The following is a 70,981-nucleotide window of genomic DNA, read 5'->3' as shown; positions in this document are numbered from 1 at the left end:
TAATAAACAACACAGATACAACACAATAATAAAAATACAATTAAAAATTACATTAAAGTAAGTCTAACAAACACCCACAAAAGGCAATAACCTGTCTGCCTACATATAGCCCTGTTAGCTATTTGTGGCCAGAAAAAAGACATCAATTTTTGTCAAGCACTGTTGCCTGGTCTCCTAGAAACAATCCCACCTCACCTGAGGTGGCCAAGGGAAGAGGCTGTTTATCAACTTCCATTCATTCCATTTGTTCATTTGAAATGAGAATCTAAGCAACTGTCACACAGAAAGCATATCATATAGTCTTTTAAAATAAAATTGTATGTAAGGATTATTTTAGTCTGTCTTTATAAAAGTCTGTATTTTTATGTGTTTTTAAAGATTTTTTTTAATATCTGTACTGTTTTAAATGCTTTTATTTGTTGTGCATCACCTTGGGAAAGGCTGGAAGAAAATACATAAATGCTATAGTATACATACATACCTTGACTGTAATGTGAAATAGTAAAAGGGTCATTGGTCATTGAGAAGTTCTCTGTATGTTGATCTCTAACCATAAATTCCTACATGGCAGAAAAGTCCGGGTTATGGGAGCATAACCATAAACTTTGGGATTTCCTTATATCCTGTTATTTTAAAAGCAGAGCATATAGAGGAAACTCCACTTTAGGCAGAAAATTCATTAGAATTCCGTACGCAATGCTGCACCATCTGTACAAGCAGTTAACTGAGCTGCTGAACATTTCTGAACTGTTTCATTTTCTGCCCTCTTCTATTTATATATAGCTGTAGAAAAAACTTTTTGAGTATTTGCATGGAAGGCCTCAAAATCAGGATTCATCCTGCTAGTCTTATCCCTGATCTCCCGGTGCTGAGACAACACACACTCTCAACAGACTCGTAGCAGCACATCTGAAGAGGTGGTTTCTATTCTGGGGAGAAAAGTGGGTAGAGATCATGAGTCCTATGTACATTGCAGTATATGCCTTTGGACACCCTCCATATAGAAATTACAGTTAACATCTGGATGTCTGGGAAGGGACCAGCAGAACCTGACACTTTTCTCAATGCTTATTTTGTATGTATTCTAAGCATCCATCTAAGGCTCCAATTTCTATTTGAGCCATAGACTTCTTCTCTTTTGCTAATTTATTTGGCAGCATGCTCATCAAGTTTCTGACACTTCTTGCTTGTCCAGGATAATCAGGCTGCAAAGGAAGCTCAAAAGGAGCTGATAAGCTCATGTCATGACATCCCATACATTCAATATGATATGATAGCTTAAACCTAAAAGCTGATTGAATTAAACAGACCTGCAGAGGCAGAAAGTCCTCTAGTGCTGATCAAAAATGGGGTTTTCTTTTCTCAGTATCTTGTCTTACAAAGTCTGAATAATGTTCACATGTGTCATGATGGCTAGGCAAGAAAACTCAGTATACTGCAAAGGAACATGCATATTACATTAACATGGGAGAGGGATTGCTGGTTGTCAACTGCACTGGCTCATAGAGAACAGTTATTTTGATTTTGATGTGTCGTGAACAGTAGTTAAGTAAATGCCCATGATTATGTGAAGTGAGAAGAGAGCAAAATAGAGAACTCAGTCTCCTGAGTGCTCTCTTTTGGGCACTCTAAAATGTGACAAAAAGAATTGGCTTATGAGACCAGAATCCTCTTGGTGCATTATGCTAGTGTAATGGTCCATTAAAGAGCCAGCATTCAAAAGTGGTTTAAGTGTTGGATTCCAGGAAACCATAGTTCAAATCCCTGCTCAGCTATGGAAACCCAGTGGGTAGTTTTGAGCAAGTCATACTTTCTCAGCTCAAGAGGAAAGCAATGGCAAATAAATCTCAGAATAAATCTTGTCCTCAGCCCCCAAAAAACCTTCTGATAGGCTGGCCTTAGGATTGCCATAATTTAGAAATTATTTGAATGCATACGATGGGATAGAAATGGTCCACTATGTCTGCAATTGTACTTTTCTCCCACTTTTGGAATAAAGACGAAACAGTGGCAGCAGGCACAGGACAAGGTGGCTTTTGATGCTAAACCATCTACTGTATTTCCAAATGCTTGGATTCCCAGAAGAAAAGGTGTCTGTTGATGCTGAACCATCTACTGTATTTCCAAATGTTTTGCTTCCCAGAGGTTGGCATTCTGGGAGAGGTGACTTAAACCACTGACTGTTCCACAAGTTAGGCAGTTGTCCAAGCCACCCTTCTAAGTAGTTAAGTATAGGAGACATAGACTATCTAGAGACAGATGGCATAGTTACACTGGCATAGTTACTCAGCAGGATAAAGGCCTATCAAGGTGCTTGGCAGAGGAGATGGAAGGATGGAGAAGACAAACCCTCTTCCCAGTTCTTACTTGGCTTCTTTTCCTTTCCTTCTACCAGCATTCATTGCCTCAGATACAGTAAGATGTTTTGTTTGGAGTACCTATACATCACCATTTTGGCCAGTGCAGATTACAAAACCATTAAGGCAGCTGGGAATGAAAGGAGATCCATTGGAGACCTATTTGAATAGTCATAAACATAGGGATCCCATATCAAAAGAAAGTGCCAACTAGCAGAAATGGGTAGCATAGGTCTCATACAGACAGGACAAAATAAAGCTGCTTCGGGTCACTTTGGAGGTATGCTGTTTCAATGATGCATACGTACTAAGAGTCTGGAAGCTGCGCCAAAGCTGCGCTCTAGTCCTTAGGACTGGATTGTGGCTTTGGCGTGGCTTCCAGACTCTTAGTACGAATGCATAATTGAAACAGCATACCTTCAAAGTGACTCAAAGCAGCTTTATTTTGGCCTGTCTGTATGGGGCCATAGATAACTAAAGAAAGGTGGAAAGGAGTTCTCAAGGTATGTCTGGAAGTCTGTAGTGAAGGGCCGTATACAGACCACTCTGTTTGATAAAAACCAAACATGGCTTCCAGGAGCAAGAGGAGACAGTGGGAAATGGTGCATGGTGACAAGGAAACTGAATGTATTCCAGCATTTGAGTGGGAGTAAGGAATACTTCCCTCTCTCCAAACCAGAAATTACCTATGAGATGAAGCTAACAAAGAACTGGGGAGCATTCCTGAGTTCCTTTCAAAATGCCTTAATTTATCACAGTTGGCCCTCCGTTTTCATGGGGGATCCATTCCAGCCCTCCCCCAATGAAAACAGAGGCTAGTGCATATTCAAGCCCCATAGGCTTGAATAGGGTGTGCCCCCATGCATGTGCACCATTGAAAATAGCAGAAGTTGCCCCTCCACGGATATTCAAAGTCACAGATCTCAGATTTAACACTGTATTATACAGTGGGCCCTTGGTATCCACTAAGGTTTGGTTGCAGGACTCTTTGGATACCAAAATATGTGGTCTCATTATACAATGGCATAGTGAAATGGTATTCCTTATATAAAATAGCAAACTCAAGCTTTGCTTTTTGGGGTTATATTTTAAAAATATATATATTTTCAAGATGTGGATGGTTGAATCAATGGATAAAAAAAATCCATGAATATGGAGGGACAAATGTATAGTTATAGCATAATGACTCCACTTTAATTGTCTATGGAATCCTGCCATTTGTATTTAGTAAGGCACTAGAATTCCCTGCCTGAGAATTCTGAATTCCCTATGTAAATTGCTAATCCCAGGATTTCATAGGATGGAACCATAACCATTATTGTGGAATAATAGTGCTATAAAGGCCCCTCAGTAACAGTGTTGCAGCTGGGGTGTTGCTGTTGCCAAACAGTGTGAAGTAGATCCAGTTTTAGCCATGTAAAACTAGGCTAGTGGAAATGGACTTCCTTGTCCTTCTTCTGCACAGCAATCCTTGAACATATTTTATAGATGTCAGGGGACACTGCTGAATGGTGTAAGTTCTGGTGAAAGCAGGAGTTGGGTGGATCCCACAAAAATAGGCAGAAAGCCACCTTTCATGAGTGGAATGTTTTTCCATCAGTCAAAGGTAGGTCCTGAATACAGCCTTGAAAGCATGCTTCTACAGAAATCACATACCCTTTCAGTTCTTGTATGGATGGAAATTAATTCTCTTCCCACTTATGGAGAAGATAAAAGGCATACTTTTTCTACACAGAGGGCAATGTACTTTTAGATTTTGAAAGTGTCCACATTTTCACAATTCAGTGTCCTCCCACAATTAATTCTGCACATCAGACAGAGGCAGTGAAGCAAGGAGTGGGCATCACAAAGCACTCCTGGTTTATTCATCATCTCAGCTGTCTTTTAGCTTTCATTATTGATGATCACATTTCATAGTGTGCCTTTTGAACATGCCACAGGATCTTCCTATGAAAGTCATGAAATACTAAGAGCAAAGCAAACCTCCTCTCCAAAGGCAATTGTGTGCTGAGCAGTGGAATGGAAAATGTAAGACAGAGAATTTACAAGTGTCATCACATGATAGAGATTAATTAAGGTTTGGAGAAACTGAAGGTTCTTATCCATACCATAGTGTTTCCAATTTCTATGTATGTTTGTGAAAGCTGAAAAGTGAAGAAGAAAACTGACAGGAAGAAAATCAACACATTTGAAATGTGGTGATGGAAAGGAGTTCTAAGGATAAAATGAACTGTTAAAAAGACAAGTGAATGGGTAGAGGAAATCAAGTCTGAACTATCACTAGAAGGGCTGCTGACTAAACTGAGGCTAGAATACAGATACAACTATATTACTTTGGAATATTAGTATGCAAATAGATCTTGTAGTATCTTTGAAAGTAACTGAGCAAAAGGTTGCAGCATAAGCTTTTGTAGATTTGGTGTACTTCCTCAGATGCATGGATACCAAGGAGGTAGAGCAAGGGCCTGAACAGTCCACTCCTAAAGGGGGGGGCTGTAACCCCCTCTGTCTTTGCTGGATTGGGATCATGGCAACTGCACACCACGGCCCCAATCTGATGTTTCTGTGGCGCAAAAAGGGGCCATAAAAAGTGGCTCCTTTTTGTGCCATGGAAAGGTTGCCATAGCCACTGGTTCCACAGCTTTTTGGCGCTCCTTTGGCACTGCATCATCTGGACGCAGTGCCAGAGGAGAGCCATGACCCTGTCTGCTGTGTGGTGGGACGCACGGCATCACGCCAGCATGGGGGCAGAGTTGGGGCATGTGTTATGTGGACACCACGCCCCCCGCTCTGCCTTGATGCTGGCCTTTATTGCCAGTCTGTCAAGGCTGATAGTCTACAAAATCTTATGCTCAGTTTGTCTTAAAGGTGTTACAAGATCCCTTTGCATACCGATGGACTGAAGTGGCCGTAGTATGGATATATCATACTTGGTCATGCTTGGTAAAGAGGAAGGCAGTAGGAAAAGGAGGAGGCTGATCTACAGATGAATTTGATTCAATAAAGAAAGCTACAGATTTCTGGAAGACCTGACTGAGGCAATTGATGACCAGGGCTCCTGAAAATCTGTCATTTCATATGGTCACCATAAACTGAAGTTGACTTGATGGCAAATAATAAAAACAAATACATTGATGGCTCCTAGTGCTACCAATCAAAAGATAATGGGTCGCTTTTCTATCTTTTCTTCTTTAATATGTGTGTGTTTTAAAAGAAAGGTTGGGAAAGGTGCTGAAATAAAAAAAAAGTTTACAAGTCGAAGATGGTGCCGGACCAGAGAAGCAGGAACATTTTTGCAAGTTGTTTCTTTTTTTTTTTTTTTTTTAAGCATCTGGAACTACTCTCAAACAGCATGTTTGTTTCTATTTGTAAAGTCTTGTCATAGATGACAGCATTCTCAGCATTTAAGGATGGTGACAAATTTTATTCTGTCTGAAATTATCTAATCCATGACTCCAATGTACATATTGGTTACAGAAGAATGAAGAACACACTTTTACTAACTTAAAGATAAGACTCAAATGTTTTCCCTATGAGTATTTTTAGTGATAACACATGGCCACGACTAGCATGCATTCAGTAGCAGCAATATGGGGCTTCCCCCCAAACCCCAGGAAATTAAGCATCCATCTGAATTTGTAGTGAGACTGACACGCACCACCAAAAGAGATTGTTTGGGGTAACTCTCTGGTTCACACAACATGATTTCACAGGACTAAGTAGGCATGGAAGGAATCATTCTTCTGCTGAGCATACACAAAAAGCCTCACTGATGTATTCTTCTTGGCCTGGTAGTTCAGAAGACAAGAACATGAGCTGACCACCTTTCTTGGGAGAATCATTTGGCTTAACTGTGAGAAGCATGGTGGAGCTTTCTGTTTGTATTTTCTGTTCACAGTTCAGAAATCATGCAGCCTTGTACATGATGTTGGACTGCAGCTCTTAGCAGCTAGATAAGCCAGCTAGGCCTGCTGGGACTGCAATTCAACAACATATGGAAGACAAATGATACCCACCCATTTTAGACAATATCATTGGGCAATACTGAGAATAGTCTGACCAAGCATATAAAGTAGCTTTCTGTGAGTCTGAAATCTTTAAAACAGCATATAATCGTTTAAGCCTCTTAAAATTTTTATTTACAATTATATATGCATTGACTTGTGGTTTGAAAACAAAGCACATTGCCCAAGAGGCTTGAATTAAAAGCATACACATTGCAAATACACAGGCTTGAACCTTGTGGTTTAGGCTCACCGCAGTTCTGCAATCTATTTTTGTCTTGGTTGTGTTTTTCCTTCCTTCCCTTTGCTACCATCTACTGGAAATGGATGAATGTTGCATCTTCCTTGTCTACATTTCAGTAAGAATTTTATTTGGTGAGCAATATTCTTTAAGAACCATCTTGACATGCTTGGGAGAAATCAGCCATTTTTCTTTGTTCCAGATTCTTACTTGGTTATTAAAATAGTTATATCTCATCTTGTTTCAAAAGATCTCATGCCAACTTAAACTAGTTTAAAACACAATAATTTTATGCAGACTAAAAACATATTAAACTATTCAACAAGTAAAAACAGGACAACTCAGTGAAAAGTGTTTTCTTTTCTTTTTTAAAAACCACACCATGCACATATGTAGATTTATATAAAATCAGATAGACCCAAAGGCTTTAGTAAAAACCTATGCTTTACTTGACACCAGAATATCAGCAGATTTGGTGCCAACAGAGCCTCATGAGGAACATATTCTATATCCAAGGTGCCACAGCAGAGAAACCCTTTCTCACCAAATTCCCAAAGTTTATTGCCCAGACAGTGGACGTCTCCTCCTGCAAATCTGAGACTCTGAGCTGTTTAATACAGAGGAGATGCTCCTTCACGTATTAAGTTACTTAGCTTAAGTTGCTTACTTTGTCTTTATTGTATACTACTTAGTATTATTTAGAGATATTTTAATCATGTAATGTTTAAATACAAGGAGAGATGCTCCTTCATGTACAGTGTGCCTGCATCATACGTGGGCATCATCATATGCTGAATGCCACATGGGGAGAAGAGGCGGTGTGTCCCATAGGGAACAATGGGGTGTGCGCCCATGGCTCGTGCGTGCAGTGTGCACAAGCCCCATTAATTTAAATGGGTCTCCAGCATAGGTGGAATTTGCTTTACGCAGGAGAGTCTGGAACGGATCCCCCACGTATAGTAAGGGTGCACTGTATTAAGTTATTTTGCTTACGTTGTTTACTTTGTCTTTATTGTATACTATTTAGTATTATTTAGAGATATTTTAATCATGTAATATTGTTTTAGATTGTACACCACTTGGCAGGTTTTTATTCTTTTTTTCTTATTTTATTTGACCCTTACTATGTAAAGCACTGTGCAAACCTTTCAGCACTCTATAAATAAATGTTAATAATAATAATAGTAATAATAGATTCCAAGTTGTTTAGAACTTTGAATGTCATCATCAACACTTTGAATTCAGATTGGAAGTGTATTGGCAGCCAGTGGAACTGTACTAAGACTGGTGCCATAGTTTCTGTGCAATATTCCAGTTGAAAATGTAGCTGCTGGTGAATGAGGTACTATGTTTACATTATCCTTGTCCAAGGAAGGCCATAGCTAGTAGACCAGTCAAAGCTGGCTCCAAAAGCTTGGACCCAGAGTGCATCTGGTCTTTCAGTGACAGAGATGGATCTAAGAGAACTTCCAAGGTATGCAATTGCTTCCTTAGGGGTTTCTAACCCCATCCAGGGAAAGTAACTTACCCAATTCCTGGACCCAAGAACAAATCCACAAAGCCTCTTATTGGGAATCAGCTTTGGTTTATTGGCTTTCATCCAGCCCATTACAGCATCCAGGCACTAGTTTAGCAGCTATACAGCCCCAGCCAATTCCAATGACAAGTACTTGACTGTCATCAGCATGCTGATGGCTCATAATCCCCAATTATCTCTCACCTTGACTTTAAGTAGATATTGAATACAAAGGAATATGGAATGGAACCCTGCAGCATCTCAGAGTTTAATGGCCATGGGGATGAACAGTAATCCTCCAATGCTATTCTCAAGAATCAGGCTTGCAATCTGTTCTTTCAACTGCTTGCTGCTCAGAAGTGCTTTCTGCAGCTGGCTTATATACACCTTTTTCAGCATCGAGGATCATTCATCAAAAATATTTGTGTTATTGTGTTATTTCTATCAGATCAATACATTTTTGTACCATTGGTATTTGTATAATTTTACTGATATAATAAGCAATGTTGTCATAATTTTTTCCCGAATACCACACACCTGTTTTTCAGCTCTAGTATCAGGTAGATTAGAGACTTCGTCTGGCCCTTTGTGCTTCAGATATTAGTGAAAAGGTAGTAATTCCTACATACCTCTGTGTCCAGGGAGGTCATGCGATGATACAACAACAGCCTCTTTCAAAGCAGCAAGCATCCTCCACTCCATGGATCCAGCCAATTAAAACACCTCTGCTAGATCTTATCAGCCAAGATGAGCAAGGACAGGTTCAAGCTTATATATAGCAAGATGAATTAATTCAAGCATCTTGTTCACAGCAAATGAAATTGATTCCAGAAAAACTGATCAAAAACAACACTAGGCACTTCCTCAGACTCTACAATAATTGTGGTGTCAAAATCTGAACAAACGTAAGGTATTTTCTCCTTGAAGTGCCTAGCAAATTTGTCTCAGCAGGCAACCAAGTGTTCCATGCCCATTCTCTTTGGGCCTGATCCCAAAATGTTGCTCACCACTTGGAACAGCCCTACTTAGTCACACATTGGGGATGCAATAGTAGAGGCACAGTATGACCTACATACACACAGTGAAGAGTCTTAAATCTCAATAATTTTCTTTTCTTCAAAAATGAAGAAAATTGCAAATGTTGATAAATTCTGTCAAACCAAAATCATCTCTCATTTTCAATAGATACAATTGTTCAAACAACAGAGAAAACTTAATTGCATCAGCTGGATAATTCTTAAACATGATGAGCCTCTCAGAAAAATGAAGTGGCATCACTAAAATACAAGGCTACATCGTCTGGTCTGCCAACCTCCATAAAATTCTGGGAATAGGACAAGGGGGTTGGAGAATAAAAAGGTATTTTTAAGAAGGGCTGTGTGCATGAAAGAAACTGGGACTTTAGAGGATCTGTAAAAGCGTACCACCAGAATGATGTAAATTCTATGTTCTTGGGCAAGATGAATCAAAGGTCTGAATTCACATAAAGCAGTTTCATACATTCAGGTGGGATAATATAAATGGAAAAGTCAAGTATAAATTGTGATTATTTATTTTGATATGATTAGAACTCTCCGAATTCCACCCCACCCCACCCTCCACCAACATGGCCATGCTGGCTAGGGCATTTTTAGAATTGTAGCCAAAAAAGTAACTGTTCCCAAGCATTATCACAGTTTGAGTAAAAAGTAAATAACACCAAAAGTGTTTTTGACTATTTCTGTGATCACCTTAATGTGAATGTTTGCATTCCAAGGGGAAGTACAGCAAAGCAAAGCAAAATACATTGGGCATACCCAACACAATTCAAGCACTTTGATACCAATTTGACCATGCTGGTTCCATCCTATAGAATCCTAGGGGTTGTAGGTTTGCAAGGTACTTCAATATCCCTGATACTTAGGTTTAAATTCAAAACTGAATAATAAAATAAAACCCACTATAAAGTGCATCCCTAAGTAAGGAGGGAGAAAATTGCTAGCAGACACAGCTATCCCTTCCTGTGGGTTATGATGTATATACTGATAGCAAATTGAAGTAGTGAGCATGAACCTAGACAACACATTTAGCATATATTCAGAAGTGACTGAAAAGGTGAAAGGTAACTGTTGGCCATAGCATATGATCTTTCTCACCTGCATATATTGCATTTGACACTTTGTTTTGTGATTGGTCACTAATAATCATTGGCTTAATTTGCAAGTCTAATTGCTGAGGCACATATTTCTGAGGAAACAGTTTTACAGGAGGAAAAAAAATAATTATAGTGAATATGCATTTCTGATAATGTCTAACTTGATTCTGAGTTATGATGGGCATGTAGCCAAGATGGCATTTTACAACCATTTCTTCATGTGCAGTCAAGATAAGTGACTGGCATCTAACTAGTTCATACCCAGGGATTTCACAACAGCAGTAACTCCAAAGTACTGTACCAAGCTTTTAGTCTCTCATCCACTATATCATCCAGAACCGTGCTGAACTACATTCATTTTGTATGAGTTACTTTGCCTATATTTGCCTTTTTGCAGGTTTTGTCCTGAGAGCCAGCATGGTGTAGTGGTGTGTATGTTGGACTATGACGCTGGAGACCAGGGTCTGAAACCATGCTCTGCCATGGAAACCCACTGGGCAAACCTTGAGAAAGTCACACTTTCCCAGCCTCATAAGAAGGCAATGCCAAACTCTCTCTGAACAAATCTTGCTAATTCCATGATAGGTTTGCCTTTTTAGTTGTTGTTGCTGTTGTTGTGCATCTTCAAGTCATTTATGGCTTATGGGGACCCTAAGGTTATGGAGTTTTCTTGGCAGAGTTTGTTCAGAGGGAGGTTGCCCTTGTGACTTGCCCATTAAGTTTTCATAGCCAACTAGGGGATTTGAACCCTAGTCTCCATGTCCAGTCCAACACATTCAAACCACTACACCATGCCATAAGTCAAAAACAACCTGAACACAACAGATATTGCACTAGTTTTCACTAGGTCAAGTGGGCAGAATAGATGTACTAGCTGAGATGAAGTGATATGCAGCTTGCTTTCTGCTGCTCCAGAGAATAGGACCCAGAGCAATGGATTCAAACTACAGGAAAAGCGATTCCAGCTCAACATTAAGAACTTCCTGACAGTAAAAGCTGTTTGACAGTGAAACAGTGTGGTGCTATAGTCTTGTTTTATCCCCCGCTCCTCCCCGCCAAAAAACTAATTCTGGATGCAGAAAATTTATCATTTATCATTTCGGGAGTCAGTAGCCCAGAAAGTAACTTTTCTGCCAATTCTGTTCAAAGGCAACTGTTCGTGCACAGTGATCAGAAAGATGCTGGGCTAGGCAGATATTTCTGTTTGCTACAGCATGGCTTTTCTTAGGCTCTTAATCATGAAGCAGTCCCTTTCCAAAGATAAACCTTTAAATAGAATAAAGGTCAATGTAAAACCTTCACCATCCTTAGGACAGGACATTAGCGTAGTAGGACAAGTATTGACTACCAACCAGCCCATGAAAGCCATTAAGCAATTTCAAAAGAAAAGAACACATTCAAAAGTGGAAATGAAATGGAGTAGAAATATTTATTAAAACTAAAAGCACAAATCATGAACAAGGCTATTTTTAAAGGCACACACAGAAGTGCATTCCCCTCAGTATGAGGCACTGGAATTTGCTGTCCTTTCTGCTGCTTGGCCACTGAAATAACCAGATCTCCTGGCTGGGCACTTGTCAAAAAAGGTGCAATCCTTTAAGAACCATCACAGTATCCCAGCAGCCTTTACCCAACTCAAGAGAATTACCACTGCTTTCCCAAAATTCTTCACTTCCACAACCTGTTACATTAAAGTATCCACTTCTCTTGCTGGGACTGAAGGCATTTTCTCATCTACTGTGCTTTCAATTTTAATAAACCAATGGGACAAAAGCTAACGTCCACTTGGATCTGCCTAGGTTTCTCACAGGTAGTAGTAATACAGACCTGCCAGAAGGAGGTGTATCACACTTCATTGCTTCAAGAGATTTCAAGGCTTTTCAACATTATTAGTACTTTGGGCCATATTAAGTGCTCATATTTGGGTGAGAAAACCAGCAATACTCCCACCCAACCCTGGTTCTTGGGGTGATACCAATAGAATTTTCTGCAGCTGTCTCTAGGCTTCCATGCCTCAGTTCAAGATATCTGGAATATCTGAGATTCTTCTCTTGATAGTTCCCCAATCCATAAACACTGTTGCTCATAGGCTTACCTCCCTCCTCACCACCCATTTTATTCAGTAAAGTAAGTGCTTAGATGTCCCACTCTGCAAATATTGCTTAGAGGTCTAACAGCCTGTAGGTCGCTGTTCCAACAGAAGGATGGTTGTATGTTTACAAACTTCTGAGTTTTAGAGTCTTCTACCATGCGGGGCCAAATTGCAAAGAACAAGCTAATCTCACAGCCTCCTTCAAATGTATTTCTTGTTTACACCTTTATCCTAGGTGAGTGTTTTGTGCTCCTCGACTCCCCCTCTCCCAATACAGGAGCTTCAATAGGTTGGCTGTTTTCTCCATTACTAATGGGGCTGTGATCACTTTTGATGGAAGCAAAAACCTTCCAACCCACTGCTGCAAGGTGAGAGAAAGAGAGATGAAACATGTCACCTGAAAAACAATTACCAGACATCCCTCCACTGCAGGTGGTAGTTGAAGGCTGAAAAATGGAACAGCTTTTTAGTGACACAGTGGGAAATAAAACTATTAGGAAAGACAGCATCCATCTTACCTCTAAGAGATCAGAGACAAGAATAGGTTGCTGCTCACCACAACAAAGTAGAAAGCATCCAGAGCAGAATTGGAGAACCTATGGCCCTCTGGAATTTGACTCCAATTCCCCTTAGTCCTAACCAACGTGGCCTATAGTGAGGCATGATGCGGACCAATAGCTTAACATCTGAAGGGCTACAGGTTTTCCAGAAACAACTCCCAAGAACCTCTCCACATTACAGAGGAAAGATTATCAAGAAATACAAAAGCACGGTGGACATAAGTGCAGAGCTTGTGGTAGCTCTCATGAAAGCAACCAACAGCCTTCACTCCTTAGTATTTGAAACAGGAAAGTAAGGCTCTTCAAGAATAATGATGAAAAGGAATGCATAATGGCAGCCATTCTCAAGTAGTGGTTCTTGGGCTATATATTCTTATAGCCATTAATGATTCTTTCAAGACAGTGTTAGTTACAGATACCAAACTTGCAATGTGGTAGACTGAAAACTGGGGCAGTTAGCCACTCTCTCTTTATGCAATCATAGACTAAAGGGGTTCTCAGACCTGGAGTGGAGGGAACTGGTGTGGGAGACACACCACATACTTTTATTTAACCATCTGCTGTCTGATTAAGTTTGACCAAGGACTAATGGTGTATTTAACATCTAGAGAAGACCCAGTTAAAGAGAGGCCTCATTCCTATGTTTCCCCTCATCCAGGAAAAAAATGAATTTCTATTACAGTAACCCAAGACCAGAGGCCACAATGTGTGACAAGGACAGTAGCCCAATTCATTATTCTCACAAGCCCAAACAATTTGTTTTCCTCACGCAGCTAGGTCAAATGGATATAGTTGATCCATTAACCTACTGGTGCTGTAAATACTTCCTACACACATCAACTTCTTGGGCGCTATAGCTCCTCCTTTATCATACATGAACACACAGACAACACACACACACAATATTACAGCTGCCTTTTTGTAAAGCAAGAAAAGCTCCTATCAAGCAGGAGCATGCTTTGGTGAGTTCCAGTTAATTGAAATATATAGTACTTATTGAAACAGGAAGGCACCTAAGGGACAACACCAATCACTACCTTGTCATAGGCTTGGAAACATTACTTTTTTATACTACCGTGACCAAGGAATTCAGGGAATTATAGTAAAAAAAGAAACATTTTCAAGCTCTAGCTAGGTACAACTCTTAATCGAGCTGGTAAAATTTACTTTTGGACAACTAAAGCTACTTATCAGAATAGGTAAGTCAAAAAGAGAGTCATTTCTTTCTCATACTCACATACTAGCCTAGTCTTTTCCTCTCTCCTTCTCTCAACCTCCATCCCTCAAGATCCCCAAATATTTCTCTACAAGATGAACCTGAGGCCCACTTTCTACCAATAAATAGCATTTCAATACAGCAATCTTGACCAGTCACACTCCATCACGTGGATGGGAAACTCAGCAGACTCTTGTCACCAGATCCTAACAGCACTTCTACAACACACACAGGCTAACTCTTTCCCTCCAGAACTCCTTTCTTCATTCTTAATTGCTATGTTAGCTATTCTAACAATACAATATGGCCTCTTTCCACATACTTGGACATGTAGAGTTCCACCTCTTCCTCTGAAACTTTCCTTACCTTCCAGAAGTGCTGGATGGAGCCACATAAATAATAAATAAATTAATATGAAACCATGAGATCTGGACACCCTCCTCCCCACAAAAAAAGAGAGATTTGCACAGGAGATGGTAATACGGAGATAGAAGTCAGCATTTTCTTCCTTGCTTCACAATGGAAGAGCCAGGCAGTCCCTGAATACAAGGCATTTTCATCCATTCTTGGCTTACAGTATTATCTGGGCTAGAATCCGTTTTGCAAACTAGCAAGCCACACTGCCCTTCTTCTGCTAAAGTAAATGATCTGGCTAATCTCACTCTCTGCCTTAAGGGTTGTCCCATTTGCCTTTTTGGCCTTCTGCTCAGAAATAAGGACAATTGAGCCCACTGGCCACCTAGCCAAATATTTTAATAAAAAAATAAAATCCAACCCTCCCTTAGATATGTACATATTCCACCATGGGTTAGGCAGGATCAGAGTCATTCCAAGAAAGGGTGTAGCGGGATAGGAAAAAGCCCAAAATAAATAAATAATCTATACAGAACTCTCCTTAAAGCTTTGCCACAAGGACCTTTGAGAACAAGCTTGACACTAATATTCAGAAACAACTCACCTCATCATTCTTGTATGCCTTGTGTATATATATAAAAAAGCTCAACTCCTTTTTCCAATCTGAATTAAAAAGAAAAAAATTAACAGCAAAAAGCATGTCTGATTATCCAGATTGGTTCACTAGCCTGAGCAGCTCATTTTAATGAAAGGCACCCATGACACCACCCTGCTGAGTTCCACAGTCTTGGCTTCCTTTCCTCAACATGCCCATTATTTCACTACTCAATTACAAATCCTAGGTTCACATCATTCCAGCAACAGAATGTCCATCTATCCCTGAACTGCTTGTTATGTTTCAGTACTAGCCAGTCAAAAAGGTCTACTGTGTAGGACAAAGGGGAGCCAGATTATTGCTGACTGTTATTAGAAGTACCATCCCTATATCTTTCTCCCATAGTTGACTGACAAATGGTGTGCCTCCACATCCCTCTTAAAATGGCAATATTTAGGACACCTCAGCTGATTCACATCCCAAAGGAATTTTTGCTGAGAGTGACAAAACTGTCTTATCTTCTCCAAAGGAGAGCTTCTGCCCACCACATTTTCTAAGGCATGAAGGGGAACTGCTCACAGGAAGGAGAGCAAACCATGCAACAAAAGCAACCTGCCTGCCACTCTGTAGAATTTAAACTGAGAATTTAGGTGGAAAGATTAGTTCAGCCTGGACAAGGCAACTGTTGTTACAGCAACAGCACTGCTAGGACTATCCCTACAGAGTCAAAACATGGCACCAGAGATTTAAGGCAAATCTGCCCACTGACTCCTAGCCAAAACTACTTAGGGGCCTGGGCACAATAGGATTGAGGTGATGCCTGCCTGATCCTACATAAAAGATCACAGAACGAGGTCTGCAACATTCAGAGCACTCATCAGCTTCACAGTCACCTTCCTTAATCTTGGTGAGGTGACTCACAATGGGTGGACATCTCCAAGGACTGTATCCCACCCCTGCCCATTACTGCCCTTTGCCCCAGCCTACTCTTTCCTCCCCTGAAATCTGCTCCACAGGATGTTGGCCCAGGAGGCCACAGCTGGCCATATGGTTACATTCAGAGGTCAGCTCCCTGCCTTGGTGTGGCAGGATCATCTGAGTGGCATTCCATCCCCCACTGCCAGAGGATGCTCAAAAATCCAAGGAAGTAAAGTCTCCAAAGTCACAGTCAAAGAGCTCGCTGATGCCTTCCCCCTCCTCGAGCCCAAAGTGATAGTCCTGGGTCTGGGGTGGTGAAAGTGCAATAAATTCAGTAGGCAGGAAGCTTGAGAAGTCATCCTTGCCGTGGTGGAGCAGGGCATCTACAGAGGCCAGTGGCGAAAGGCTCACGTCATCTGCAGGGCATTTCAAAGGCAGTGTACTTTCTCCAGACAACAAGGGTTCTGCTAAGAGAAAGAGAAAAGAGGGAAAGGGTAAGAGTACGTAAGCTTGTTCACAAAATCAAGACACATAATGTAGTTATGCCTTTGGACTGGGACATGGGAGATCTAACAGAAAGCACAATGTAATAAAATTTGACAGAACTATTGTCATGTGCTATCAAGCGGACTTTGAGTTATAATAACACTACATCTTCCTTCATTTCAGATTGTCTCAACACAGAGTTTTCTGACTTACCAATGCCTCCTTCTACCCAGTACTAACAAAAGTTACCTAAAATGTAACTGCTGTTATCTCAGACATACCTTTTGCCAATGTCATCAACCCACCCCACACCCATCAAATTGCTGCTCCCCAGTAACTGTTCGGCACATTTAATCTGACGTCTCAGCAAAAGCCTGTCTGACCTGGGAGACCCTACCAGTAGCAACAGTGTCTGAATTCAGCATAGCCTCTCACTTCATGGAAGCATACAATCTCATGGCCATGGAAAAATAGTGCTAAAGCAGGTGACAGTGAAGAAGCCTGGTGACAAATGCTACTCTTGGATGCTAACTCCCAACAAAAATGTTTTGTTCCCTTCCATATCATACCTTGGTCTCCACTCAGCAGTGGCCAGTTCATTTCCTGGGAAGAGTGTAGAGGCACAGATGTGGTTGCAGTGGTGGTTGCTGCTGCTGTTTGTGAAGACTCAGGAGAAGGTTGCTCAACAGCCACTTTCTGTGGACTCTTGGTGGGGCTGCAGACCCCCGAGCTCTCTTCTGGACAGAGGAATACATCAATAGGGCCCTGAGTGCTTTTCACAGCAATTTGGAAAGCCTGGAAGAAAAAAGGTGGGCATGTGAGGATGCTATCAGGAGGGTGCAGAAATGTTTGGGGTGGTTGCTGTTACTTGCTTCCCTCTTGCAAAAGAAGAGCTTGCTAGGATTTTTTGTTTAATAAGAATGTATGAGACTGGGGAATCTATAGCCCTCTAGAATTTGATTCTAATTCTCCTTAGCCCGGCCCATAATGAGGCATCATGGGGACATGAATTTGAACAGCCACAACTCAGTTCTAGCATTGTATGAGGAACAAATCACAGCAACCTCTGTGACTTGTGGCTTGCTTCATTCATTTGGTTCTCCTGTTGCTGGTAAAGCCCCATAGCTCCTTTTGTTTTGCTAAAACACTTTCCTTCCAAGAGGTCAAGAGTCTGCATGTTGTTAGACTTCAAGAAACAAAGAGGCAGAGGAATCTGGATTTCTCTTTACATCTACTTTCACTATTCTGCAACTCCTTAAACTTAACACGCAAGAAGCTCTGTGGATTTCACTAGTTTAAAACATTCTTTTTGTTAATAGAGCAATGTGAGAGAGGCACATTCCAAGTGGCTTTTTAGGCAAAGGGCTCTACGTCCGATATGAAGGATGGTGCAAGTGTTGGATCTAGATGGAAATTAGAGGGGATTTGCAAGTGGCTTAAAAACAGCAGCTAAAAAGAAGGTGTGGTGCCTTATCCTACAAAGAACTGAACATTTTTCCCCTTGGAAAGACTTGTGGGTGGTGGAGTTGTGATTCTTGTTAACTGTCTGGTGTATTGTCCTGTTGGTCCAGACAGTCTACGAGAAATCAATATCCTACTATGAGTTGTGCTGTCCTTTTCAACTGTCCATATGTAGCTGGACTCATCTGCCTGAGCATCCTAGGTTGGGTTAATAGACTATTCCTTTAATTGTGCAGGAGTATTTGCTCTATATGGAAGCCCATGTGGTGTAGTGGTTTGAGCATTGGACTATAACTCTGGAAATCAAGGTTTGATTCCCTGCTGAACCATGGAAACCCACTGGATGAGTCACACATGGTCAGCCCCAGAAAACCCTGCCTTAGGGTTGCCATAAGTCAGAAACAACAAATTTGCTCTATATACCAGTATCAGAATGAGATTGATTTAACAGGAAATTAGTATGCAAAGGGATTTTGTAGCACTTTTGAGACTAACTGAAAGAATGAATTTGGTAGCATGTGCTTTCGTAGACTTGAGCTTACTTCCTCAGATGCATATCATTAAATGTGAAACATATCGAATCACAATTGGATATTTTTCAATAGAACCTTCAACATCCAAACTGGATTGCTTATGTGTGGATCTCTGCTAGTCCTAGCCATGCCATGGCTCAAAATGGACTGCAGCTCAGTCAGTATCACTTACACTCAAAAATCCCATGGCTAGATGGTCAAGCACAGCCATGTGAATTTGGCTTCTAAATGCCTGGTCCAGGAGTATGAGCAGTGTAAAACTGGGAAACCAGGAAAACTTACCTCTGCTGGGTCAGAGACTTGCATCTGTGTCTCCTGGGGGGCTTTGATCACCATCACCAATTGCTCAGATGGATCTACAACGCTGCGGAGATCTTGGCAAGTCACATAAGCTGAAGTGGGCTCAGTCAAGTTTTGCCAGAAGGAGGATCACAGGCTATGACACCAAAACTTAATGCTACAACAATATATATACCAATATCAGAAGGAGCTGGAAAACAGTCATACTAAAGCCTGCCATGGCTCTCCTGAGCACAGAAGGTGCTTATGTACTTGAACTATTAAGCACATACATTTCTGCCTTGAATGAAAACCCCTATGTAAACAGACAAAATTTTCCTCACTCTCTCTAACTTGGATTTTGTACATCCACAAATCTGCATGCAATTTCCCCCATCTTAAGACAGTTATGAGATTTTCTAATTGTTTCAGCACTATAATGACAATATTGAGATGTCATCCTCCATCTATTAATTTCTTCTTGACTTAGTAATTAGCATGAAAAGTAGAGTGATAATAATTTCCCATGAGTGTCAATGGTTCATCTTCTGTTCCACAACTTCCTGGGACAGTGTACTTTACAAAGATGTGGGAGAGGGGCTTCTCTGCTGTCACACCCTGGTGTTTGCAAGTCCCTCCCTTAGAGGCCTAGTGTGCTTCTTTCTGGCACCAAGTCAATACATGACTTTTTAGGAAAGCCTTTGGAGCTTACCCCTAATTTTGTCCAAATCTGTATACATACATGATTTTAAATTGTTTATTGTAGTTGTCAAATGTTTATACTTTTTTCACTGTTCAAAATTTCAAATTATTCAACTTGGTTTCATTTAAATTCACTCAGAAATTCTATAGGGTGGGGGCAAACAGATTAATAAAATAAATAATGTATTATTTAATATGACAAATAATAAAGGTAGCCACCAGCCATGACTCCATCACACATGCTTGCATCCATGAATGCTGACTTAAGGCAGAGGACAGAACTTAAGGTTCATTATTAGAAAAGGCTCAGTTACAGAGCTGCCAGGCAAAAATCAACAAGGAACATTTGACTGATTCATAACCAACCTTTACGTACTCTCATTCTCTCTCACTCACACCCTGCTCCTCTCCACTGGGATATACAGTCTTAACTAGCAACCAGACAGGGATTTTCCATGAACTCACAGGGTGGAGAGGCATAAATTAAAACACCAACACCCAGTTCGGGAATGCCAGGAGAGCAACTACCTGTTTGGAATTTGGGACTTGGGTTGTGCTTGGCTAACCCTGCAGATTGGCTGCTATGAACCTGTTTTATATCTTCCAGCTGGCTAAAACCACCCAATTCTCCTTCCATCTCCCTAAAGGATATTGCTTGTTCTCCAGGTCCTCGGTGAGGAGCTTGAATTGAGTAGTACACATCTGGATGAGGGTGTCCAGCTGCTGTTCTGCAGCCTGAAGATCCTGGAGCTCCTTCATTAACCCTTGGCAATTGCTGGGGCCTCCCACTGCAGACCTGCTACCCCTAGGAAAAAGAGAAAAAACAAGATGAAGAGATCGTATTTCATGACCTCCAGTCACCTGATGACTCAGGCTTCCAAACACATAAGAGAAGAGGACCAAAAAGCATTTCACCTGCTTCCACATAGTCAAAATTGATTCAGCACCTGGGTGCATACCCAAGTAGGCAGAAAACAGGTTCAACGAGCAGAACCTGCAAGCAACTGTCGCAGTGTGGTTTACTGCTGACTGTGATTCCAGCTACCCCATTTCCCTCCCCCTGTAATCCCCCACCCCGCATCATTCTGTGGCCATCAAATATGCTCTGGTTAATCTTCCAGTTTCCCCTTTAGGGTTTTCCTGCCCTGAATGTTTTGTGTAGCTCTGCAAATCCTGGAGTTCCCTAAGCTTGCTTTTTCCATGTGGGTGGTTTTGCTTTGGTTATCTAAGCAACTGAACTCAAAGCCTGAGCGTAGTGGAGCAAGTGCTTTGAAATCTGGTCATAATGCAAAAGGTCACTTGTTTGTTAGAAAAAAATTTGGTACTTATCATTTGATTATGGACAGATGAGATTGTAAATTTGTAGGACGTGTTTATAACAAGTAGCAACTACAGTGGTACCTCGGGATACGAAATACCCAGGTTACGAAATTTTCGGGATACGAAAAAATCCCATAGGGAATTATTGTTTCGGGTTACGAATGTTTTTTCGGGTTACGAAAAAACTTTTGGTGCTTTTTTCGGCTTTTTCGCACGGAATCGCGGCTTTTCCCCATTAGCGCCTATGGCAATTCGGCTTACGAAGGCTTTTCGGGTTACGAAAGCGGCCGCGTTACGAATTAATTTCGTAACCCGAGGCACCACTGTATATATTAAGAGAGCAAGTGGATGAGCTATAGTATAGCAGAGATCTGTTTATGGTAATTATAAACCAAGCTTCTATATAGATCCAATGCCCATTACCATATAAACAGATCCTAGTTCATCATCTTCAAAGGCATATATTCAGCTTGGTATTTAACTACATTGCACAATTATACACTCTGATGCCAGTAACTGCCATTACTTCATCCTGTGGAATCCTGGGATTTGTAGTTTCTTGAAACACATAGAAATCTCCAGTTGATTGCTCTAGTGACTGGTCACAAGGAATTCTAAGTATCTCACCAGTTATAAAACCCAAGATTCCACAGAATCAAGGAAGTTAGTGGTATCACCGTGCTGTAACTGTGTATGGGCACACCCCTGGTGACATACTGATGTGCATATCAATCTTGGAATTTTGGTTCAGTATATTAACTTATTGATCCAGCAATCTGAGTCAGAAATCCCACACCCAAAGACCCCACTCCTAGGCATGTTGAAAAGGAGAGGACTACTAAAGCAAAGAGTTTGGAGGGGGTGAAAACATCTAAGATCCCTCAGCTAACAGGCTGATGTGAACTGTCCACACCAAACTTTCCAAATTTTTCTCCCCATTCCATGAAGAATAAAATCTTAAGCAAGTGTCTATTTCATTATCTGGACTTGAACAAGTTCCTATTAATCTCCCTAGTCTTGTCACATATAAGAAACCTTTGGCAATGTCATAAGCCCTGCAGTTTTTACATTCCTAGTTTTCCATCTAAGAATCAATGCAGTTGTAAAAAGTGTGTATGACAAACAGAAAGCTGATCTAAGCATGCCAGGCATACATATCTGCTTCCTCCTGCTCTCGATCCTAAACTGCCTTAGTTCAATGAGGTGGCGTCTTCTGAAAAAATTAGAGCTTCAGAAAAAAAATATTAAGATCCCTCAATGTAAATTACCAAAAGGTTTTTAAAAAATACTGGAAAATTTAAAACTGGTCAAAACATGGAGATATGAAAATAGAAAGACAATGGGGCCAAGCAGATGGGCAGGAAAGAGCGGCCCAAAGCTGCTTTTTCCAAGAGTGGGGTGAGTCCTTGCTGACTGCACTACCCTTTCCCAAGACGGCTAGAACGCACATGTCATGACTGCATGGCATGGCATCAAGCCGTGCTGCTATGTACTTTTTTTACTTCTCCCTCATCCCTGTGCACCATTGCAGCAACAAACCACCTGCAACTGCCATTCCATTGGATGGCCATCCCTCTGAACCTCCATACAGTTGCATGTGCAGCCCATGAAGATGCTAGCAAGGTACAATCACGCCTCCCCTTCACCCCATGCGCTTTCTTGGAGTCGGTTTGTATTGACATCCATCAGAAATGTCACACTTTCATGTCATTTCTCTGCTGCCCCCACCGCTTGGATACCACAGCTTTGTCCTTTTTAAAAGCATACAGTGGTACCTCGGGATACGAAATACCCAGGTTACGAATTTTTCGGGATACGAATAAATCCCACAGGGATTTATTGTTTCGGGTTACGAAAGTTTTTTCGGGTTACGAAAAACTCCGGCGCTGTTTTAAATGGAGCCGCGGCAGAGCCGCGGCTTTTTTCCCCATTAGCGCCTATGGCAATTCGGCTTACGAAGGTTTTTCGGGTTACGAAATTAGCCGCGGAACGAATTAATTTCGTAACCCGAGGCACCACTGTACCTGAATTGGTGTGTTTATATGCAGGGGATTACGATAGATCGCTCCATCAGAACTGCTCTGGCATCAGTGAGTTTATATGCAGGGCTGAAGGTTCAGGAAAGAGCGAAAAAATTCAGCTTCTTTTTAGCCCAGCTTTTCCCCTCTTAGAGTGGCTGCAGTGCAGTTTCTGGCCGCTTCATCTAAACACCACAGCCCCAAAGCAGCCTGAAAGTGCCTCTTTTTGCCCATCTGTTTGAGGCCAATGCTTATTTTTCCAAAAGGCACAGAATGTTTTTGAAAACTGATATGTTTTGTGTATTGATATATTGACTTTTTCAGATTGCAATCCAATGGCCCTGGTTTTTAACAGAGTAAGGGCAAGTTTTAGCTGTAGATTGAATGAGACTATTTTGCAAATGAAAAGACAGTGGAAATTGTAAAAAGAAATTGATTTTGGGGGGATAATTTGTATGAAGGAACTGATATTAGAATGGTGGAGAATACTAGGAAAGCATTTATGACATGATGTTTAATTCAATATAGTAGTGATGGGGGGGAGTGGCAAGAAAAGATTCAACCAATCTTAGAGGAAAAGAAAAGACGATGAGTTAAAAGGGTTTCCTTCAAAGATCTTAATCAACAACCAATACAGTGACAAGTATCCAATACAGTGACAAGTATCAGTGCTGATGAGGGATAAGATGGAGAAAAAGTTGAGGTATGCATATAAAAGAATTTTTAATTTGCAAATAAACTAGGGATGTCACTGATGTACACATTACAAAGAGAGAGAGAGAGAGAGAGAACAAAACAATTCCAAAGTTGCAAACAGGTAATGCTGTGATAATTGACAATAAGAACATTCATAAAGCATTTCACTGATTTTATTCATCTTTATACAAAAGGCAAGAAATTTTATGGAGAAGTTGGAGGAATATATGAACAAGTAGAATCTTCCAAAGATTTCAAATGAACAGACATAGTCTAAATGTGCCTAATACAGTAAGAGAAATTTGTGATGCTATTAAGATGGGAAAGACACCAGGGTCAGATGAGTTGTTGGCATTTTACTGTACATTGAGCCCTCCATACCCACAGATTCTTTATCCATGGATTCCACCATCCACAGCTTGAATATATTCTTTAAAAGTATAAATTCCAAAAAACAAAAAAACAAAACAAAAACAAAACAAAACAAAAACCAAAAAAAAACCCCACCTTGATTTTGCCATTTTCTTTAATGGACATCGTTTTACTATGCCACTGTATTTAACGGAACTTGAGCATCCACAGATTTTGGTATCCATGGGGGTTCTTGGAACCAAATCCCAGTGGATATCGAGGGTCCACTGTATTATAAATGTTTTTAGGATGAACATATAGTCCCACTTCAGCAAACAATAAATTTGACTATGCAAAATGTAAAGATACCTGAGAGTTGGAAAGAAGCTAATAAAACATTGACACCTATAGCTCATATTGATTCTGGCTGATTGTGCAAAATCAGTGTAGATTTTTACCAAAAGGATAACTGAGACACAATATCAGAAATTTATTAAACATATAGGAATACCTAGAAAGGCACAATGAGAAACAAGTTGCATTTATTTTTATATTTATTTGATGTGGAAAATGCCTTTGGTAATCTGAACTAGGTTTTTCTGTTTAGAGTCTTGGAAGAAATGTTTTGGGAGATAATTTTATTAAATGGGTTATATTGCTCTATTCTATGCAAAAAACACAAATAATAGTTAACGAAGAATTATCTGATCTATGTGAGATACAAAAAGGAGCAAGACAAAGATATCCACTGTCACCACTTTTCTTTATTTTATTGTTGGTTGTTTTAAATAGAGATATAAGGCAAAATGAGAACATTAGAGGTATAAGGATTTAAATGGAAGAAGACAAACTAAAGACATTTGCTAAGGATTTGGTGATTACTTTGGAAAATCCACTGGACAATGTAACCAGATTAATGGAAAATTTAAAAGATTCTGGGGGCTTGGCAGGGTTTAAGATTTATGAAGATGATTGCTCTGGTGCCACAGCAAACTACAAATCCCATAATTCCATGGCAGTGAGCCATGGTAGTTAAAGTGGTGTCAAACTGGATTATTTCTACAGCATGGATGCAGCCAGTCACTCAAAACACCAACTGCAACATGCTACAATCCTCCAGAGCAGCAGACATCAGGTGGTATAGAGATTCAGGCTCTAGAGCAGTGATTCCCGAAGTGGGCAGTATGCCCCCCCAGGGGTGGCACAAAGATCCAGGGGGCAGTGAGGGAAAAAGTGGGCATCAGGGGCCTTTAGTAAAAGTGTTGGTGTATAAAAAAGACAAGAGAAATCAGTGGCCTTTAGGACCATGTTGGGGATGAGGGTTGCATGAAATTTCTTTTCAGGGTCTCTTAAAACCACTACAAAGCCTTTCTTTGTGTGGTGGTATCTCCTGCTCTTCACCTGCATGTGTGAGCTCACTCATATCTTTCACTAGTAGTGGCAGGAAACTCTTGCAATGGTTGGGTGCAAGGCATCATTTCTGTTGCTTGGAGCAACACCATTCTGGGACAGACTGATTGACTGGAGCAAGGAGTTAAATCATGTGATAGTGGAGAAAAAGCAGCAGCAAAAAGGAGCTTTCAAGTTTCAGACCCTGCTTAAACTTGTGTGCTCCAGCCTGCTCTTGCTTTTTTTCATCGGACAGGCTGAGAGAAGAGGTCTCCAATCCAGAACATGTAGCCTCTGTAAAACCACTATACACACACAGGCTGCTCCTCTCTCTGCCCTGATGAAGAAGGATTGAGAGTCCTTCCTCACTAGTGAGAAGCTTTCCCCTTTGCACTTAGTCACCTTGGGAGCAGTGATCCAGCAGCTGGCTGAGCAGTGACCATGAAGCTTGTTGCCCGTACTGGCCTTTGCTACAAGGCTGAAATGGGTAAGTAGCTTCTCTGTCACTGCTTTGCCAGCTGCATGGTTTCTGCTATGACGGTGCAAAGAGAATAGCGACCAAACAGCCAGTTGAGCAACAACTAAGAAGCCTCTTGCTTGCGCTTGCCTTTACCACAAGGCTGGCATAGGCAAGAGGCTTCTTGGATGCTATTCAGCCAGTTGCTCGGTTGCTGCTCCCAAAGTGAGTGGGTGGGAAAGGGAGCAATGGCCAAGATAGGTTGTTATAAATTTGCGGGGGGTGGGGGGGGCACTAGGGTTGTCTCCCAAGAGGAAAGGGGAAAAGTTTGGGAACCACTGCTCTAGAGCATGCCTAACCCTGATGTATGCCCCTGAAAGTCAGAGAAGCTGAATTAAGTTCAATACAGTTACTGTTCTTACCCTCTACTTTGCTCTGACCAGTCATTTCCATACTAACAAAGTTATTTATAGCCTACTTTTCTCCTGACATAAGGCCAAAGGGAGCGCACAACAAGGTTAAAACAAAATACAGCTATTGAAGTTTGAAAACAATTTTTACAAATATATTTACCCATGTATTTCACTCCACATATGCTGAATATGAACTATCATATTAAAATGATCTGTTGGAGATATAAAACTACAAAAACTAGTTATCTTCATATTTGTGGGGGGAGATGTGGGAAATTTAAACATTCTGAAACTTTGTGTTATCTATAATTAATGACTGAACAGGAGATAGTTTATCTCAAAATCTAAACACTTTCCTATTATCCATATTGGCTACAACATTTACTCACAATGATTAGTTCTTTACTCATGACAGTGAAAATATGCATTGCTTATTTTACACAGACTGAACAAAAAGATGGTGCTTTGCACAATGCTTTTGTGACCATGTGTTGTTTTTTAACTTGGCGCCATCATTTTGTTCATTTTCTACTGTACTGTATTCTATATTAGTCATTCGTGGTGTTGTGTGTTTATAATACAAATATAATACAGTCAGCCCTTCTTATACACGGATTTGTTATACACGGATTCAAGCATACACGGTTTGAAAATGTTCCAAAAAAAGTATAAATTTCAATGATCAAACCTTGATTTTCCATTTTTATAAGGGACACCATTTTGCTCTGCCATTATATTTAATGGGACTTGAGCATACACGGATTTTGTTATACACGGCGGATCTTGGAACCAAACACCAGTGTATAACAAGGGTCCACTGTACTAATATTTGTGCTTATAAAGTAATATAATCTAAAGCAGTGATGGCGAACCTATGGCACGCGTGCCAGGGGTGGCACTCAGAGCCCTCTCTGTGGGCACATGTACGTCGCCCCAGCACAGAGTTTGCCAGAGTTTGTTACTAGAAAGCCAGAGGGACATGGCACTTTGCAATAAATACATGGGTTTTGGGTTGCAGTTTGGGCACTTGGCCTCTAAAAGGTTCACCATCACTGATCTAAAGTAATATGGGTTATGTATTTCAGTGATTTCCCTTTTTGACAGTGCTTTGTTCCATAACCTGATGAATATGTAGAAAACTACTGTAGGTGGGTTTATTCCGCCACACAGATTTTATTTGTATTGATCTTCTCATTATAAAATAGGAACAGAGGCATAGATATTTTTCTTAAGAGAAAAACGTAAGGGGATGGCAAAGGATGTCTCTTGTAAGTAATGGGAGTAATTTCTAAGTCCAAGAATAGTGTGGGGGCAGCCACAAAGAAGGCCTTCTCCTGCATTCTCAGCAACCGAGGCTGTGATGGCAGTGAGACGGGGAAATGCCTCCCCTGCAAAAGGTCAGACACACTCACACTGGAAAACATGATCCTTCAAATAGCCATTCTAGGAAATATTAAACATCACAATCCAAGTTAGCCAACTTGTGGCCCCCTCCGGATCCTGATGGACTGCACTTCTTTATTTCATTTATTACATTAGATAGCATTGGATATATTGTTGCAGTCCAACAACCAGAATGTGTGTGTGCTGTATAACCCATTTCTGCCTTAAGAGACTTAAACCAACTATAACCTTCTACTTACAGCCACTGAATATGATTCTTGGACTTCTTGGTGATTAGCTGGATCCCTTCCAGGACATTTGTGATGTCATAGATCCGCCTTTTCTGCACTTTCAACACATCTGCAGCCCAGTTGAGATCCACAACTCCATCAGGAGATTGGCTCAGCAATTCCAGAAAACGTTTGGTGGTCAGATTCAAAGAGGTTTCATAGCGAGATTTCTCTCCAGGAGACTTCACCCCTAGAGATTAAGGAGGACTTCATTACACCTCATGATATGGCTGATGTTCACACCTGTCCTGCTGAAGTTATGAACCTGCTGGTCTATATCGTGAGATCAAGCTGCTTTGCCAAAGATGACTCCTTCTTGGTTCAGACCTTAAATGGAGCACTTCCTACTTTACCTGCCACCTTGCAGTCAGTATTTGAAGCACCAGAAAGATGGGGGGGAAATGAAAGCATTCAGCAAACTCACCTTCCCCTCATGACAGGAGAGAGTACAGGGGTTCAAAGGGACCTACTTTAATGCTACGTAAACCATAGCCATTCAGTTCTGAAATTGTGGAAGACAAGAGAGGAGCAGCCAAGCTATTTGCTTTTTACAAAAGGGGTAAATAAGAGTGGAAACAGTTACAAGTTGCTAAACAAAATTCTTTACTGAGCACAGGGAGCTCATCCACCAATAAATTACACTGAAATATAACCTGACCCTTGAATCCATCATATTTGCACAGATCTTTGCCTCTTACCTTTACTAACACAAGCAGAATACATTGGATCAGGACGGGAATTGTGCAGCCTTCCAGATGTTGCTGAACTTTTAAGACTCAAAAGCCCTAGCCAATACAGTGAACAGTGAGGGATCATAGGAGCTGTACTCCAGCAACACTTGGAGGGTGACACAACTTCCATCCCTGCATTGGATGAAGTGATGAAAGAGTGATAATGCTCCTCGCATCATCATACTTGGTTCCTTAAAGGTTCCAACAACCATTGCCAACACACTTTCATGTCTCATCTTGACACCCTTTTAGGGAGGGAAATTTGCATTTATGGGCCAGAAAGCTCACGATTTCAGATGGCAGTTTCAAGGCTCAAAACAAGTTTTTCTATTATCACAACATCCCCAAATAATTTTAATTGTCACTTTTTCATTTTGTCAAGCATCTAAAATAAGGTACATAATAGTGCAATCACAGAAGTGCACAAATCCACAAACAGCAGATGCTCCTTCAGAATCTGCTTGCTTTTTATTCTAGGTCAGACATGGGGAATCTTGGAATCTCTAGATGCTTTCAACCACAACTCCCATGATCTCTTACTGCTAGTGATGTTCTGTGAGCTGTAAGCAAGGATATTCATAGAGTGAAAGGTTCCAGCATCAGATTTAGATGGGCAACTAGTTATCAAATGGTCTGGTGAATGGCAAAGGGAGATGCAAAGTTCTTACTGGAAGATGCAGTAAAACCAGCTTTTGTCAGAGACACAAGGCCTACTGTTCCTTCACTGCTTCTTCAAATCATGCAGCCATATGTCTGAACAACTCTGAAGCATTAATCACTATGCTCTTTGTGAAACTGGATTCCCTGACTGGATTCCAAATTCTAGAATCCTCGTAGTCAGAAAACCCTTGTAACAAGCCATCACGAATCCCAAATATCGCCATAACATGGACAAGAAGCCAAGAATTGCTCTTATAGATGAGAACCTTGACTATGAACTTGAAAATCCATAAAGACCATTTCATCTCTGGGTTCAAAAGAAAGAAACTGAAGAAGCACATCCAAAGACTCAAAAGCTTCCTTGATAGTCCCTGCTTCTAGACCCATACACTGTCCCATTAGCAGAAATGCCACACCTATTTAGCCTCTGGGCTGAGGAACCCAGATAGAACTGGAGAACAAATTAAAGCATAACGGCTCTTTTCTGCCTACCTTTGACAGGGTTTCTAGCTTTTCCTCGGCCCTGAATGTTCTCTGCAATGTACTGGTGGTCAGTCTCCAAGTTTAGCTTCCGTTTTACCTGAAGAAGAAAGAGATGTCTTCAAAAAAAGGCACAAAAAACAAAACCGTTTCAACTTTACAGTTCTTATGGTAGCTTAAAAAGAAGGATAAAATAGTTATAACAATTCTACTTACATAGAGAGCCAGCAATATAGTATCTCTACCATAGAAAACCAAATATCTGTATCTCATTTTAGCTGTGTAACTTCAAGTGATTTCTGACTTATGCTGACACTAAGGTGAACCTATCACAGGATTTTCTTGGCAGGATTTGTTTGGCAGGAGGGGGTTGTCTTTGCCTTCCTCTGAGGCTGAGAAAGTGTGACTAGCCCCAAGTTTCCATGGCTGAGTGGGGATTCAAACCCTGGTTTCCAGAGCTGTAGTCCAATGCTCAAACTGCTACAAAATGCTGCCCTCTATCAAATAGCTTGGGCACAATCCAACCCAACCAGCTTTATGTCTTTACTTTTGACAAAGTTTCCTAGATCCCTTTTGTCCCATGTATGTTTTTCAAGCCACATGTCAACCATCCTATATCTGTGCATTTCATTTTTACTATCTGTTACCTTGCATTTCTCCCTATTGAAATTCATGTTGTTAGTTTTGGCCCAACTCTCTAATATGTTAAAGTCATTTTGAATTCTGATCCTATCCAGTTTGGTGTCATCTGCAAATCTGATAAACATGCCCTTGGCATAAAAAGGAAACTAGTATCCAGAACTTGTGCAAATAAATTGAAATACAGAGAAAAAACTGGTTCTCAAAGAGACTGATCCCTAAGGGCAGTTACTCTTTTTAGATAAGAGATGGCTCAGGAAGGTGACTCAACTATTCATTTCTTGACACCCTGGCAACATAAGGTCCTCTGACCACAGTGTACTGTCACCCTTCCTTTTTTTTGCGACATCGGCTCAAAGTAGGGAGTGAGGAAAACATGTATTCTGCAACCCCATGTACAATCAAATGCTCCTACCTTTGAATGATACTTTCAATGCTCAATGTCAACAAATGCTAAATATTTAACCTCTTAACATTTGCCTGAAGAAAATAACCCCATGATTACTATTTAATGGAGAACCCCACCCCCTGACATTCTCCAGTAGATACTCCAACAAGAATGTCTAGCAAAGTGAAAAGAGAGAGAACTGATTTGTGCAAAAAGAAATTAGGACTTCAGCTGCAGCATGGTGGCTCAAGAATCACACTTGGAGAACTATTACAATAATTGATTGTGATGGCACATTTCAGTGAGGGAAAGAAGGATGAAGACTAGACATCAACCAACATAGAAAATGTTAAGATGGATGTTTCCACAGAACCCATGAAGACTGGTGCATCCAAAGTGAATGAATCCCTCACCAACATGCCATTAGTTCCATTTCTGGGAAAGAAAGAAAAAATCTGAATTTAACACATCAGATGAGTTGCTTCCAACGTTATGTTAGTAAAAGAGTGCCTGAGATGGTGTTCTACTAGCACTTATATAATAAATACTAATTGAACTGCCAGTACAAACAGGACAAGCAGCACCTACCTTCACAGCAATAAACAGTTGTTGGAGAGTCAACAAAACCAGGATCAAAATATTGTATTTAAACTTGCACAAGGATGAACGCAGGGTTTCCATAAGAAATAGAAGCTTTGTGCCCTGACCTTCAGATGTTTAGGTCTTGCATAATCTCTCATCTTTGGCCGCTGACAGAAGGTAATGGAGACTGTAGCCCAAAACATTTGGAGGACACAAAGTTGGGGGAAAAGTTGGGGTAGCAGAATGACACTGTTAGCTAAAACATATAGTTCTTCCATGTTAACCATATTAAATTGTTTGGAAATTGAGCAGGAAAAACTCCACTGAATGACCACTACAGTGAACAAGTTTGATGCAGGCATTCAGAATAGGTAAAAAAAACAGACAATAACAGGAACAATCAGGAATCTCAGAATCTCAGAAAAGGCAAAGGGTGCTCAACCTGATGATAATGGAGCAGAGGACAGAAAAGAGGAATTTCAGCACAGAATAAGCAAAGAGATAGTACAGGAATACCTGTTTAACCTAAACGAATATAAGTCTCCAGGACCAGATGAACTACATCCAAGGGCATTAAAAGAACTGGCAAATGTAATATCAGAGCCATTGGCAATAATCTTTGAGAAGTCCTGGAGAACAGGAGAAGTGCCAGCAGACTGGAGGAGGGCAAATGTTGTCCCCATCTTCAAAAAAGGGAAAAGAGAAGATCCCAACAATTATCGTCCAGTTAGTCTGACATCGATACCAGGAAAGATTCTAGAGCAGATAATTAAACAAAGAGTCTGTGAACATCTAGAAAGCAATGCCATAATCACAAAAAGTCAACACGGGTTTCAGAGAAAGAAGTCATGCCAGACAAACCTGATCTCTTTTTTTGATAAAATTACCAGCTTGTTAGATGAAGGGAATGCTGTGGATATAGTATATCTTGATTTCAGTAAGGCCTTTGACAAAGTTCCCCATGATATTCTTGCAAACAAGCTTGTAAAATGTGGGCTAGACAAGGCAACTGTTACATGGATTTGTAATTGGTTGACCAGCCGAAGCCAAAGAGTGCTCAACAATGGCTCCTTTTCGTCCTGGAGAGAAGTGACCAGTGGGGTCCCACAGGGCTCTGTCCTGAGCCCAGTGCTATTCAACATCTTTATCAATGACTTGGAGGACAAAATTGGGGGCATACTTATCAAATTTTCAGATGACACCAAATTAGGGGGAGTAGCTAATACTCCAGAGGACAGGATCAACATTCAAAATGACCTGAACAGACTAGAAAACTGGGGCATAGCTAACAAAATTAAATTCAACACGGAGAAATGTAAGGTACTGCACTTAGGGCGGAAAAACGAAAAGCACAGATATAGGATGGAGGACACCTGGCTGAATGAAACTACGTGTGAAAGGGATCAGGAGTCCAAGTAGACCATAAGTTGAACATGAGTCAACAGTGCGATGCGGCAGCTAACAAGGCCAATGCGATTTTAGGCTGCATCAATAGAAGTATAGTGTCTAGATCAAGGGAAGTCATAGTGCCACTATATTCTGCTCTGGTCAGGCCCCACCTGGAATATTGTGTCCAGTTCTTGGCACCACAATTCAAAAAGGACATTGAGAAACCGGAGCGTGTCCAAAGGAGGGCGACTAAAATGGTGAAAGGTCTGGAAACCTTGCCCTATGAGGAACGACTCAGGGAGCTGGGGATGTTTAGCCCGGAGAAAAGAAGGTTAAGAGGTGATATGACAGCCCTGTTCAAATATTTAAAGGGATGTCATATTGAGGAGGGAGCAAGCTTGTTTTCTGCTGCTCCAGAGACTAGGACCCGGAGCAATGGATGCAAACTGCAGGAAAAAAGATTCCACCTCAACATTAGGAGGAACTTCCTGACAGTAAGGGCTGTTCAACAGTGGAACACAATCCCTCGGAGTGTAGTGGAGTCTCCTTCCTTGGAGGTCTTCAAGCAGAGGCTGGATGACCATCTGTCGGGGATGCTTTGATTGTGATTTCCTGCACGGCAGGGGGTTGGACTGGATGGCCCTTGTGGTCTCTTCCAACTCTACGATTCTATGATTCTATGATTCTAGGAGATAATGATGAATTGACAAATTAAGCTGAAATGGACTGCTAGCTAGCAGCCTACAAAACATTATGATGTCTCTTTGCCTTATAGACTATCTTTTGTGTGTTTAGTTTCCCAGACTGGTCTCTTCCAGCAGAAGTTTTCTTGAGTCATGGCAATGTAAAATCCATCTACTGTAAGTCAGACCAGTCTCCAGACACCACAACACACAGCCAGTACTAGTCCAGACCCACAGCAGTCTGAAGACTCTAGATCAGGGGTGGGGAATGTGTGGAACTCCAGATGTTGACTACAACTCCCATCAGCCCTTGACAGCAATCAATGGTGAGGGATGATGGGTGTTGCAGTTCAACATTACCTGGAGGGTCATATGTTCCTCATCTCTGTCCTAGAATAAAGGTTCCTTCAATTGTCAATGAAAGCAAGAATTAGTAAATTGGAGCATCATAAATCAGCAAGCTTTTTCTTTGTTGTAAAACCAGAATTTCTAGGAAGCCTGGGTAGAAAGCTATGGCAATAAGGCAATTAAACCAGTTTAGATCTGCAAAGTAGACATGCCCTATGGATGCTTTCACAAGTGATGCCAAAAATGCCCTTTGAAGGCAGGTGAGAGTTGGAACTAGTGAGCACAGTTAATGGAGCACACAAAGCATTAAGACAATCATTTTTAACTCAGCCCCCCAAAATATTGCTTTTTAATGCAAACAGTCTGTTCAGTGTTTTCCTGTTCCTGTCAACAGAAACTCATTTAGGGTATAAAGAAATGATACATTCAGCCTAACTCTTCCTATATCACAGTAGGCATATTATTTCTACAAGCATAAACACATCAATGTATGAACATGTGCTACCCCACATAATCATAGTATACACAGAAGAAATAAAGATTTATTTAAACAGGGCATTAGTCTTTAACGGAGTATATCTGAAAGGTCTTTTAATGAGGTCTGCTTTTACTTTGTTTCATATATTTTTAAAACTAAATATGGTATTTTAATATGGTTGTCTATGTAATACTTTTTTTAAAAAAAAACAACTTGTGTACAATACATTGTTTTAATTGTTTGATTTTTTTAAAATCTTGTACTATAAGCTGTGTTGGGTTCCATATCAGGAGAGAGGCAAGTTATAAATTAATTAAATAAATAAATTTAGGAATTTTCTCAGTTTTTTATGCCTTGCCTCTTAGGTATGAGAATAGATAAAGAGAACATGTAATATATAAACTTCATATGAGACAGAATAGGACAACAATTTCATGCACAATTTTTTATGTGTATAAAACCTCAAAATATGTAAAACCATTTACAAGAGCACCTCAATCTTTACACCCAGCCCAAACACTAAAGCAGAATCCAAGATACAAAACTCAGATTAGGGTACACTTTAATGATCTCCAGAATGTGTGTTGCAAAAAATCAGGGTGGGAAAAGGAAATGCGATGGGGTTGTGGTGAACCGTAACCAGATTTGATCTTACAGGAATCTAATGGCCTCGCTGTATATTGAGTTGTGATGGAAGGGGAAGATTCAGCAGATACTGAAATGTGGCTCTATTAGGTTGCAGGACTGGGTATCAGATTCCATCCACTCTAAGCAAAACTGAAAAATCCCAAACAGTTGCTTATCTAGCTTCCAACAAATATAAAGATAGCATGTAAATGTGTTATGTTTGCCACCAAAAAAGTTGATGCTGACTCTCCAAAACTTAAAACCAGCACCTTAGAATGTGATGTGTTTTCCCAGTAGGATCCAGGGCATCATTTACTCCCTCCACCTCTTTTTCCAATCTACAACTACCTTATATGCCAGGAATTATCCAAACCATGGCACTGCCACCATCCATCCATCACAGGTTATTCCCTCCAGCCCACCCACAGCTTGCACTCAGCTGTGCTAACTGGGTGGGGAAGCCAGACATCTTCAGTCCTTCCCAGAACAACAGGCACCCCAATGAGACAACACAAAGTAAAAGCTCATTACAAATTCCTGACCCAAACAGTAGACCCTACAGTTAAAACAAAGAATCGACTGTAAAGCAGCCGCCTACTGCAAGCCCCTCAACAAAAAGGGCCTCTGTGGGAGGAAGATGTCAAACTAGCAGAAAGCTTTGTGACCATCACCTCCCTCGCGCTGCCTGCTGAGAAAGAGCAGGGACAAGGATTGCTATGCTAGTCCACCATGCCCCTTGCAGTGGGCAAACTCCAACAATAGTTTTGGCTCTCCCATGGGTGGACAATATGGTCATGGAAAAATGGAGCTCCTTACTTGAACTCAGCAGTTGTCTCCTTATAGATGATAGTAAGTAATTTAAATCACCAAATCCCATTTCCTTAATCTTCCATAAGTTGGAAGATTCTCATACCTCTAAAGTGATCCGAAGCAGCTTTATTTTGGACTGTCTGTATGGGCCCCAAGTGTGATAAAGCAGTTAAAAACAAACAAACAAACAAAAAAGTTTTGGGCTGAATCAACAGGTTATAGTGTCCAGATCAAGTAGTGCCTCTCTATTCTGCTTTGGTCAGACTTCACCTGGAATATTGTGTTCAGTTCTGGGCATCACACTTCAAGAAAGATATCAATAAGCTGTCCAGAAAAGGGCACCCAAGGTAGTCCAAGGGTTGGAAACCAAGACTTATGACAAATGACTTAGAGAGCTGGGTATGTTTAGCTTTGAGAAGCCTGAGAAGTGACATGATAGCCATCTTTAAATATCTGAATGGATGTCATGTGGAAAATGGGGTAAGCTTTTCTGCTGCTACAGACACTAGAACATGAGCCAATGGATTCAAATTACAAGAGAAGAAAGTCCACCTAACAATAGAAAAAACTTCTTTATTTTAAGAAATGCTCCAACAGTACAACAGACTGCCATGGAGGGTGGTAAATTCTCCTTTGGATATTTTTAAACAGAAGTTGGATGGCCATCTATCAAGAGAACTTTAGTTGTACATTCCTGCAGGTTGGTCCAGATAGCCCTTACAGTCCCTTTCAATTTGCTGATTCAATGTATACTAACACATGGGACCTCATTATCATCCATTCATTCAACTTGCTAGCCCCAGCTTTTTTCATTCTTGATGCATTTGGTATGACAGATGCAAAGGAGAATCTAGATACATACAGATATCTAGATACATACAGGTATATACCCTCTCTGGCTTTGCTTCACCAATGAAGATTCAGGAAAGACTCATCCCGCACTTTGTGCAAGTGCGTTGGTGACTAAAAAGGCCAATCCGGGATAAACAGGTCCAGTTGCAGAAAGCACAGCAGAAAGTCTCCTTGAGTGATGTTTCCGGGTTGCGATTCTTTCTGCGTTGTCGTTTCTCTTCAAGATTCATTCGGCGTGAGCTTTCAAAAAAGGCTGCAGCATCGTGGATAGTGCGTCTCCATGCCTCCAGATGCGAGGCCAGGGCAGACCATTGTTGGTGATCGATTTGGCCAAGCCTGAGATGTTGTTTCAGGGAGTCCTTGTATCTCTTCTTTGGAGCGCCCCTCTTACGCTGACCCGTGGTGAGTTCACCGTAGAATACTATTTTTGGGAGGCGATGGTCCTTCATCCTAGAAACATGTCCTGCCCAGCGCAGCTGCGTCCTCAGTAGCATGGCCTCAATGCTGGTGATTCCTGCTTGCTCAAGGACAGCAACATTCGTCATAGTCAGTCCAGTGTATATTTAGAATTGTGCATAAACAGCGCTGATGAAAGCATTCAAGGAGTCGTAGGTGCTGGCAATAGGTGACCCATGTTTCAGACCCATAGAGGAGAATAGACAGTACAATGGCTCTATACACACTGATTTTTTGTGCTTCGCCTCAAGTGTTTGTTACTCCAGACTCTTTTGTGAAGCCTTCCGAATGCACTATATGCCTTTGCCAGTCTGTGATCGATCTCTTTATCAATCTTGGCATATGAGGCGATGATGCTTCCCAGGTAGGTGAACTGCTGGAAGGACTGAAGCACAGATGTGCCTACAGTGATATGGGGATGGTAGTGTTCTTCCTGAGGTGCCGGCTGGTAGAGGACTTCCGTTTTCTTCAGGCTGACTTCCAGTCCAAAGAGCTTTGCAGCTGTTGCAAAACAAGATGTTAGGAGCTGCAGAGCTGCTTCTGTATGGGCAATGAGGGCAGCATCGTCAGCAAAAAGCAGCTCGCGGACTAGATAGTTTAGAGTCTTAGTGCGGGCCCTCAGGCGGCTTAAGTTAAACAGGCTACCATCAGTACGGTAGTGTATATAAATGCTGTCTTCTTCTTTGAGATCTGCCGTAGCCCTTTGGAGCATCATGCTGAAGAAGATTGTAAATAGAGTTGGAGCGAGTACACAACCTTGTTTCACACCATTAGTTATTAGAAAGGGCTCCGAGAGAGAGTCGCCATATCTGACTTGACCTTGCTGGCCTTCATGTAGCAGGATGATCATTTTGAGGAATTTGGGGAGGCATCCTAGTCGTTCCAGGATCTGCCACAGACCTTTTCTACTCAGTGTCAAAGGCTTTGGTGAGGTCGACAAATGTTACATAGAGTCCTTTGTTCTGCTCTCTACATTTCTCTTGCAGTTGTCTAAGGGCAAATACCATGTCTGTAGTGCTCCTATTAGTTCTAAAGCCACATTGGCTTTCAGGGAGAAGCTCTTCTGCAATAGCAGGGACTAATCTGTTCAGCAGTATCCTTGCAAGGATTTTTCCAGCGATGGAGAGCAGTGTTATACCTTGATAGTTTGAGCAATCCGATTTTGCTCCTTTTTTCTTGTACAGGGTGATGATGACTGCATCTCAGAGATCTGATGGCAGTTTGCCTTTTTCCCAGCAACTCACAAGGAGCTTGTGGATTTTAGCATGGAGTACATGACCTCCATGTTTCCAAGCTTCAGGTGGAATTCCATCAATCCCGGCAGCCTTTCCATTTTTCATCTGCTGTATGGCCTTAACGGTTTCTTCCAAAGTGGGAGCTATGTCCAATTCCTTCTTCATTGGTTGTTGTGTCATATGTTGAATAGCTGAGTCTTGGACTACTCGGTTGGCACTAAAGAGGCTTTGGAAATGTTCAGCCCATCAGTTCAGAAGGGAAGCTTTATCTGTGATTAGTGTTTGAGCATCTGTACTGTACAGAGAGCTTTGGATCTGATATGTAGGTCCAAACACTGCTTTAAGAGCTTCGTAAAATCCTCTGGAATCACCCAGATCTGCACAACGTTGTGTATTTTCTTCTAAGTTGATCCACCACTTGTTCTGAATGTCTCGGAGTTTTTGATGGAGTTGACTACATGCAAAGCGAAAGGCTGCTTTTTTTACATGGCAGGATGGCTGGGCGAGGTGCGCCTGGTGAACAGTTCTCTTCTTTGCCAACAGTTCCTGGATCTCTTGGTTGTTTTCATCAAACCAGTCTTGGTTTTTTCTTGAGGGAGAATCCTAAGGATTCTTCCGCAGACTGCATGATGCTGTTTTTGATATGTTGCCAAAGCGCTGTAGGCGAAGAGTTTACAGGATGGTCTTCAAGTTTTGTTTGCAAATTTGCCTGGAAGTTGTCTCTCATGGCAGCTTGTTGAAGATTGTTGACTTGGAGTCTCCTCTTTAGGATGTCACCCCTCTTAGGTTTGAACTGAAAATGAAGATTTAGTTTGCATCTTATGAGGTGATGATCTGTTTGACTTTCTGCACTGGGCATTACTCGGGTATGACGGACATCGTGAATATTTCTCTGGCGCACTAGGATATAGTCAATGAGGTGCCAGTGTTTGGATCAGGGATGCATCCAGGTTGTCTTCAAACTATCTTTCTGCTGCTAGTCAGCTGCTGTTTTGCACAAAACTCTAGCAGGAGGCGTCCATTATCATTACAGTTTCCAACACCATGCTAGCCTAAAAGACCTTTCCAGACTTCCAAGTTCTTTCCTACTCTGGCATTGAAGTCACCAAGGATAATGATTTTGTCTTCTGCAGGGACTTTTTGTTTAAGGTGGCGTAGGTCTGAGTAGAATTTGTCTTTCCCCGCAGGGTCGGCTTGCATAGTTGGGGCATATATACTGAAGAGAACAACATGTGGGAGGCATAAGGAGATAATGCGATCAGTGTCCTGTTGGCAAGGTTTCGAGTTTGGAGGCAATGGAGTTTTTGATCATAAAGCCTACACCCGAAAGATGTTTTTCAGTTTTGGGTTTGCCAGACCAGTAGTGTGTGTAGCCAGCACCATGTTCTTTAAGGCTGCCTTCCTCATGGAGACGAACTTCACTAAGAGCAGTGATGTCGATGTTAAGTCGTGACAGTTCATGGGCTATTAGGGCAGAACGACGCTCAGGACGTCCACTATCTGCAGAATCTTGCAAGGCTCTGATGTTCCAGCATGCAAGCGTTAGTCTATTTGCACCTTTGGAGGCTGGTGTGTGCCTTTGTCTCTTTGTCTTTCTTTGACCACATCAGAAGATGCCCATTGGCCGCGGCTAGCCAACCGGGTTGTTGGGGATGAGCTTTCTTTAGGTCACCTTTTCTAGGCCCCTCTCCATATGGAGCAAGCAGTGCTCTCCTTAAAAAAGGCTGCTTGGTCATTCAGGATGCTGCCGAACAAGACTGTCATCCCCAGTCAGTCTCAAGCGACCAAAGTCCTGAACCGCCTGCATGCCGGGTTGGGTCTGCAGCTTCCAGTGCATCTTTACACCTGCCGTTTCGTCCCTCGCCTATCGCTACAGGGCTTTTTCGGAGATTGGATGTATCCTTCAAGCCTGTGCAATGGATTTTTCTGGTGGAGCACAGCGTGCACAGAACTGGCCTCACCCTTTAAACCAGAGGTTCGTCTGCTGAGGCCTTGACAAGCATGGACGGTAGCAGCGAGGTCCTCGGGTCATAGGTTTGGTTAGAGTTTCCTTCTCTTAGATGGTTGACCTTACAGGGTTAGACGAGCACCATCTGCCCGGGTTTGGGATTAGAGTTTTCCTTCTCCTAGGATGGTTGCCATAAGGCTAGAGAGCCCATCCTGCCCTTTGGCGCTCTTGGTCAGACGCTTTGGTTGTGACCTGTCTGGGAGGCCCTGCCGGTGGCTATTATACCACCGCCAGCATAGCTCACAACATCATTAGGGTGCGCAAGCCTCTCTCCCACAACAAGGGGGCATCAACACGACAGGTATATACCACCCCAACAGAAAAGTGGGGTACATCTTTTTATATGTAGGTTTTCCTTTGGAGACATTACATTGAACATGCAGAAGTTGGGGGTGCATTACTCTACTATGTGCTAACAAACATGAGAAGGAGAAACACCAAAGAGGGCTTTTTTTCTGCCAGATGCTCCTCTTACATTTGCAAACTCACATCGATATCTCCTTTTCCTTTCAATTTCAAATAAGACCTCTTTCTTCTTACCAACATTTTAGTGCCCTGATGCAACAAAATGTTTCCATACACAATATTTATAACATAAACTAGCAATAAATTAAACTTAAGGTCCTGAATTAATTCTCTGAAGTATGGTAGATAGACTTCAGGGCTAGCCCATGACAGTTTGCAGCGAGAAGCAAAGAACATGACTGCGTCATCCTCCAATCTATGGGCCGAGACAGATGGTCAAAATGTGGCGTGGCGGCAGCAGCGATAATAGGCTTCCGGACCACACAGCAACTGCACAGTCCGGAGCCCTACGATGTGTGGATGGCAGCCTAATGGTGGTCTCCCATCCATACAGGGGGCAACATCTTGGCGTAAGTGAAGCGCAGAGTCCGCATATTGCTGCGTGTTGCTTATGTCTCAAGTGCGCCAATGGCACACTTGTGACATAACCCGGGAGGTGCAAAAAGAACCCGGAAGAACTGGGTTCTTTTTACCACGGAAGGATGCCGCGCTATTTGGCATCTGCGGCGTCCCTCCGGAGGTAAAATCATAGAATCATAGAATTGGAAGAGACCACAAGGGCCATCCAGTCCAACCCCCTGCCATGCAAGAAATCTTAATCAAAGCATCCCCGACAGATGGCCATCCACCCTCTGTTTGAAGACCTCTAAGGAAGGAGACTCCACCACACTCTGAGAGAGTTTGTTCCACTGTCAAACAGCCCTTACTTTCAGGAAGTTACTCCTAATGTTGAGGTGGAATCTCTTTTCCTGCAGTTTGCATCCATTGTTCCATGTTCTAGTCTCTGGAGCAGCAGAAAACAAGCTTGCTCCCTCCTCAATATGACATCCCTTCAAATATTTAAACAGGGCTATCATATCACCTCTTAACCTTCTCTTCTCCAGGCTAAACATCCCCAGCTCCCTAAGTAGTTCCTCATAGGGCATGGTTTCCAGACCCTTCACTATTTTAGTTGCCCTCCTTTGGACACACTCCAGTTTCTCCACACCCTTTTTGAATTGCGGTGCCCAGAACTGGATGCAGTAGGCTCCTGAAGACCACCGCTTTTCAGCGGTATGTACCGGGCCTACGTATAGAAGCTTACAAAAATTGCCATTAATTATTACTTTATAATCGGCAAAGGGGCAGTTTCTTGAATCACACACCCAAGAGCACTGGGCTAATTCAGAGAGTGGAATATAAACCACTACAAAACACAAAGTTCTATCATTTAAGAGAGGGGATAGCCTCAGGAAGAATAGCTGGGTAATAGCCACAGCCGTATGCCTTCCAGCATCTGCTGCCTGAGGCGGATAGTAGAGCCGACCCTGATAGGCGGTCAGTGTCACATAGTATGGACAGTGCAGCACAAAAGAGATACTGCCTTTAAAAGGAGTACCGGCCCACATGACAAAAGTGTTTAGCCCAACTTCACCCCAGCTGTCTTCCTTAGTACCCACCCATTTAAAGAGTAGCTTGTGGTACTGAAACCTGAGGGTATTTCATCACATCTTATTACAAGACATAGGAAACCCTCCCTCCAGTTCCTTATTTGTTCATACACAAAAATATTATAACATGGTGAATATATAATGAATATATGATTCCTACAATATAGCTCCTGAATACACATAAACATACATGCAGCACATGACACTACGGAGAAAAATAGCCTCTGCCTTTTCTCCCATATTACATCTTTTGAATAGCTGGATATAACAGGAGAATGTTACAATGTTAGTGCCATTACATCCTTTGTTTGCAAAGACAATCTTACCCACCCACAGGCTTTCCCATCCCATTATATATTTGCCATTATATCAGACTAAATGCTGCCTACCTTGGAGTATTTTGCTGCAAAGAAAGTAATGCATAACATAAACAAACTCTAAGATTTGCTTTTGTTAATTTAAGAACAGATTGCACAGAACTTGGGCCTTAACATCCTGTAACAGGAAGTTAAGCTGCCTCATTAACAACATTTACAGACTTTGCTCTGCAATATGGTATGGGGGGACGGGACTAGGCCCATTTGCAATCCAGCTACCTTACAATCAGAATTATAACTATCCGTCTGGGGCACAAACACAGGAGTGTTGTTGGGTTCAGGCCTTCCAATGTAACTTTTTGAGGACTGGCCCTTCTAGTTAATCATTTCTTTGCAAGCTTTCAAGAGCACTAGCTTTGCCCTTCCTGCAAGCTTGCTACATATGCCACGTTTAAGAAACACTCATTTCAGTCTGTTTTGAAGTTCTCCTCACATCCCTCATTGAATTACAGGCACCAGGAAAGTCTTCACAAAGCCACAGGGGACTTTGAAAACATTTACAACCGTATCAGCTCACAAATACAACTACTGACCCTGTCCTTCGCTCCATACAGCTGGAGCTGAACAAACCAGAAAGCGACCTACCTGCTCCTGATACAATGACATGCTATTTAGTACTTTGCATGTTCCTGCAGTGCTTCTGAAACGCATTGGGTGACCTTGGGCAAGTCACACTCTCTCAGCCTCAGAAGGCCATGGCAAACCTCCTCTGAAGAAACTGGCCATGAAAACCCCATGATAGGCTCACCATAAGCCGGAAACCACTGGAAGGCACACAACAACAACAGTGCTTCTCAGTCTAGAGATAAAGCATTAAGCCACCCCAGTTATAGATAAATCATGTATGTGTGTATGTGTATATAGTGTGTGTGTGTGTGTGTGTGTGTGTATGGCTATATAGAGAAAGAGAGAGAGAACCTTAGAGATAAAGAACTAAGCAACCTGAGTTACAAATGAAATATATACAGTACATATATACACACACACAAATATATCTATCACCCTAAAGATGAAGAACTATACATCCACATAGACATGTCACCTTAAAGAAATGTCACTTCAGTTATAAATGAATCATTGGTTCATATATGCGTGTATATGTGTGTGCATGTATGTATATATTACCTTAAAGAAGCCTTTTCAGTTATAGACCATATATATATATATAACCTTAGAGATAAAGAACTAAGCCACTAGTTATAAATGAACCACCTGTGTGTGTGTGTATATATATATATATGGTTCATATATGTATATGTGTGTATATATAAGTATCACATTAGAATTAAAGAGCTAAGTCACATCAGTTATAAATGAATCATACATATACATATGGTTCAGGTATGCATATATATATGTGTGTGTGTGTATTTATGTATGTATGTTACTTTAGAGTTGAAGAACTGAGCCACTTCAGTTATAAATGAACCATATGTGTGTAGAACATATATATATGTGTGTGTGTGTGTGTGTGTGTGTGTGTGTGTGTATATAACACTTTAGAGATAGAGAAGTAAGCCACCTTTCCTAAGGGCCCCATTATCCATGTGGGAAATGCACGTATCATCAACCAATGTGTGTGTGTGTGTTTTAAATACACTTCCGAAGCTTCCTGAGGCCCTGTAACAAAGCTTCCTCCATCCACCCCTTGCTAAGCCTCACTGAAGCCCTCCTTGCTCTCTAACATGGAGGATCCCTACCCCCCAAAGACCCCCAGGGCAGCCTAGTCGTGAGGCCGAGGGAGGCGTTGTCGTGGCGGCGGAGGAGGAGGAGGCGGAGGCGTCGCTGCTGCTGCTGCTGATTACCGGGGGCCGTTCTCGAGCAGGCCTCTGCGCGGCTGCCTCCTGGGCCGAGCGGGCCGGCTGCGGCGTGGCGAAGAGGAGCAGCCCGGCCGCCGCTGCTGCTGCCGCCGCCGCAGCCTCAGTGTCTCCTTCTGCTCCTGCTGCTCCTGCTCCGCCTTCGGAGGGGTCTGGGCTGGCGGTGGAAATGATCACGATCTGCTGCTGGTGGTGGTGATCCACGACGTGGATGGCCTCGGCGCCCCGGAGCAGCAGGGCCTCCAGGTCCGAGACGTTGTGGGCCCCTTCCAGAGACATCATGGTACCCGGGGCCGAAGGGGAAAGGAAGAGGAGGAGGAGGAGGAGGAGGAGGGAGGGGAGGGGGGCCGGGTTTGGGCTTCCCTTCCTTCCCCTGGAGGTCTCTCACTCTCTGTCTCTGTCTCCCAGGGACTCAGAGGGCCGCCGGTGCCCTGCTGCTGGTCCCGGCCTCGGAGGCGCCTCCGGAGGGCAGAGGCCGGCAGCCAGGAACACGCCCCATCCTTCTCCTCCTCCTCCTCCTCTTCCTTCTTCTCCGGGAAGGAACGGAGGCTGCTTCCCGCCGAGGCATCTGCGGAGGGCTCCCCGATGGTGAAGCCACAGCTCAGGCTCCGTCCAGCCAGGAGCCCGGCTCCCGCGCTTCCTCCTGCCCGAGCCCCTCCAGGGCTGCTCTCTCCTGCTCGCCTGGTATTGTTCCCAGCTGGGTCTCTCGCACTACTGCTGCCACTGCCGCCACCTCCTTTGCGCGCCAAATCCTTTTTGCCGCGAAAGCCGCGCGAGCCCGGCAGCGCCGCTCCCATTGGTCGCCTCCGACACATCAACATTCGGGCTCCGGGGAAAAAGCGCCGCTCTCATTGGCCTGTGCCGACGGCGGCCGGAGATGGATACAGGAGCACGCCCTCTGATTGGTTGGTTGGTGGGTGGGAGGAGCAGCAGCGCCGCGGTGACGTCGGGAACGTTCTGACAGGCGGCCGTTGGAGGAGGGAAGGGGCGGGGCTAAAGGGGAAGGGGCGGGGATGACAGGGGAGGGGGAGGAGGGGCGGCTGGCCAATGGGGAGGGAGAGAAGGGATGATGGGCGGGGAGACTTCATTCGTTGGCAATTTTGGATACTTTGGCCCTCTGAGGGTTTTTTGGACTTCATTTCCCAGAGGCCCCGGCTAGCTCGGCCAATCTTTGGGAATCATGGGAGCTGAAGTCCAAACAGATTGAGACAGAAAAAGGCCTCATAGCCCGAAAACCCCACAAAAAACCGATGAAGTTCAAACAGAATGTGACAGAACAAGCCCAAAACCCCCACAAAAAACTATAAAAACTATGAAGTCTAAACAGAATGTGACAGAAGAAGGTCACATAGCCCGAAAACCCCACAAAAAACCCTATAAAAACTATGAGGTTCAAGCAGAATGTGACAGAAGAAGGTCGTACAGACCGAAAACCCCACAAAAAACCCTATAAAAACTATGAAATCCAAGCAGAATGTGACAGAAAAAGGCCGCAGAGCCTAAAAACCGCCACAAAAAAACTCCTATAAAATCTATGAAGTCCAAACCGTCTGGAAAGACCAGAGTTTGGGAACCGCTACGCCTTGAGCCATGCAGGTGCCGGTTTCCTAAAGCAGTGGTTACCAAACTTTGGTCTTCTGAGTGTTTTGGACTTCATTTCCCACAATTCCTCATTGCTAGACAAGATGGCTAGGGCTTCTGGGAGCTGAAGTCCAAAATACTTGGCGGACCAAAGTCTTAACTCTCCTTGGTTTGCCCACTTTTGCCCCCAACCCTATTCTGAGTGGTCCCCAAACTGTGCCCTTTAAGGGATTTTGGACTTCATCTCCCAGAATCGCACACTATTGGCCAACATGGCTGAGACTTCTGAGAGGTGAAGTCCAAAATCTCTTAAAGGGCACAGTTTGGGGACCTCTGTTCTAAGGTGTTTTGGACTTCAGCTCCCAGAAGCCCCAGCTAGCTTGGCCAACCTTCTGGTATTATGGGAGATGAAGCCCAAAACATCTGGAAAGGCCCAACTTTGGGAAGCCCTGAGCCATACAGGTGCTGGTTGCCTAACGCTGTGGTTCCCAAACTTCGGTCCTGTTTTGGACTTCATTTCCCACAATTCCTGACTGTGGGCCGAGCTGACTAGGACTTCTGGGAGCTGAAGTCTAAAACACCTGGAGGACCAAAATTTTGGATTTGCTACCCTAAAGTCTCACCCCTCCTTGGTTTGCCCATTTTGCTGCCAAGCCTGCCCCAAGTGCTCAGGTTTTCCTATGTGTTATATACAGTGGTTTAGGACTTCAGCTGCCATAATCCCTGTATGTTGGCCAAGCTGGCTGGGGCTTCTAGGAGCTGAAGTCCAAAATACGCAGAGGACCAGTGTTTAGGAACCACTGTGCTGTAACAAGTCCCCCCTACCTTGGATCAAACATTGATCAGAATGGAGACTACAGTCCAGAAATCAAATGACTAGGAATGAGAAGGGCAGCCATAAAAGAACTAGATAAGATCCTAAAGTGCAAAGATATATAACTGAGCACTAAAGTTAGAATCATCCAATCCACTGTATTTACCATTACTATGGATTTTATCGTATGGGGAAAATTGGGGGTTTAAACAGGGATTATTCCATGAAAATTGTGCAATCGTGATTAATATTTTCACACGCCGTCGCAATTAAAGTGCTGTTATCCTGGGAATAAACAGGCAATAAAAAGCAACAAATCATTCACAGGAAAATCTGTGCCCCTTTGTGCGCATCTAGTTAGGAATTCAAGTCAACATTGTCCCCTTGGCATGTGAATCTGTATAATGTGTTTGCCACACACATACAACCAGCTTTATGTGTATATTTAAAGCATAAGCTCAAGGTGAAAGCATAGATCAAGATCCCTCTGAACTGAAGCATATTTAAATCTCAGTACATTTTAAATGGCCATATTAAATCTCTTCCATTGAAATCATAGGGTTAAAAAAGTATTTAACCTTGAGTTATAATGGGTGAGGTAGTCCACAGATCCATCATTTTTTGTGGCTATACTTAAATGTGTCTACTACCATTTTTTATGTTTGATTTGCATATCATGAACTGCTCCAAATGTCTAAAATAGGAGAGGATATAGTAAGTAAAAACTCAACAAAAGTCCAAAAGACTCACACTTTTAGACCCCTTTAACTTTTGTATGACAGTACTGCTGTTGAATAGCTGTACTGCTGAACATGCTCTTGATGAGCTTGGATTCTTTAAGAGCAGGTCCTAAAAGCTTATGCATAACTACTGTCATTGGAACTGTAATATGCAGCATCTCCAATTTCAGAAGGGCTGTATGTTGCTGCATATCACTTTTTTAAAAAGTCCTCTATGGAGTCGTGACATGAGTGTTATCTGTATTGTGACATGTGGCATCCCAGCAAAAAATAAATACATAAAAAAGCAAAGGGAGCAGGGGTAGATGACTTGCAAAAGATCACAGTAGCAAAGCTGCAGAAGTCTTGTTTTTTGCTTTGCCCTGCTTGCAAGAAACCATACCCCAATTTCTTTTCTAAGGTGTTAAAAAGTTGGAAGATTAAAAGTTTCTCAACAAATGTAGGTATTAAACAGCAGCAAGAACTGTTAATGAGCACTGTTGAAGACCATCTGTTATGAACCTACTGACTTTTCAAAAGGCTGATTTACACATGCATAGTCCCCAGTGTTTGGGTGCTGAACTATGACTCTGGAGACCAGGGTTCAATTCCCAACTTGGCCATGAAAGCCACAGGGTAACCGTGGGCAAGCCACACTTTCTCAGCCTCAGGGGAAGGCAATGGCAGACTCCTCTAAACAAATCTTGCCCAGAAAGCCCTATGATAGTCACCTTAGGGTCACCATAAGTCGGAAACAACTTGAAGGCAGACAACAACAACAACAACAAAGTCAGCAGTTGATAGCTGTAGCACAAAGTCATGCCTCGCCTGGCAGGTGTGAAGGGCTTATGACCAAATAAAACAAAAATTAAAATTAAAAAAAAATTCACATCATGCTTTTCAACGGATAGATTTCACACATTTAGAAGACAGCCATTAGGTGTACAATAATGGAGCAAAGGACATAAGAGCCTTGCTGGATCAAACCAAAAACCAGTCTAATTTACCACTAGGTCCATACAATGACCATTCAGCTGCCTATGGGATGCATACTGCCTGTGGAAATGGAAGTGATGCATACCCATCCTAATTGGTAGCAGCTGGTAGCCTAAATCTTCCTGAATTGACCTGAATCTCCAACTATTCAGCTTCTAGTATTATGAGGAGATAAAATATTCCCTTAGCTACATTTTCACATTATGCATCATTGTATACACCTTTATCATACCTTCCCTTTCTTGCCCTTTTCCCAAGCTAAATAGCTTTCAAACACTAAAGCTTCCTTGTAGAAAAGTTGCTCCAATCCACTGATCAGTTCAGTTGTCCTTTTCTGCACATCTACTAGCTCCACGATAGGCTTTTTTTTAGACCAAAATGGCAGTATTCCAGACATGGTGGCACTAAAAATTTGTATACAGGCATTGGCTGTTTTGTCTCATCATGCCAAACATACCCTTTTAAAGGTTAAAAAATAGAAAAGAACAAAAACAACAGCAGCTACACATTGGTTTGACATTTTCATTGAGCTGCCTATGACAACCTCACAACTCCCAGTTCAGCCATTAAACCCACTGGTTGACCTTGGGCAAATCACATGCTCTCAGCTTTAGAGAAAGTCAATGGCAAATCTCTGAAACTATCTTGCCAAGAAAACCCCATAATGGGTTCGACTTAGAGTTGTCATAAGTCAGAAATAACTTCAAGGCACACAACAACAACAAATAGATGGTGGAGGGTTGTTCCAGTTTGAATCACTTTATCCTTTGCTTGCATTGAATCTCTCTTTCCATTTTACTGACTAGTTGGGAGAGATCTTTTTGAAGCTCCTCACAATCTGTTTTTGCTGTCACAACCTTAAATACACTCAGCCCTCTATATCCACAGATTCAACCATCCATGGCTTGAAAATATTTTTTAAAAATCCAAAAAGGAAAACTTACTTTTGCCATTTTATATAAGGGGCACCATTTTAGTGTGCCATTGTGTTTAATGGGACTGAGCATCCTTCATTTTTGGTGTCCATGTCCTGTTGTTTATTTTTTCAGCATGGCTTCATTTTCTATAAATTGGGTAACTTTGATTATTAATGCTTTTCATCAATTTACTTGGAACAGACATTAAGCTAACTGGTGTTATCATTAAGCTGATAATACATGCTTTTGATAAGCAATTTCACCTTTGAATCTTTTGAGGACTTTTGATTTCTTTAAAAACATTATACTTTTATTAATGAAGCCTAGAACTTCTTTTCTTGTCACTACTTTTTGCCTGTGATCTTAGTTTTCCTACATTAGAAATATTATGTATGAATTATTATTTCCTCTGTTTCTTCAGCTGTAAAGGGAGATGAAAACATTTCATCTGCTTCTTTGCAACTGCCTTATTCTCCTACAGAAGTCTTTTTTCATTTTGTGGCCATCCAACTGCTTCTCTTGAGAAGATTCCTGCTCTTGTTGCATTTCAATAATTATTAGGTTTTGCTCTTGATGATGTACATATCCTCCCAAAATTCCTCGGTGCATCCCTGATTTTCTGTTTGAACTTCTTTTGTGCAAGTTTACAAAAGTTCTAGTTAGTGAAGGAAGCCATTTTATCTCTAGAAACGTCCTCCCTGCTTAGCCGTGCTGGTGACCTTGTATATGTCATACTTTTCTTCTTGACCTGTTGTGCAGGTAATATGAACTGTGAACTGGGCCTGAACTTTTAGAGTAGACTAATTCTGTTAAATTAATAATTAAGTACCTATTTATTTATTTACATACATCTTTATTAAATTATTTTAACATATATACAATGTTGCATATGCCCCATTCCCTCCTCCCCTTCCCCCCTCCCACATGGCTTGAAAGAGTTTAGGATCAATATAGAATCATAGAACCATAACAAACTCCCTCTGAGTGTAGCAGAGTCTCCTTCTTTAGAGGTCTTGAAACAGAGGCTGGGTGGCCATTTGTTGGGGATGCTTTGATTGTGATTTTATGCATGCCCGGGGGTTGGACTGGATGGCCCTTGTGGTCTCTTCCAACTCTACGATTCTATGATTCTAGTGCTTTCATTGGTGGCCAAGAGTGTTTTAAGTATGGGCCACCTTGTTAAGCGTTGAAGACCAGGCTGTTCATGCATCTTAAATAGTGGAACATAAAAGGTTGCCAATATCAGACAATGTCTCCATTAGACTCAGTGCTAGCTACACCAGGTTAGGCAACCTGATATCTTCCAGACGCTTTGGACTACAACTCCCATAAGATAGTCAGTGGGGCTAATTATCAATAATGATGGAAGTTGTAGTCAAGAACATCTGGAGGGCACATAGTTACCCTCAATGACAATGTTGTGATATATATATATATATATATATATATATATATATATATATCACAAAGGTCTTTTTCAATACTGCCTGGACATATGAGCAACTCGACATGGGGACCTTTTGCAAACTAAGCACATCCTTTTTCACTGAGCTATGCCACTCCTGCATAGCTCGGCATTACTATTAGTATTTACAGAATATATATATATATATTTGATTTTATAGTCACTATTATTGCATTGTATTGTCAGTATTTCTCATTAATATGTCAGATTAATACCTTTATTTCTAATTATGTCCCTTTTATATACCATTTCTGTAATCAAAATTGCATTGAACATATAATAAGATGTTTGAAGAAACATCTTTTTGTTACAAGAGACTTGGCACCTCTTGAAGACTGACTTTATTTGGCACATGCTTTTGTAGGCTGTAACTTATGCTACAAGATTACTAATTTTTATGTTACAAGAGTTTTTTTGTTTTGTTTTAAGACAACAGATTAAGATGATTACTTCCCCTGGCCATCATTCTGTTTTGATGAAATAGTCACTCTGACTAGTCTCCTATGCGTAGTCCCATTAAACTCAGTGATCTTGAGTGAACATGCTAGGCTTTTGCTGCATAAGAAAGGAAGGAAGGAAAGGCAAGCTAGAATGCAAAAGATGGAAGAAGAGAAGATAGTGCTGTCCTATCTGTAAATAAGCATTTGGCTCTGAACAGACGCCCACAAAATGTGGCATAGATGATGACATTCCTTCTATGTGCCTTCTTGTGTGCATTAGGATGATAAGCTATTTTAGACTCCCAGCAACTTACTAAAATAAAATATGGACCCTAGCATTTTAAGTGATAGGTTGAATTTTGAATGAAACATTATTTTTTAGGATGTTTGGCACACATATTACTTCCTTGAATATGATTTGCTATATATGAAGGTGAGAACCTTTTCCTCTAGGTCACACTAGCAGATGCCTCCAAAGCAATGAAGGAGGCCATTTTTACCTGTTGTGTAGTACAGAAAATGGGTACACATCATTCTACCTTTTTTTGTTCCTTGTGAGAGAAAACAATTGTCTAGGTAATAACATGCAAAATCAAGCTTGGCTAAGACATTTGCTACAGTGAAGAATGCTAAAAACAAGTTGATTAATAAAGCACAGTTTAAGAAGACACATGGATCTCTTAAAACAGGGATGCGTTGTGACACAGGATGCATTCTGGAAAGCCGGATGTTGCTCTGGCCATCCTACCAACTGTTGTGCCAGTGCCTGAGCTTTCAGTAGAGATATCACATTGTACTGTTTATTCTGTTTTCATCTGTTCTTTAAGAATTAATTGAAAACAGTTACAGCTATCAATTTCATGTTCCAAAACTGCAGAGTCGTGACCTGGAAATGTTCATCAAATTACATTACAATATCTCACTGCTCAGTAGATTTGTGTTGTTGGCAAACACAGGTATGCAAACAGAATTGATAAAACAATTGTACATTTTTCACAGCTATTAACTGTGGCAAACTTTGCATACAGGAAAAATGGAGGTATAAATAGCTATATTGTTATGGCAAAATCATATTTTGATAGGGAAACCTAATATCTGAAGTGGCTGCTTGAAAAATAAATAGGTTTTAGTCACATTGATTAGTTTAAAAACAAAACAAGTTGTTCAGCTTCTGCCAAATAAAATCTGGAGCTCTGGTTCCAAAGGTTAAAAGTCAAGACTGGCTCTGGTTGTAGTCTGCCATCCAGTGGAAGCCATGCTAGCAGTATTCCTTTTCTAGTGCAAACAGAGAAGTAGGAACATAACAAATTACTCCAAGTTCTACATTCTTTGGTATATTAACTATGAAAATAAATTAATATATAGTATTTTCAGTGGCTTTGAAAAAATAGTTTGAGAATGTGCTAAATAATTTAACAATATCCAATTCAAGGTGTTGATCATCTACAAAATATAAAGCCCTATATTCATGGGACCAAGCTATGTTAAAGAATGCATTCACTGTATGAAACTGTCAGGACTTTAAGATCTTGGGTGAGGCCCTTCTCTTCATTTCACCAATGTGAGGCATGTTTGGTGCTGACACAAGAGACCTCTCAGTAGCTGCTCCTAGCAAGGGAAGCTAGGCTGGGGCCCTCTTTATTATCCTTTAATTTAGGTCAGCCTTTGGCATATAAAGTGGTTGGAAGATGATATTTTGAAGGAGGATACTTTATTTGGATGCTGACTGTACAATTCATTGTTGTGTTATGTGTTATGTGTACACTCAGTTGATCCTGTCCTGGAAGGATAAAGCTGATGTCATGGAAGCAAGGCTGATAGGACCTGTTGCAGAGAGCCACAAAATTACACTGAAGGGCAGCACTTGGAGAATAACTCATAAAAGATGCTAAAATGCACACAACTGGGATGCTATTACATTATATAATGCTAAGAGAACAGATAGGATATACTGTGTGAAATCAACACACTGTATACAAGTATTAACAGGAATAACAAAACCCATTTATATGGGCACAAAATGAATAGATAACAGAAAATAAAGTACTGTATAAGCAAACAGTACAAAAAGTAGTAAGAAGCTGTTAACTGAAACAAGATAACTAAAGTAAGAATTTAGGAGATACGTACATTAATAAAGAACTCTTGGGCCCTTGGGTTTGGTTCCAGGAACATTGTGGATACTAAAATTCATGGATGTCCACATCCCATTAAATACAATGGCATAGTAAAATTTGTCCTCTACACAAAATGGCAAAATCAGTTTGCCTTTTAGAATTTATATATATTTTAAAATATTTTCAACCCATGAATAGTTGAATCTGTGGATAAGGAATCTGTGAATATGGAGGGCCGACTGCAGTACTAACTCATAAGTAAACACTATGAATTTTTAAGTAAGTTAATATAGACACAATAATTCTAGTAAATTAGCACATTATAAGCTTTCAGATAATTTCCTGTTTTGAAGTTATCTTCTTCCAAATATCTGTAATTCCTTAATAAATTGTCAAGACAATCTGGATGCATTTGGGACTAAAAGAACCTTAATAAGGTTACAGTTGGGAGCACCTTGACATCTCTGAGCTGAAGACATATACTGGCCTATTGCTTCTCACAGAAGTCTAAGTACAGGCAAGAAAAAGGACCAGTATTCAGTGCTGGGGTGCTGCCATTTCAGAAGAACAGTAAGTCTGACGATATTTTGAGCAGTCCAAGTTACTTGAGGGAAGCTAGAACAGTGAATAGAGACACTGATAAACCCCTGCCTTTCAGGATACATGGACTATGTTTGCTGAGGAGCTTTGAACACCAAGGAAGTATATTACCATACATGTATAGCCAGTTGAAATCAGCAGTAGATGCCTATTCTGTCACTTTATGTGATTAAACCAGAAAAATATGGCATAAAAGACTTCATATGCTGTGAAGAGCACTCATCTGAGTAGACAACCTGGGAGACCACAAAAAACCAAGTGTTTTAATGACACTAATTGTATTATCATTCCCGATGGGGCATGGTGTTATCAGTACGCTGATAACACCCAGACTTATTTCTCTATGTCTCCGGCTACTGCAGTGACTAGGGACAGCCTCTCTCCTCTAGACGCCTGGCTAGGGTCACTAATGGGCTGGATGAGGGAAAACAAACTCAGGTTAAATCCAGAGAAAACGGAGTTACTAGCGATAGGTTCCCTAGGTCCTGGGAAGGAAATTAGGCAACCTGTCCTGGACGGGGTCACACTTCCCCTAAAGGACAAAATTCGCAGTTTGGGAGTACTTCTGGACTCATCGCTACAATTGTCATCTCAAGTAGATGCGACAGCCAGGAGTGCTGGGTACCAACTTCGGTTGATATGTCAACTGATTCCCTATCTGGACCGAAAGGACCTTGAAGCAGTGGTACATGCACTGGTAATCTCTTGCCTTGATTTCTGTAATGCGCTCTACATGGAGCTACCCTTGTATCAAGTTCGGAAGCTTCAATTAGTACAAAATGCAGCAGCCAGATTGGTCACTGGTTCTTTGAAATTTGACCATATAACACCTATCTTGAAAGATCTTCATTGGCTACCTATTAGCTTCCAGGTGCAATACAAGGTGTTGGTTATCACCTATAAAGCCCTACATGGCTCGGGCCCGAGTTACTTAAAGAAACACCTCTTCCTGTATAATCCGCCCCGCACTCTCAGAACTTCTGGGGAAAATCTTTTCGAAGTATATCCATCCAGACCACTTTCAACTTCTCAAAGAACCTTTACTTCAGTGGCTCCTAAACTATGGAACAACCTCCCAGAAGAGATCCATCTTATTCCCTCCTTGGAGGGTTTCAGGAGGGCAGTTAAGATGGATCTCTTCTGGCAAGCCGAGCCACCCAATCTTCTGTGAAGACATCATTCACTCTTCTATTTAGGATCAGAAGATTATATCTTATAATTGGTTGACAGTACTGTTTTTAACTGTTTTAATGCTTGAAAATTATATATGTTATTCTTGTATCTTATTGTTATTGTTGGGTTGTAATCCCACCTCGATCCACCTGGGAGAGGTGGGAAAATATAAATTTATTATTATTATTATTATTATTATTCCTCCTCCTCCTCACTGGATGAAATGTGATGGGAGACAGATTTTTCACCAGTTTAGAACCATCAGGGCATCTCAAAAATCCCAACCCTCCCCCCAATCATAAAAACAGTAATCAACCCATAAAAAGAGATTAAACTTCCAAATTTAAAACTGTACAGTAGGAATACACCAAAATTTCTGGCAGATTAGCGCACAAAACGAGGGGGGGATGGTATCAATCAATGTTGATATCAGAACAATAGAGGTCTCATTAGAGGGGGGAGGCAAGTCTAATAAGTAACAGTCTGGGAGGGGCTGCTGGAAGAGATCCATCTTAATAGCTTTTTAAAAGACTTCCAAGGTGGTAATATGGTGGATCTCCTCCGGCAGGTCGTTCCAGAGCCTGGGAGTGGCAGATGAGAAGGTCCTCTAGGTCACCACTGAAAGTCTGGTCTTCTTAGGTTGTAGCAGATTCTTCCCAGAGGACCGAAGTGTGCGGGAAAGATTATATGGAAGTAGGCGCTCCTGCAAGTAGTCAGGACCCAAGTGATGTAGGGCTTTAAAGGTTAGCACCAACACCTTGTATCTTGCCTGGAAACTGATAGGAAGCCAGTGGAGAGATTTTAGAACTGGTTTAATATGGGCAGTTCTGGATGTGCTCATGACCAGCCTGGCTGCCGTATTTCGTACCAATTGAAGTTTCCGAACTTGGCACGAGGGTAGCCCCATGTAGAGCGTGTTACAAAACTCAAGTCAAGAGGTTAGCAGTGCATGTACTACTGTTTCAAGGCCTCCCTGCTCCAGGAAGGCAACTAGAGTATCAGCCGAAGCTGATAGCAAGTGCTCCTGACCGTCCCATCCACCTGAGCTGTCAGCTGAAGAGACAAGTCAAGGGGTACCCCCAAACTGTGGACAGAGTCCTTCAGGGGAAGTGTGACCCCATCCAGAACTGGCTGGCATGACTCCATTCCCGGATTAGACTCTCTCTCTCTCTCTGGCTTTTCTTCACGAACAAAGATTCAGGAAGGACTCATCCCGCACTTTCTACAAGCACATTGATGACTAAAAAGGCCAATCTGAGATAAACAAGTCCGGTTGCAGAAAACACAGCAGAAAGTCTCCTTGGGTGATGTTTTCAGGTTGTGGTTCTTTCTGCGTTGTCGTTTCTCTTCAAGACTTGTTCGACGTGAGCTTTCAAAGAAGGCTGTAGCATTGTGGATAGTGCGTCTCCATGCCTCCCGGTGCGAGGCCAGGGTGGACCATTGTTGGTGATCAATTTGGCCGAGCCTGAGATGTTGTTTCAGGGAATCCTTGTATCTCTTCTTAGGGGCGCCCCTCTTACGCTGACCCGTGGCGAGTTCACCGTAGAATACTATTTTTGGGAGGCGATGGTCCTTCGGAAGTTGGATGCATCCTTCGAGCCTGTGCAAAGGATTTTTCTGGCGGAGCACAGCGTGCACAGAACTGCATCACCCTTTAAAACCAGAGGTTCGTCTGCTGAGGCCTTGACAAGATGGACAGTGGCAGCGAGGTCCTCGGTCATAGGTTTGATTAGAGTTTCCTTCTCTTAGATGGTTGACCTTACAGGGTTAGACGAGCACCATCTGCCCGGGTTTGGATTAGAGTTTTCCTTCTCCTAGGATGGTTGCCATAGGCTAGAGAGCCCATCCTGCCCTTTGGCGCTCTTGGTCAGACCCTTTGGTTGTGACCTGTCTGGCATGGGAGGGCCCTACTGGTGGCTATCATATCACTGCCAGCCATAGCTCACAATTCATTAGTCAAGCCTCTCCCCCACGACAAGGGGGCATGGTTTGGGTATTGTGTACCCTTCATTTTGCATATGCAATAACTCCTGTGGATACATCCATTTTAATCTCCTGAAATATAGTGGAACTTCCATGCAATCAGAACCCACCATAGAGGATACTCACTGAAAGTTCTTGTCTAAACCCATCTGGATGACAACAAAAACAGCAACCCAACAACAAAAAATTTAATTAATAGTGTGTGTTAGAAGGTAAATATTAAGAAGTAGTCTGCCCATGAGAAGTAGTTATCAGAAGGAGAGAATTCAATAGGACTCCTGATACTTGACACTCTGAATGTATTTCAGTGTCTTCTTTCTTGGGGATGCCACTAACAATTCAGCACATAACTACTTCATGGTAAATGTCCTGCGCTCCTCAACCTTCAGTTTTCACATTACCACAAAGATAATAGTAGTCTGTCTCAAAAAAGATGTGGAAAACTGTGGCAGAATATTACCCCCACGACCTTTCAGTGCATGATGTTTGCAACCCTCTTCCAAAAGATGCTGTGGTTTGGGGGGGTTTCATGTCAGACAGTACTAATGTCTCCTTGACGAAGAAGCACTATCTCTGTAAACCTTTGTCAGCTCCTCTAAATTTCTTATGTAGTGACCACTCAGAATTCAAAGTCAAGAATGCATATTTAGCCAGAAACAAACACTTTTGGACAGTACTAAACTGGTTGCCATAGCATCCAGTTTAAATGAGGAAACTGCTTACCTTCACATCATATCCTCATGAACCCCTTTTGTCATTTCCCACTTAGTATTTGCTATATCAAGATTTCTTTGACATTTAGCTGGAATGACATAGGAATTACATCCTTATGGCATGATCCTACATGGCTGTGAGATGCATGTGCATGATCCTGCCACGTGTCATCTCTCTTTCACACATAAACCTGTTGCTATTCACACACATCCTGCAATCCCTTTGGGATTATACAAATATGTGCTTGCTGTATCACTGTGATTACACTTACAGGGCCCTCAAGCCAAGATACTGTATCATTTCTGCTATAGGACTGGTGCTAAATATCATTTATTTAAATTGCAAATAGCAAAAGCTTGGGCAGTTTTATAAGAAACTATACTTTGAGATTAATACAGCTTCCATCTAATCATAGTACACATATGATTGCCAATTTTAATCCCAACCATTGCTGAGCAACAGTTTGACCAGATGGAAGCAGCCTATAGTTTGATTTCATCCCCACCCCATCTGTGAGAAACTAGGGCAGAGTTCTGTGGTGGCTCTGCTTCTGCCCTTCCCCCATGGAGACTCTGCAACTCCCTTACTGTGCAGTTTTTGGACACAGCTGCTGCACCAGCTGTTCCTCCTACTGTCACAAAAGATATCATTTTTTTAAAAAAAGCAAGACACCCTTCATTGGCAGGGAGCTCAGAAACGCCAAGTGGAATTAAAAAGTTTAATTTCAAATCCATGGAGTAAGTTTATTCAGGGTGAGCAGATCTGCTTAACCCCCCAACCCTACTCCCTGGGGAGGCAGGCAGTCCACCAGCCACTCCCTCTTAGGGAACAAAGCAGTCCGTTTCCCTTCAATATTATACAACTCAGTCATTTTGGACCTGGTTGTAAAAGGATATGCATCAGATTAACATGAATCTGAAGCCAAATGGGGCAGATCCCAAGAGAGCCGACTGTGGTGTAGTGATTAGAATGTTAGACTGGGATTTGGGAGATTCCACTTCTGGTCCCCACTGGGTTACCTTGTAGCAGTCATTTGAGCCTGACCTACCTCACAGGATTGTTGAGAAGATAAAGAATCAGAAGGAAAACAATCATGAATACTTATCTTGAGGTCACTGGAGGAAAGGCATGACGAAATTTAAAAAGAAAATAAACAATAGATTCAAATTAAGTAATATGGACTTGCTCTGAAGCATGTGCGTTCTCCCAAACTATAGTCTACCTTCAATTTGTTTCTTACTTATAGCAACCTCATCATGGGGTTTTCTTTGCAAGATTTGTTCAGAGGATGTTTGCCATTGCCTTCCACCGAGGCTTAGAGAGAACGAATTGCCTGAGGCCATCCAATGGATTTCTGTGGCTGAGTGGAGATTTGAACAGATTTGTAGGCCAATACTCAAATTAGTATATCATGCTGGCTCTCCCAAACTATGAGCAACTTGTAAATGAAGTAAAATGTATTTTCTGTCCAAAAACCAAAGTTTGTTATATCAGGGTTTTTTTTTTTCCATTTTCCAATTACAGTTAATGGGATGGAGAGTACAGTTTCAGAATTCCCCAGGCAATCTCCAAAATGGTCTGAGGCTAACTAGGCTGCGAAATGGCAATCCAACTGAATGCTGTAGTTTGTGTAGCCCCTGAATAGTGGTGGGGTTTAAAAAAAAAATTAAAAAAAAATTAGGATAGTGTTTATATCCTGCCATTTTCTCAGTCTGGGACTCAAGGCAGCTTGTGTACAAAGGTTAAAACTGATACAGCACATTCTGAAAAGCCTTCACAATTGGCCTGCAAAGCCCTGCTGAAACAAAAGTGTCTTCACTGCCTATGGAAGTATAGTAAGGAAGACATCAACCCTTCCCCCATGTTCCAACCAACACTGGATCACAACCAGGGTGTTGATCAAATGTTTAAAGGCAACATGATAGATTTTGCAAACATTAACAGGATATCCACATACTCACAGGAAACAGTCAGGCCTGCAATTTAAACTTTAATCTGTATTTCAGTCTTACAGAACATTATACAGTATTGTACCTTCTTGTGAGGACTGCAGTAGTAAAATAATGGTGTGGGTGGCAAACCAAGTCAACCCATGTGAAGTACTTCTGTTTAGCTTCCTCAAAACTTAACTGCCTTTACTTTGGTGTTGTTCAAACCTTTATTTCTAAAAAAATAATAATAGTCACATTCAATGAATTAACTACGAAATATTATGCCACTTCATCAATATATTCTTTCACTGAACTACTGAATTCAAACCTTGGATTAGAAGCTGCTGGCACACAACAATGCCTTCTGGCGGTTCTATTTCCATAGCTCACATACAGGGTTTTCACTGTTTAAGTCATTTCTGACTTATGGCAGCTTTAAGGTAAACCTATCACAGGGTTTTGGAAATACATGATGATTTCATGTAGTTTGCTCCCCAAACTCCTTCCAGCAAGGGAACAAGGTATCCCCTCTTCAATGGATAGACATACTTTGGACAGTTCTATTTTCTTTAAAACACCACACAACAAGAGGAAAATCACCTACTTCTCTATGTAATGAGAGGGACATAAGTAAGGTGGTGTTATAAGATGCAAACAGTGAATTCAGTTTGATTGTTTTAAATTGTTTTTGACTGTCATTTGATAATCAATTTAATTGTATTTTTATATTACAATGTGTTGTGGTTTTAGATGTAGCAATAGCAATAGCAAGTACATTTCTATACCACTTATCAGTGCACTTAAGCACTCCCTTAGCGGTTTACAATGTGCAACATAATGTATATGTGTTTGCTTAATGTATATGTTTTAATCACATTCTGAACCACCTTGGAACCTAATAATGGGGAAAGGTGGGACTTAAATAAAATATAAATAAATTAATAATTCAGATTGTGATGCATGCAATTGGGCTAGTGGAAATAAGACTTGCTCTCCTTCCCATCAGCTCTTCCAGCCTGCTACACTAACTATTAAGATCCTTACAGAATGAGGTGAGGTATGGTAATTAAAAGATGTTGTCACAGGTAATGCAAACATGTAAGTTGTCCCCAGCTTTACAAATGGCAGAATTCAGATTTCTAGAATAAGGCCCAGTATAGCCAGGTGAAAAGCGCTGGTCTGTATGCGGGGTGAAGGCTAAGCATCCCCCCCTCTCACAATCCTCCCCGTGCTGCCCAGGTGCCATCTTTGCACGCTCCAGTTCAGATGGCACATGCCTTGATGACGTCCCTTTGGCGCAGCGCCCAAATGGGGCGGTGCCAAAGCGGTTTGATCAAGCCGCCCGGCTTTGGCTATGGCACCTCTTCAGAGGCGCAAAAAGGAGCAGGAAAAACTGGCTCCTTTTTGTCCTCTGCGGAGGCTGGATTGGTGTTGTGGTGTGCATTTGCCACCCCTTCCTGTCCATTTGTACAGGGTCTGACTTTTCTTTTCTTTTTTAGTGTGCTTTAGCACTTCTGTTCACAACATCTTTTCAGTGCCCCTTTGGAACCAACGTAGCCAACAGTACTGAAAGGTAAGACAACTGCTTCATCTGAGTATTTTAACTGGTGTTCACAACTGTCTATTTTCCGCTGTAAGAAAGGATACCAAATGGCAGTAACAATAGATTAGTTGCTTATGGTTTATCATTTCAAGACTGTTGAGAATATGTATCTAATTAAGAAGTGTTTAATTTATAATATCAATCATTTAGAGTAAGGACAGGCAACTTGGCGATAGTGGAAGATCCTACCGGCAAACAGACAACTGGACAGCTGCAGCTAATATACATATTTAATTGCTCTCCATAATTTGCATATCATTTTAATGAAGATGGCAGATGCCAAATTACAGTTGACAGATATGTTACAATTGTAGAAGATCCTTAATCTGCAATTATTATTTTTTTAGTATGAAAAGCTTAAATCAACTTGTTGAATTCTGATATACCAACTTATATACAATTAAGAACTCTAGGGGAAAAAAGGAGTTTACACTTTTTAAATCACCTTTTGTGCTCAATCCGTTAGTGTTTTCCATGTCGGTAACATTTACAGTAATAAGAAGCAGGCACATCTATTCAGAATGAAAGCTGGCATTCTCTGGACGCTTACAAGAATTTACAAGATGCATGTTGACCACCCCTACAAAATAACAATTACAACGAAAAGGGGAAAAATGTTACAGAGAAAGACCATTTTAATACAGATATTTTGTATTTCATTTGTTCCTGCTACTCCACTATCAAGTAAAAGGTATATCTAGCTGGCTTTTTGGCTAGGTCTTACTAAATAGCAGCTTAATTTTGTACAACAGTGTTGCTTGTTTTCGATTTTTCTGTTAACACTTTGAAACATCACACAAACCCAAAGGAAACGGAACATAACAGAATTAAAAAGGTGGCCATGTGTTAGGGAGATAAAACTGGCGGTAGATTCTTAAGGTCCATATGCAAGGAGAAACAGACGTATAAATGTCATACAATGGCATATAAAATTTGTATAGATACAGTACAGTTGTAGGTATAGTATTGTGTATAGTGGCTGATGTAGGAAAAAACAAAATGACATATAAAGAAAAAAAAAAGATTTCTCCCACAAGGATATGTATAGATTAATAGAAAGGCACTTATAGGCTCTTGGCACTTTCAAGGCACTTACCTAATCCTATATATAATATTTCATTTTCTGCCAATCAAGACTTGCAAATATACCTCATCATAGACCATCTAGCAAAACTCCAGATTTTGTAGAATATGTACAAGGCCATAAAGAGGTTTCAGCTTTTTGCTTTTATGACTTCAGTACAGTATTATATTTTCCTGAGCAACTGAACTAGTTCAGGCATTCAGTTCTGCCTTTCTCACCTTCCTTGCTTCTCCAATCCCTTGTTACCTTCTTGGACTATTTTAGCACTTCACAGAAACAGTATTGTTTAAACACAACAGAATCATAGGGATGGATAGTAGCCTAGCATTGGGAACCAAGCTCTCATGTTGAACAAAACACAAAAGAGCTGTGCCCTCAATGAGAAGCCACCGTTGAGCTGTTGTAAACATAGTGCATGTCTGTTTTGATCTTCCAAGTAGGGATAGTTGGGACTTGCTTAATTTTGATGTGCTGCTTGGGAGGTGGGTTGTCAAACGGCCTCCTTATTTCTGTTTGTGTTTCTTTCTTATTAGCATGAAAACCAAACAGAACACTTAGGCTGTTAAACAATGCAATCTGGAAAAGTGAGGAACAGAACATCCGTATCCAAGAGTCTTCAGACAGACCCATTACTTCTAGTTCACTTCATCAGCACACACTGGCATTGTTTAGTCACATTAGTGGCAGAAGGGATTCAACCTCGCCTACTGGGCCAAAGGAACAGTGGTAGATGTTAAACACTGTTGAAAATTATTCTGGCTACCTCCCTGGGAAATTGACTGACTTTGCAGCATAGCATTCTAGCCTTACACAGCAGGAAAGCAATCTGTAAAAAGGCCAGTTAATTGTCACAGACAGATATGTAAAGGGTGCTGTTGTGGTGGGATCAGAGTTTGATTTGTCTTATGGCAAATCTGTGCTCTGTGAATTGCAGACAAAGTTTCACACAGTTTGTTAGAAAAAACTTGGTATTACTATTCTGGAGATGGAGAACAGAAAATATATGGAAGTTAAGGAAAGATATTGCAGGCACGGTTAAAAGTATCCTAAGTCTCTAGCTAGAAATAATTACTGGCAGTTGTTTGAGAAGCGGGCAATAGAAAATAGGGACATTGCATGGAGGCAACAAAAATGTGTTTTGGTGAGGGCTGGAGGAATTCAGTGAAAGCCAAAGAAGACGGCCCATGTTGAGGAATTTGTCCTTTCATAATTATGCCATATGACAGGGAGTTTGTTGGCATAGTGGTTTGCAATTTTTTACATGGGGTAGTTAAGACTCAAACAATCAAAAGACAGTCATATACAAATAATCTGATCAAGACTGATGCTTAAGGATATATGGATATACGATATATGGATGCCAAAGAAACAAATAGTGCAGAGAAATGGGGTGGGGAACAGATGACAAAAATATTACAAATACTCAACAACAGAATGTTCCTATAATTTTAGAAAAATCATTGGCCCAGAGATTAAAAAATAAATTAAATCATCAGAAGATGGTTAGCAACTAAAGACAAAAAGAAATTCAGTGAAAAACCTCAACCAGTCTTTTTTTTTTTAGAAAATAAAAACCATGTTTTACAATACTTTAAATGCTCTTTAACCAGCATCTTCCCATTATACAGCTAGAATGTCTAAACAACATATATAGAAGAGCACACATCCATACCACTGAGAAGGGACTACAGTAGATCATGTACCTGCACTTTGGATACACTTTCTCCACAGCAGACCTACAGAACTCATGACGACTATTCTAAAGTGAAACAAGAACTGAGGTCAGATACTATAATTTATAAGGTGGGACATTTCAGATCTAGTGAATGCATGGATAGGATATATACTTATACTGAAGCAGAGAGATGCATAAACAGGAAGTAATACCGATATTTTGGGAACGATGGAACTCAATGTTTCCAAAATCCTCCCTTCCTTATTTAGTCTTGCACCATTCTTTTTGAATCACCTTATATTTACATTTTGTTGAATGTGCTTCAAGCTGTTTTCAAACTCTTTTTAAAAAACAAAACACCACAGTGCCATTCTTTCCACCTTGTGCAAGGCTAATGCAGGAAAATCTCTTGTAACCAAGCCAAATGATATAGCTATATTTTCATTTATTTGACTAATTATCTGAGTAATTCTTAAATATTTTCTAGCTTTCTTTACATATAAAAATGTAGATGACTGGAGGTAGTCATCTATTACCTATTGTTACATGAAATGCTACCCATTGTAACCTAAAACATTGCCTCCTTCTGAATGCCACTGATTTGCAACTCATCATAATAGAAACTTCAGAATGAAGGTTTGATGGAACTCCAGTGACCAGTTGCAATGTCATTTTATCAGCCTGTCTAGTTGCTACTGGATGTTTTCTACAGCAGAGGCTTGAAGAACTTCGAACATTGTAGGACTCTGAATTAGTAATTCTGTTTTTTATATCTGAAGGGTCTATAGATAATTCTCATTGTTTATCACATGGTGTGGTTGTAAATATATTTATCACATGGTGTTGTTATAAATATAATTTGGAATATGAAATTCTAGGATTGCTTTCACTGTTTGCAACATACAGTACTTAGGGATACATAGTACCCAGATACCCTACCATTCTCTCCCTTGTCACTTTGGTAGTTACTTATGAAACCTTCCTGGTGTAGTGTTCAAAGACAGTGTGATGGCAGGGTCATTTTAATGGTCCATTTATAAATTTGGTTCTGTGACAGCAGATTGCTAATCAACAGCATTTTAAGCAAAGATATTCTTAGAGCCAAAGTGTAATTTTCCAACAGTTGTAGTTGTGTATATAGCAGAGACAGTTGTAGTTGTGTATACGGTAACTGCATCTTTGGTTTCAGATGAAAAGAACTAAAACAAAGAAAAGTATTCCAACATTACAGAAACACAAACACCCCACCAATAATGAGGAACATCATAACAAATGTAGATAATTCATTTGCTGCCGTCACCACCACCATACTTCATCTTTGACTCTTGAACCTGGAATGTATGACCAATAAATCTCAGGCATTTCTATACAATGTTGATTATATTTTTAAAAAAGCTACCATAGGATGCATGTATCTTTAGCAAACTCTAGCTCTGCTTCTTGCCTTTTAAAAAATATTAACTTAGATCCAGTACAGATTGCCGCTTTGCAGCGGCGTGGGTCCGAAATTAGGGCTCGGGAGAGTGGAGCACCCGCATGCTCTGTGCTTTCCCTGCACCATTTTTGGGTGTGCATGCGTTCAGATGGTGCGCATGCTGATGACATGCCTTGTGCGCTGCGTCCAAACAGCGCAACGCACAAGCGACGTCACCACACCGCTCCAGGGTGCTAATGGCACCTTGGCAGCGGCATGGAAAATGAGCTGTGTTCCGCAGCTCATTTTTGGAGTGGATTGTTGCTGCGCCTGTGCAGTTGCGGTGACAATGATCCAGGAGAAACGTCTCTTCTCATCTACACAGCCCCTTAGTCTTTTTTTAAAATGCACCTTTACAGGTTGTTATATATCCTTAAAACAGAAATAGAAAATATGGAAAGAAGATAAATCAAAGGTTTTCAAGTACCATGTTTACAGAGACAAAATCCTAAATCTTTATATATTACTATCTGTCATGGAGACAACTGTCTTGTTTTTGCAATTGCTCACTGAGGAAGCAGGGAAGGATTCAGTGCATGTAAGCAACCAGAGAGTTAGTTACATCATCTGGCATTTCAGCATTATGTAAGATACTATAATTTTTCAAGTATTTAAATGAACTGTTTATAGCTTATTTTTCCATCTGCAAAGCAGTTCCACAGTTATTTAGAAAATGAAAGGCGAAGTTTCTTCCATTTTCATAGAATCACTGAGTTGGAAGAGACAAGGGCCATCCAGTCCAACCCCCTGCCATGCAGTAAATCACAATCAAAGCATTTTGGACCAGTGCACTTAGGAGCATGTTTTCCCAACCACAAAGCAATTCTACAACTCTTTATTTTAGACAAGGAAATATGGTCTTTTGCAGAACAAAGAAACATTTTAGACAACTTTGCTTGCAATGACCCCTTTTCAAGCTGTAATCAACAAAATCCAGCAGCTAACACAAAACACTATGGCCAGACTGAAGTAGAGATTCACATTAAACACTAACCACAGTAAATTTTCAGAAAAATCTGTACAGGTAAAAGTAAGTATTGCTGCTGGAATGTGCCATTATGCAAAAATCTTTCAAGACTGTTTGGCAGCAGGTCTTTTGTTATATACAAGAAAGTCAGAAACATCATGCCAGACATTACTGTCATCATACAGGTAGGTCATGGAGGATTGCAATGATGGTTGTAGAGTGTGTCGGTGATACTCAAAGAGCCAGAGAACAATCCCCCAAACCAGGGAAGCAAAGAGTGGGAAAGGATCTTGTTTTGGCTCTGGGATGTAACCTTTCTCCACTGCCAGTCGAGACAAACCAAACAGGATGCGAGACAACAGGTACATGTTTATCTGTGTGGGGGGAAATGTGAATGTTGTAAGACAAATAATATATGTCAAAAGCCAAATTATTTCAAGCAGTCTTTCGCTCACATCATCACAATTGTTATACCAATTTATTTTCTATTACAGCATTTTTGGATTCTCTTCACTGGAATGCTGGCATTTTAACATGGATTCATATACATCTGTTATAAAATATAGTTGCTTGAAAAAAGGACTGCATGTGCAACCTTGGCTCAATTGCAATGTTACTATTTTCTTCCAATTTTACCTGCCTGAAAAGTACACTTCCTGAAGAGAAGTCATATGTAATTGCATTTGTTCTACATAATTGAAAACTGCTTTGAATCCACTTTTGTGGGGAAATGTGGCCTACATACCGAATAAACAAACTTTTCCCTGGAGTCCCAATTCTCCCCGCCCCTGGCTTGGCAATGGCAATATAAACAGATTATTTTTCTGCCATATATGTCTAGTTTTGCAAAAAATATCATGAACTGCAATTTTTCAGAAACAACATATTGGGCCAGGAAGAGAGAGAGGTTGCTCCATTATACCAGAGGATTAAAAAAGAATGGTACAAAAGTAAAACTGTTCTTATTCAGTCTTGCACCATTGTTTTTGAATCACTTTGTATTTACACACTGAATGCCTGATCAAAATAGGCAGCTAAGCAATGCAAGGGAGACCTCCTAATGTTCTGCTATAACAACTTCTTTCCCATCATTATTATCATTAGCACTTCAATGAATAGAACACAGCAGAGTATGGAGTAGTTCATTTTATTGTGCCTAAAAGCTTTAACTGGAAGGGCATAAACAGAAATTCAGAACAGAAGAGCAAAATAAAGCAACATCAATCATTTTTATCACTTGATTGTAATTATGCATTGGATGGGCAGAAACAGAAATCCAGCAGAACACAACAAAGTTGCTTACCTGGCTGTTAATATTATTATTTTCCCCAAACACTAACCAGCCTCCAATGCAGGCTGCAAGAAAGGAGTGAAAAGGAATCTTCTTCCCCTGCACTCGCAACTGTAAGGCCATCAGACCCTTGTATGTGAATACAAAGTAGGCCAGGTTTCTGGAATGAGTATAAGTAGCCCGAATAATGGCTTTCAATTTCTCCCCTAAACTGAAGAGAAGAAATTAAGAATTATTATTACACATAATAAACTATACAAACAGTCCAAATAGCCATAATTCATTGTGTGCCAATAGCAAAATACTACTGACACATATTTAAAGTTAGTGAGAATTAAAAAGAGAATATATTCATACCCATATCAATCTGCAGATTTAGTCAGCCTTGAAGCTTTAGAAATTCCCATAACTAATACAGTAGCTTCTAGTACAACTTTAAAGACTAACGCCTCTATTAAGTCATATGCATTTGTGAATTAAGAGTCCCCATTATCAGGCATATGAAGATATATACTAAATTCATGGTTTTATATGTGCGTGCACACACACACACACACACACACACACACACGATGGAGGAACAAGAGTGGTAAACTGTGAGGTTACAAAGTAATAAAACATGAGATTTTTTTTTGTGAAGTCCCACACTTAGGACTCAAGGATACTCAAAACAGATTTTTTAAAAATGTTATACATAAAACCAACAATGATTGAAATCCTATATGGATCAGCACAGTATAGTAATTCCATATGTGAACCTATGCTAGCCTGAGCCATATACCAGCCCCTGGACTTAGCAAGCAGCCTCAGAAGCCCTCCCTTCATGGCTATTCTGTGACTAATGGGAACTGAACAGAGCACTGGAGTGTCTGTCTGTGTCCCCTTAGCCACCTTTAGTTATAAAGATGTTACAAAGATGTAGTCAGATACATCTCTGATCCTGTGGGTTCCACATGAGCCACAGAACGATTAGTCCAGTGGGTAGGTTCCAAGGCTGTATGGAAAGCTGTGGGGAGGAACCTCTGGGTTCTGAGAAGGAAGGGGGAATACCAAGTTCACAGCACCAACAAATGATCAAACATAATCTTGGGGATCACATTTCCATGAGTACAGTGAAAACAAAAAGATGAGACAACAAATACCAACATAAGTCTTTTAAATCTTATTCTCAGTAATTAATCCCTAGAATATGCATTAAAGCTTTTATATATATTGGGGGGGGGGGAGGCATAACAGAGCTGGGAAACCAACGAACAGTGATATCGGTGGGGAAGGAGATGGACAATCTGGGGACCCTGAAGGACTGGATTTGGACCCACAGTCAGATATTCTCCACATCCAGTATAGATTGATTTGTTTGTCTTACTTGGAATTCAGACATGCATTTTAATGGCATCTAATATTAAAATTACATGCATGATTTTTCAGTAGAAAGCCTCCCTGAACTAACGGGACTCAGGCAGCTATTCTATATACAGCTTCTGGAAGTAAATGCCACTGACTTCAGTGGGCCTACTTTGTTCTGGGAAGACATACACAGTATTGCACTGTTACTTCCAAACTGCTAGTGCTGACTTTGGATAGCACCTAAAATTTTATGAGATGAGACACGAAAAAGGACTTGCTTCTAAATATTCATGCATATATTGATGGTTTAGGCTGACCTCCTAAATTCATTTACTACCAAGTAAATCCTTAATGAAAGTTTGGTTTGAATAATACCAGTAAGATGGCAACAACCTTATAAAAGTATTACTGGTAGTCTCTTAATTACAAATAAAAACAGATAACTCGTCTAATATAAGAAGAAAAAGTTAATCTGTCAAAAAGACAGAGTGAAAAAAGCACGTGAAAAATACATAGCAATGGATTCAACATGTTCAGAAAGCATTATTTTTAATAACTACAAGAGCTTAACTTCACATGCCCTTATAAATAAATCAAATCATGCTTATAAATAAATGGTTCATAGATTTCAGACCAACAGAGATGTACCTTCCACTCCTGAAGAGAAATGTCATTACCAACGCATGAGGGGCACGGATTTTTGCTCCATAACTGCCAAAAGGGAAAAAAGAAAATACATAAAATACACAAAAAATAATGTTTCAATGTTATTTTGTTCTATGAATATGTGTCTCATTAGCCATAAAGCAGCCACGTCTGCAGAGAAAACATCTCTATTATATGTTAGGCAAACAGGTTGCACAAGCTGGCTGGACTTGCTCTACAAGTAACTTTCTTCAGTAGGAGAATAAGAACATGTTGTAGTAGCAAGAGAAGTTTAAAATGGCTGCTTAGCACAGTACGCAAGTCTGAAATTTTAAACTTTACAACCTTGCTGTAAAAAAGTATTATTTGTGCTCTGACTTGCTTTAGTTGAACTTACTTTCCAGCACATTTACAATTTTCTTTAAAATGGAAATCACTGGACATCTAACATTTCACAGACAAGTAAAATAACATCCTTGCTCCAAGGTAATTAACTATGTAAAGCAAGAGAAGAGTGACTAAAACAAGACTTATCAAAAGCTTACAATGCAAATACAAATGGGCATACTCTGAAAGCTACTAGATGGCTAGAATTAAGACACAAATATCCTTCAGAAAAGCTCCCTATGGGTAAATCAAATGGAAAATACACAGTTGGCCAGATATAATACTGAAATCCTTAAGGGTATAAATGTCAAAACACTTTGAGATGAGAGAAGCAGAAGCCAGGCTATGGCAAACTTTAGACATCAGAGAAAGCTCAGATGCAAAATGAAACTGTGTGTTAGTCAAAAGAATGAAATGGTAGTTTAACACAATCACAGCAGCTGAAGCAGGTGGGTTGTTTTTAACAAATAAACTGGGGAATGGTGGGATAGGAACGGTAAAAGTTCTGGTAAAGTATCGCCCGACTGTAGATTTTGGTGTTATTGGAGTAGATAGTAAAGAACAGATGACTTTTAGAGATATAGGATATAAAGACAAAGGCAAGAGGATTCAGCAGCAATTCAGGTTCATTGAATATCATCATCCTCGTTTTTATCTTTATTGATTCCTCCTCTTTCTCTGGGAGGCAGCTTAGAAATTAAAACAATTACAATACAGTATAGTGAAAACATACAAACTGCCAGGGCAGCTCAAGTGGTGTCCAACTCTGCCGTGAGGA

The 70,981-nt window shown here is 41.1% G+C and overlaps 2 protein-coding genes across 7 annotated transcripts in view; both read right to left on the bottom strand.

Moving 5' to 3' along the window:
- Positions 1-11,346: 11,346 nt before the first annotated feature.
- E2F1 (E2F transcription factor 1) lies at positions 11,347-44,591 on the bottom strand. 4 transcript variants are annotated; one of them, XM_042463886.1, is made up of 7 exons: positions 44,269-44,591; positions 29,649-29,736; positions 27,736-27,955; positions 20,101-20,253; positions 18,750-18,864; positions 17,043-17,268; positions 11,347-16,454 (listed from the first exon to the last, which is right to left on the bottom strand). In XM_042463886.1, the coding sequence occupies exons 1-7, from the start codon at positions 44,560-44,562 to the stop codon at positions 16,201-16,203; spliced, it is 1,350 nt and encodes a 449-aa protein (XP_042319820.1). In that variant the 5' UTR covers positions 44,563-44,591; the 3' UTR covers positions 11,347-16,200. The 4 variants fall into 4 exon arrangements, with proteins under 4 accessions (XP_042319820.1, XP_042319821.1, XP_042319823.1 ...); XM_042463887.1 differs by having other exon boundaries at positions 11,347-16,451; XM_042463889.1 differs by lacking the exon at positions 44,269-44,591 and adding an exon at positions 42,476-43,922.
- Positions 44,592-61,778: 17,187 nt separating this feature from the next.
- PXMP4 (peroxisomal membrane protein 4) overlaps positions 61,779-70,981 on the bottom strand; it is a 10,060-nt gene continuing 857 nt past the window's right edge. The window contains exons 2-6 of one of the 3 annotated variants that reach the window (XM_042463890.1): positions 69,820-69,882; positions 67,837-68,035; positions 66,717-66,907; positions 64,121-64,176; positions 61,779-61,913 (exon numbers count right to left, since the gene is read on the bottom strand). In XM_042463890.1, the coding sequence (XP_042319824.1) occupies positions 61,846-61,913; positions 64,121-64,176; positions 66,717-66,907; positions 67,837-68,035; positions 69,820-69,882 (577 nt within the window). In that variant the 3' untranslated portion in view covers positions 61,779-61,845. Of the gene's footprint in view, positions 66,908-67,836; positions 68,036-69,819; positions 69,883-70,981 lie in introns of all 3 variants that reach the window. The other 2 variants (XR_006103568.1, XM_042463891.1) reach the window with 2 other exon arrangements.

This window comes from Sceloporus undulatus, chromosome 4 (genome assembly GCF_019175285.1).
Source record: "Sceloporus undulatus isolate JIND9_A2432 ecotype Alabama chromosome 4, SceUnd_v1.1, whole genome shotgun sequence".
Taxonomy (NCBI): Eukaryota; Metazoa; Chordata; class Lepidosauria; order Squamata; family Phrynosomatidae; genus Sceloporus; species Sceloporus undulatus.
This window is presented reverse-complemented; position numbering and strand designations above follow the sequence as displayed.

What these genes read in the sequence shown, in the direction of transcription:
- E2F1 (XM_042463886.1), bottom strand. Translation starts at nt 44,562, where the DNA reads ATGATGTCTCTGGAAGGGGCCCACAACGTCTCGGACCTGGAGGCCCTG. An exon ending in CTGCTCGAGAACGGCCCCCG is followed by an intron (nt 29,737 to 44,268) that starts GTAATCAGCAGC and finishes TTTCTTCTTCAG; the next exon opens with GTAAAACGGAAGCTAAACTT. An exon ending in AAGTCTCTGACCCAGCAGAG is followed by an intron (nt 17,269 to 18,749) that starts GTAAGTTTTCCT and finishes TTTTTCTTCCAG; the next exon opens with GCTTTCCAAATTGCTGTGAA.